Below are 72089 nucleotides of genomic sequence, written 5' to 3'. Positions count from 1 at the left end.
TTAAACCTTTTGCGTAAAACTTTATCAGCCTTGCGTAAATTTTTTAACTGCATAGCTGGAAAGATAAGAGTCCAAGGATTCAGGAAATAATTACATTAGCCACATTCAAAATGAGGAATTGACACAGGAGGGCTTTGTAATATTTTATGATAACTGAAACAAGTTATGAAAATATAAGCAATAACTTAAATGGGTTATAAACAGTGATAACTTGAAACAGTTACACCCCTGACTGATGAAGTCCGACCGTAAGAATATTTTTCATCTAAATTCATTCTTTATAATAAAGAAGATTTGACAGTTCCATGTTTTGGTGCGAAAGTGAATGGGTGCAAATTTCAATTTCAAAGCGTGGACAGCTCTTCGGTGCTTTCAGTAAGACAATATGTTCAATGGATGTGTAAAATAGGTTTCTTTGTTCGTTGTTGGTATTTAGCTATCGCCTTTTAGTCACTTCCATCGTGAACTTGTAAATCCATCTGCAAGATATTTTGCAGAAAGCTCTATCGGGAAATTTTGAACTTTGATAAAACGTCAAACTATTTGAAATGTCAAAATCGTAAAATATTGAAGTCTGACGTTTATTTATAGAACTATAGGGGAGTATGTCATGGTATAGGACTTGAATATTAAATTGGGGAGAAAATTTGTAAGCGGCCGGGTAGCTCAGTTGGTGGAGCATCGGAACGGTACTCTGAGGCCCTGGGTTAGAGTCATTGTCTTGGCTGCACATTTTTCTCACCCTTTGACATAAGTATTTTAACTGACTAGCTGTCACTCAGGGTTGGAGATATATTGAAGATGAAAGTTTAACAGCAATTTCTGTTATTTACTCCTACTCAAGCAATAAAACAAATGAAACAATTTATGAGCACGATCCAAGTCCAGGGTTTTTTCTAGCGAATTTGGGAACATAGCCTTTACCCCCAAAATTGGGAATTTTGATGCGTAAATGTTCCAAATTGGGAAATATTTAGTTCCATTATGATATAGTAAGGATGTGTTTAAGCACTTTCTCATACACTTGTTTCACATTGTTCAACCTCTTTAACATACTTCCATTACAAAATTGTCCATAATTTGGTTAATGTTTCTGCAATTTTGATGAAATTTTTTTCAGAATGTAAATTGGGAATTTTTGCACTCATTTTGGGAAAGCGTTTATTGAATGCAGCTCCTTGTTTAATCCTTTAATCCTGAGAAGAAAACAAAATTGATAAAACCTGATCTACTGATGCAGGAGGCATATAGTGATTGTCCTGTCCGTCCGTTCGTTCGTCCGTCCGTCCATCTGTTCATCCGTACGAGGTTAACCAAATGGGACACGTTTCGTCTAGCATCAATACCCCTAGCTAGAAGGACTTGATACTTATGCAGATGTAACCTGTGACCATTCCTCATCTTCAGACATCACCTGACCTCAGTTTGACCTTGACCTTGAACTTTACCTCGTTTTGGACTTAGGTTGCTTTTTATCGACACGGATGCCACCGGGGGCATCAAGCGTTTATTGAATGCAGGTCCTTGTTAAATCTTTTAATCCTGAGAAGAAAACAAAATTGATGAAACCTTCTATTAGGGCAAACAAAGTGCTTTTTTACTATTGAAAATCTATAGAAATTGCGAGCATGTTTCTCTGGATTAAACGTTTTTCCTGTCACTTGTAGTATTTATTTCTAACCAGCAATTTTTTAAAGTCAACTCAGGACTGTCTCTGACAGATAAATTATAGTCTCCTCTCTTCAGAAACCATCGTCAGTTTTCACACTGATTACAGGACCTCTAGACAGCCCTATACGGGTTGGGCCACATTTAAAAAAGTTTTTTTTTGCTGTCTCCCCCGACCCTACCTTTTAAAGTTGTGTAGGTAGATAGGCAATTCTTTTTTTTTTTTTTGGTTGGGGGATTATACTTAAATGTTACCAGTAGATATATGATCGTTTCTTACAAAATGTTTCTTCTGTAAAAATAAGACAAATCTGTATATGTTGTATAAAAGGATGAAATTAAATAATACAATTTAAACTTTCGTACTTATTATTTTGCTTACTTGAAATATAATTATGTAGCACTTGTCATATATCGCAACTTAAAAAAAAAAGACCAGCATTGTCCAATAAAAACTTTTTGGGTGCAGCATTTTAAGCGGGTAGGTAGGGAGACAGCAAACAAACATGTTTTTAATTTTGGCCTTGTCTAGAGATCCAATAACCAGACCTCTAGACTCCAATATATTTAAATTAATGGCAGGCAGTTAACCTTACTGGATTTCCTTGATTCTGTACATGTACTTTGCATGTAACTTCCAGCATTCCCATTAACGCTAAAATCTGCGTAATTCTCACCTGGATGGTCCTTGGGTGGTCCTTGACCAAAGTTGTTCAACAATTCTGCTTGGTTGTACATAGGGGCCGCCAAAGCTTAAAATAGACAGATTGAATTTCATCAAATAAAGACCTAGGCCATCACCTTAAAAAGATACCCCTATTGCATTAAAAGTGTTTACGGAAATTCTTCTGTTTCCACAGAGAGCGCAACTTCGCACTTCGATTAAATGAGGAAGCGGTGATGAGATGGGGGACAGAAATTAATCCTACGTAACATTTGGTCATGGTATCTTGGAATGTCCTCAGTGACGACTATTTAGCAGTTGTTTTTATTCTATTTTTCCACTTATATAGTTTAACTGGACTGCTGGTGGTCATACCCTTTGTTTTGATGACATATTCCAAATAAAAGTTGTATACTATGGACAATTGTTGTATATGTTTCAGAGGCTGGAGAGATGCTATGGTGTTGTAAACTCATTGGTGAATGGATTGTCGGAAAGGGAGGCAAATGATGCCCTCAATACTTACGTAAGATTTGTTTGATCTGAACTTAAGCCATTTATTATAAACTAAATCAGATTTAATTAATTTCCATTTTAATAGTAGACTTTAAAGAAACATGCTCTGGAAACAGGCACTGGCAGTGTATTTCTATAGCCGATAGTTTTGAATGTTTAATAAATTGGTATTAATAAAATATTTAGATAATTCTTGTAAGCAGACAGTGTGTTTCTATTTTAAATTTTAGGAATGGTGGCTGTATTTTTGTTGTTGTTGTTTATGGCTATATTTTTGGTCTGTTTATAATGAGCTAAAATATTTGTATTATATGTTCGTATTAAAGAAAAAAAACTTGTTGGAATGTGTTGCAGGTATGTAAGGGGTCACAGAATCATGAGGAGGTACAGCTGGGATTGTTTTATGCTATATTGACGGCTCCCTCGGCTACACTTGCACAGAAGGTATGTCATTTAGATAAAGTGCTAATTTTTTTTTCCTAAAGCTGTGTAGGGATTCATCTTTAGCAAGGAGATTTTGCAATTAATTTTCTTGTCAGTTTTGCTGCAGTATTGATAGGCATTTAATTGCTTCTCATAAATATGTATCCATACATATATTCTTCATTGAGAAAATGCATAAGTTAAATTAAAAACACTTTTTCCCAGTGTTGCAGCAAAACTGATAAGAAATCAAATGGTAAAATGTCTATGCAAGATAGGCATGTCACTTGCTTATTTACAGTTAAAAAGGAAGAGGTTTACTATGATTTATTTAACATTTTTCTGTTGTTGAAGTTGGACTACTAACACACAAAAAAAAGCGATTTTTGTTGTTATCAGTTGTGGAATATCTGGTTGGTTTCTTTTAAATTACTTTTATACTTAGAAGCACTTGCTGGGTCCCATTTTGTCATTTCAGAATTACAGAGATATACATTTAGTGAACAGGGATGGCTTTAATCTAGTGCTAAATAGACTGAATCAGTTGATATATGAAAAATGGTTAAAGCTGAAGGACATAGGAAGGTCACAGATTTTGTGGCTTGTTCGGGAAATGGTGAAGAACTCTGTGATAGGAGCTGACCTAGTTGTTAATGGCTTAATGAGACAGATAGCAGGTAACTAGAATAGTGTATTGGTTAAACTGATATACAAACAGTTTCGTCCAGCTTGAATAGTTGAATAGAGAGTGTTAAACCACTAATCCGGTGGATATGAGGTTGATTAGTGTAAAGGGTGTGCATATGATTTGTTTAGAGGTTGTATGACTGTTAGCATTCAGGGAATGTTTTCAGAAAACCAGGGTTCTCCCTTGTAGGCAACTTGAACAATAGTCGCTTTCTAGGATCAGACTTTGCCCAAATTTAACATCAAACAGAGGCGTCCTCAGATTTTTAAGAATCCACAATGCTTAACTGGGGTCCTCATGGCTAAGTGGTTAAGGTTGCTGACTTCCATTCACTTGCCATAGGAAGCCATTTGGCTGGATTGTGGAAGTTTGATGGTTCTACCAAGATGCCTGCCCTTGATGAAATAATGCCCTGTGAGTCACCTGGGGTCTTCCTCCACCATTGAATGCTGAAGTGCAAAAATGGTGCTTTGTAAATAAATTGTTGATAAACCAAGCGATAAATTGACATTGCTACACAGATATTTGGTCTCCAGAGTTAAAGAAAGACCTGTAATATGCTTCTTTAGTAGTATTAAATTGTGAAAGTTACTAATAACTGTTGCATCCACTTCTCCCAATCTCTAAATCACCTCCTTCTCACAGAAAACTGGACCTAAAGACCTAGCTTGAGCCCTAGAAACAAAAGAAAGGGGTATTTTTTACTGACAACTACTATATTCAACAATTTGTTACAATTATTGCAGAAAGATATTGTGACAGGCCAAATGCACAGGTGGTTTTATTGATTTTGTGGGGACTTTCCATTGATAAGTTAAATACTTTTTACACATGCTATAATTTGTATATTGCACTTGTATCGGAACTTGATATCCATGTTATATATTTTTTTATTTTAATCATCTGTTTATTTGCAGTCACACACAAGCGTGAGTGAACAGTCATAAAAATGCGGACTATGACTTCTTTATTACATGCAACTTTGATATAAATTTCAAAAGTCATTGCCAAGAACCTGGACTTGGACATTAAGTTTTATCTTTTAACTAATTTAATGATTGCCCCAGTTTTATGCATAAAATGTATTTGATGGTGTTATAGGTAAAGACAGTTTAAATGTTATCATGATATTTCTTTATGTTATCTAGGTGGGGACATTACACCAAAAAATGTTTGGCTTGCAGAAAGTTTAGTTGATATTCTTACTGAGTACAGGTATGTTCAATGCTTATGTAACAAATGTATGTAATATTAAAACATACATTGTCTGAGTAGTGTCATTTGTTTCATAGAAATTGTTCGTAAAATATATGTTGACTGTATGGTCATTTGATTCTTTCGTTGGAAAAATTTCTCATTGAAGTGTCATAAAGTTTCGACCTGCGAGAAACAGATTTTTTTGTCACAAAAAATGTGACTTTTCAATTTACCCACTTAATAAAGAAGACAAGGCATTAGGTTATATGAGCTTCAGATATTTTTATTAAATGCTAACAGTTAGTAGCATTATCTAACATCAAATTTTGCTCCCCTCCAAACTGGTAGTATTACAAATTGAAGAGAAATCGGGGGCCTCCATGGCCGAGTGGTTAAGGTCACTGACTTCAAATCTCTTGCCCCTCACCGATTCAAACCTCACTCTGGCATTGAATTTTTAAGTGAGGAAGCCATCCAGCTGGCTTACGGAAGGTAGGTGGTTCTGCCAAGTTGCCTGCTGGTGATGAAATAATGCACGGAGGGGTTTTCCTCTGCCATCAAAGCATGATGTATAATTGTGTCGGTGTGACATTAAACCCAACAAAAGAAAAGAAATGAAGAGAAATCATATGAAACATTATACATTTAATTTCTTGTGCGAATTTGATTGTTTAACTAGTTGTTTTCTATTAGGAGTTGGCTTGACAAGTTTCCTGCTCTTATACCGATGACTGTATACACATACTTGCGTGTGATCGTCGACCATACAGGTCAGATCTTCCACAATCTGCGACACAGAGAGGCGGAATTCATTGCTTCACTAGTCAGGGATAAGGTACACATTTTAATTTTTTAGCCAAACTGTGAAAGGGAAGAGTTTAAAATGAGAATTATATGTAAGCAAAATCTGAAAGAGAAAATATTTGAGAACTGTGAAGTCATTAGTCATTAGAACTGGTATAGACACATGTTCACATGCCCTCTAGGTAAGGATGTAGACTACAAGACATTCAAGAGTTAATTTCCTATCAGTTCTGCTGCATCACTGGGAAAAGTGTTTTTAATTTAACTTATGCATGGCATATGCACTCTGTGATTGATGTCAGGAAGTTGCTATTTAATTGTGAAACACAAGGTAGTTATAAAAATCAAAGAACACTGCGTGTGTTAGAACACTGCATGTGTTAGCTGATTTCTGCTGTTATTGAACTGAGATAGAATGAATGAAACAGACCCATATTTATAGTCAATTTCCATTGTCTTGATTATAGTACCTGACCTATTACCATTCACTCTTAAATTTGGAATAGCACTTGAACAGTATCTATCCTTATGTTGTTTGTATATTTTAGTGGAGCGATTGTTTAGTGATTGGTAGAGACCTTGTGCGGTTGTTACAGAACGTAGCAAGGCTTCCAGAGTTTGAATCCTTGTGGAGAGACATGATGCTAAATCCAGCCACACTGTGTCCACAGTTCACAGGTAAAGTTTGTAATCAAACCACACTGTACCCACAGGTTACAGGATAAGCCTGTAATCCAACCACACTGTATCCATTTATTATTATTTATACCATATAATGAATCTGATATGACAAACATTTTACCAAATTGTTTCAATCTTGCTGGTGATCATAGATCTTCAGTTTTTACATAATTTGTAAGGAATTCACCTTACAATGAGTTCAATTTCATACCATTACAGATTATTTGTGCTATATAAGTTATCTCTAGCGTCATCTTGGATCTGTTTTGTAAAACAGGTATACAGCAGTTACTTGTAACAAGGACGTCGCGGAAATTTCTCATCTCTCGATTAACCCCTGATATGGAGAACAAACTTGTATTTCTGACAACCAAGGTGAAGTTTGGACAACACAAAAGATACCAGGATTGGTTCCAAAGACAGGTGCATATAGTTAAATATATCTATAACATTTATTGTCAATAGAGAAAAATCTGTGACATGAGTGTCTGTATAGAAAAAAAAAAAGGAAAAATTAGTTACTAAATGTCGAAGAAATATTCTTTGACATTAGTGACTAGATACGGGGGGAAATTTGTCAGTGATATGGTTTTATGAACACAGAAGAAAATTTTTGAACATGCTTTATATGTTGAAGGTTTTGTGTAAAAATGCTGTCAAAATTCACACAAAAATGAGTACCAGGTATTATAGAGAGAAATTGAGAAATAGGAGTATTTCATGATGAGTAACTGGGGTAAGATAGCAGACAGAAAAAAAATCTGAAAATAAAATGAATAGAGAATAAGAGACAGTAACAAATTTCTAGAAACGATATAGCTATGATCATATCCAAAAAAAGATCTTGTCTGATTTAAAGTTATTCCATCAGAGCTTTTTTTCAGAATATATGTGTTTTGTAACAGGAAATTAGAAAAATGTATTACTAGTAGGTATTATATCAAGAAGTTCTTCTAAGGGGAGCAGTTGTCTAGTGGTTTAGGTGTTGGCCACTCAACCTTTGGGGTCATGGGTTCAAGTCCCACTGGGGTCAGGACCACAACTTCTCATATGACACCAGTACAGGTTTTTCCAGGAAGAGGACTCAGAGAGTGGTTCAGTTAATCTTGAAGCTTTCTTCATAATCGAGCTGAAATAAATTAGTATTGACTAAGAAGCTCTTCTATAGATAGAAAACCCATAGTTTTATAAGAAGAGATTGCTTAACCTGAACATTATTCAAGGGATGTTTTATCTTATTTCAGTACTTGGCCACGCCTGAAAGTCAGTCGTTACGTTGTGATTTGATACGTTACATCTGTTGTGTTTTCCATCCATCCAATGAACTACTGTGTTCTGATATTATACCTCGCTGGGCTGTTATTGGCTGGCTCTTACAGACGTGTACAGTAAGTTCCATGCTAATTTACTGTAATGAATCAGTTTCTTTTTTAGCTTATCTGATTTTTTGAAAAAAAAAAGAGATGAGTTATTGTCATCTCTTGATCGGCGTTGGCGTTGCCAGGTTAAGTTTTATGTTTAGGTCAGCTTTTCCCCTAAACTATCAAAGCTATTGCTTTGAAACTTGCAACATTTGTTCACCATCAATAGCTGACTCTGTACAGCAGGAAGCATAACTCCATCCTGCTTCGTGCAAGAATTATGGCCCCTTTTGGACTTAGAAAATATCAGATTTCTTGATTAACTTTTGCATTTAGGTCAGCTTTTCTCCTTAGCCATCAAAGCTATTGTTTTAAAACTTTATGTAAGAATCATTCACAGAAAAATTTGTGTAAAAGAAGTGAATAGAAATCAGATTGATATACCAGTATTACATTTAAATTTCAGTCAAATGTTGCTGCCTCCAATGCCAAGCTCTCACTGTTTTATGACTGGATATTCTTTGATCCTGAAAAAGACAGTATAATGAATATTGGTAAGTATTTTCTTCATGTTATAGTTTATGGCTAGAAAATATGTGCATGTTTTATTTCATATTTGAAATAACGCTACCCAGTTTTCAGACCTACTGAAATGTCCAAGTTAGATAACAGTTGAAACTTCACACCAGACATCCTTCACATGGAATGTACTTACATACCCAAGTTAGAGAACTCGGGTTTAAATTTATTCAAATTTTTGCCCTTATTTGACTTAGAAAAATAGTTGAAGGATTTGTGTGCAAGTTGTTATCATTTTCATAATCAGATTTAAATTCATATTCTAATATGCTTGCTTCTGTTAAAACAAAAGCTAGAATGCGCCCTCGTGAAATTAGTATGCCCAACGTATAACTGCCCATCATGCATAAGTAGTGTTAAAGCACTCTTTTGCTATAAATTATTTCTTAAATTGTCCTGGCAGTTATGGACATCATTCAGCTTAGAAGTTGTTGAATAGTACAGTGAGCTGTCTTCTGAATAGCTTTTGTTTTATGTTGAAATTTGTTTTGTCAGTTACTATTACATTATGCTGTAATTGTATGTTTACAGAACCTGCTATATTAGTGATGTTTTACTCAATGAGATCCCATCCTGCCATTACAGCCACTTTGCTGGACTTTTTATGTCGAGTAAGTACTTTAGTAACATTATTGGACTGTCTCATTTTAGTAACATAGCTATGGTATTTATGTTCATATAGGACCTTTCGCATTATTGCTGGAAGTGTAATTAACCATTACCCTGCTAAATTTCTATAATGAACTTGTCCATCTCTCAATCTGGACAGTACCATTAACTGTTAAAAGGGGCGCTTACCAAAAAGATACTGACTGAATGGCGACCAGTGCAGACCATGATCAGACTGCAGACTAATCTTGGTCTGCACTGGTCGCAAAGGTAGAATCACTTGCCAGCAGGTGAAAGGTTAAAGAATAATAATATAGCAGAACCATGTTTTATGATCATTTTGAGTAACCTTTATCCCTGTTTAAAGACAAGAGTTTAGACAAAAATCTTGCAAATTTTGCATTTGAACTGTATGATGGTTGATTCAAGTGACTGCCACTAATGATGTATGGAGTGGCGCCTTGGCTCTCACCACCATCTGAAGTTCAAAAGTCTTCATCTTACCTGGATTTTATGGATGTGATATAACTATGCTTCTTTTTCAGATCATGAACAATTTCTGTCCTATGTATGCAGAACAAATCAAGTCAGGGATTTACAAATCTTTACGAACTATACTGGATAAACGTGTGTTGCAGTAAGTAGTCTTTTAGATAAAAATAGTTTAACTTTTTACAGATTTAACACCATTTTTCATCACAAGTTTGTTTATGTGACGGCAGCTAGTTAATCTAACCTGTGTTCCTACAGTTCGTAGCATTCTAATAGTAACTGGCAATTTACCTGATTTTGTTTAGAGTAATAATTATGTCTCCCACCACACAGTGGTGTGGGGGACATATTGATTTACTCCAGTCTGTCTGTCTGTGTGTGTGTCTGTCACAAAGCTTGTCCGCACTCTTAAGTCGAACATTTCTCATCCGATTTTCACCAAACTTGAACAATATGTGTTTGACCATAAGACCTCGGCCAAGTTCAATAACTAGCCAAATCGGTCCAGGCGTCTTGGAGTTATGGCCCTTGAATTACCAAAAATCGGTCTTTTTACTCTTGTCCGCACTCTAATTCGAATATTTCTCATCCAATCTTCACCAAACTTAAACAAAATGTGTTTGACCATGAGACCTCCGCCAAGTTCGATAACTAGCCAAATCGGTCCAGGCATTTTAGAGTTACGGCCCTTGAATTACCGAAAAAATCAGTCTGTTTACTCTTGTCCGCTCTCTAAGTCGAACATTTCTCATCCGATCTTCACCAAACTTGAACAAAATGTGTTTGGCCATAACACCTTACCCAAGTTCGATAACTAGCCAAATCCGCCCAGGCACTTTTGATTTATGGCCCTTGAATTACTGATTGGATCCACTCATCCAGACCATCTAATTGGATCACTTGTCTAAAACATCTAGAGAAACTAACATTTTTCATAGGGGCAGTTGTGGGATACATGCGCTTTTCTCAAAAGCATCTCTAGTTTTTGCATGAGTTATCTAAGTTGTGTTACAGTAAATTGCCATGTGTCTATCAATTTCAGGAACCAAATGAAAACAAGACTTCCAGTTTGCTTTTATAACAAATAGTTAAATTAATCAATGTGTGATACTGAAAAATATCTGGGGGAAAAATCAGGCAAATGTCTGGTTTAGTCTGTGTTTACTTTGGTCCTGGACATTAAATGTGTTTTGATGCTATTCTTGCAGGTCTTTACAACCATTGTTCGAGAACCAAAAGTTAGACAAGGAGTTGAGAGCTTTAGTGCGGAATAACTTTGCAGAATTTATGTCAGCAGATGGTATGCAATATATTTATTGTTGAATGTACTGTAAAAATTAGAAGAAATTTAGACAAATTTTAGACCTAAAGTGAACCTGGTTATTACTTTAAGGCAGAAGTAGGTGAGAGCATTTATGATTTTGCACGTCTAAAATGAATGATGGTGTTGCTATGACTGAATGGTTAAAGACACTTAAATAGAAGCACTTGCCAATCACCTCCTTGGGTTCAAAACCTTGTAAAGGATGTAGAATTCTTCCGTGTGAGGCATCTATCAAGCTGACTTGGGGATTGTTAGTTGTTCTACCAGGGGGTCCTCCAGTGCCTGAAATGATGCCTAGAGAGGCACAGACTATCTTCCTACTTGTCCAAAACCTGGCAAGTTCCCATATGATTTAAATTGTGTCCTTGTAACTTAAAACTAAAAAAACTGATAATAAGACTGGTCTCATGTTCTTGATTCAAACCTATCATTCTTGTCAAACCTCCAAATACATTTTTGTTTGGAATGTACATTTATTTGTCAGTATTTGTAATAAATAGAGTAAAAAAGTCACTGACTTGAAGGCAATATTCCTTTATCTAAACACTGTAAGATTTTAACTTAATACTTTTTTGAATCTCTGTGACGATTTGATAAAAGATACTATGTCTGAAATCATTCATCCTCCATCTGAACCGTCGTTTATATGACTGAATAATTGTTGGAAAAAAAATGTTAAATCCAAACACACATACACATTTAACCTCTGATTCATGTGGAGAAGTTGGCAGTTACTTGAAGAGAACAGGTTTGTACTGGTAAAGAATACAGTTTAACTGCCCACTGTTACTTACCTGAAATACTTTTGAAAAATGGCATTAAACCTGAAACAAGCAAACTTACTTGAAAACTTGAATGCTATGAAGTTCATGTAGACAACAGTTTCCTGTCAAAAATGCCATGCATGTACAGTGATGTTAATATACCTTTGTATGTTTTAGTTGTAAAGGTGGAAGAAGAAGAAGTGAATAACAAAGAGCCGGTGATAGATATGGAAAGCAATCATATGTCAGTAGAAAACAACCTGTCAGATGCTGCCTTCTCAGATGATGATGAGGAAACGCCAATTAGTGAGTGGCCATGTTTAATTACATTGTACGATGGAATCATTTGATTGTTTTGCCCAGACTGCTTTTCCATGGGGATATGAATTTTGTATTTCAAATTTTGAACACATGATTAGGAATATTAGTTGTTCATTGGCATTCAGTGTCGTGGATCGTCATAACCACAAAAAGATGAAAATTGATCCGCCATGGAAATTAGTGACTTCACAGTAAAAGACTAATATCAAAAATGTAGTACTCACTTATCAAATGCCTTGCTGGGCATAGAACAACCTTGTAAACATTTACCAAATGCTGAAGACAGAGGGCATTAGTCCTTTCCATCCTTCTGTGTCTGAAGGTAAATTTAGTGAGATAAAATGGCCAAAGAAAATCAGTGGCTAGAAATGGAGGAGGTGATTACATGATAACAAATATTTTGATAAACCATACCCTCATTGAAAGTTCAATTTCATGTTGAAATCAGTATCATAGGGATATTTAAAAAAAAAACAACATTTGAATCAGAAGTTTAGACACATGATCTTGCTAAAATTTTCATTTGCATAAGGATCATATGTTCCATGGACGCTGCTGTAGTTGCTTCATGTTGTTGCCATTTCTGGTCTAGCAATTCAGAGGTATCTTTATGTGTCATTTATTATTTGTGCATATTTATAAACGGTTGCTTTTTTCTTCAGAAAATAATAAGTTTGAAACTGGTTTCCGTCCTATACGTGATCCACAGAGGTACCTGCCAGTGGATATAACAGAACACTTGCAACAACTGGATGGTGATATCAGAGATTATACAATGCAGTTACAGAGTGAAAAGTAGGTACTTTACATTCGCAGCCTGCCTCACTAGCTCTGGCTCTGTAAAGAGATTGTTGCTCTGCTTGATTTCTATTTCTGATGCATTCACAACTCCCTGCTTGGTTAGCTCAACAGGCAGAGGAAAGGGCTACCAGTTAAAAGAGTTTGTGGCAGTGGTCCACAGGTTAGGCAGTGTTCTTCATAGTGATTTAATAGAAGAAAATAGATGTTAAGTCACTTGTCCTCCAGCTGTCATTCATGTTGGAATGTTTTCAGATACTTGAAGAGAATAAGTATATCCTGAAATAGAACCCTAGAACGTTGAAAACTTTTTGATTTTCCAACATTTGTGTAGAGCTTCCTTCCAGACATTGACACTGAGTACTCAGAGTTATTTACATTTGTTTGCTGATGGACCAGTCATTTAAGGAAACGACCATCTATTTGCTGAACGATAATGTTTTTCGGAGGTGTCCAATTATTCCTGAAATAATGTTTTAGAAACACCTGGGGTCTTCCACCATTTATAAAGCTGAAATATCATCAGAATGATGTCTTAACCTTTAGCCTGCTAGCGTCAAGTGATTCTGCCTTTGTGACCAGTGCAGACTAAGATCAGCCTGCACATCTGTGGATCATGGTCTGCATTGTTCGCTATTCAGTCAGTAAATTGGCAGTGAACACCCCTTTGAATAATAAATGGTATTGCCCAAATTGAATGATAGACCAGCTCATTTTAGAAATTTAGCAGGGTTAAGGTTAAACAAGGTACGACTGAAAATGCAATAAAACAAATAAACACATCAGTAGTTTGCCTTTCTTATCCTTTTATCTTGTTTAAGTTTGAAGTGTTTCTTGTTTCAGTGATCAGGAGATACAGTGTGAGATCATGGATCGATTGATGCAGACAGTGGTACGGGAGGATGAATTTGACTCTGACATGACCGCCACGCTGGCCGTGTGTCTCTGTCAGATACTTATAGCTCAGTTTAATAACAATATTTTCCCCCAGGAAGTTGATGACGAGTAAGTGTAGTATTTTATTGTTGCTCCTTTTATTCAAACTTTTTCAACATGATTACTTTTCACACAGGGAAGTTAAAAATGTAAAATTGTACATTATAGCCATTTTGATCTTGTTTGTCACCATGGTATGAAAGAATTACAAACAAACGACAGGTTTAGATTTTTTGTATACCAAGTTGTTTCCGAGAGATAAAGACAGACACTTAGGGTATCTTGGTTTCTGTTCATTTTGGAGATGGTTTTTTCACAAGATTTGACTGACAAATTGCATTGTATGGTCAGTATTCATCAGAAAGTAGAGCATAAACCCTTAATCATTTTGAACTGAATTATGTCTAAATCAATTTGAATTGAATTATTTCATGCTTAAATCATTTTCATTTGAGAAATGGTTTAGCTAAAAATTAAGAAAACTTGCTGACTAACCACTTAAACAAAACTTCTGTAAGATCTATATAAATCCCTGAGCATTAACTGTGTTAGTGGTAGAAATCAGGATAAGGGGCCTTCATGGCAGAGTGTTCAAGGTGGCTGACTTTGAATCACTTGCCCAATACTGCTATGGGTTTGAAACCTCCCATGAGGTGTAGAATTTTTCCATGTGAGTAAGCCTACAGAATGTGGATGGTTCTATCCAGATGCTGTTTAGGCCTGAAATAAAGCCAAGACGGCCACCTGGGGTCTTCATATGAAAAGTTGGATAGTTGCCTATGAACTATAATTTGTATTGAGGAATGAGGACATATATATGAAGAACACTTCTTAACAAAAGTTATCTTTATTTATCTGCAGGTCATTAGAAGAATCCATTGGTACCCCATTGTTTGTTATGTTAAGGTGAGTTGTAATACAGCTTTGTTTTATACTTGTTAGTTAAATACTGGCAGAACTGTTCCAAAGCAGGGAAAATACCAATTAACAGAATATTCATAAAGAACATTCTTTTACATTTCAAATATGAAAAATTGAACTAATACAGGTTTTCTCAGGGAAGGGCTGATATATAGATATAAAGATAAACACTCCGCCAGATTTAAATTTAAAAGAAATCTAAAAATCTCTTAACATTTTTTAACCTAAAGATTAAGGCATTGTGGTATTGCATATGTAAAATGAGTATAATTTGGTGAAAGCCCATGTAAATACCTGAAATAAGAAGAAAAATAACATAGAATGGCAATATTTTTGAAAGTTATGGTTTTTACAGGTCTGTTTATTAGTAGTGCTAGCCTTTTAATGTTTTCAACTGCCAAGGAATAATCATCTTGTACAGTGACATTATATTTTGATAGGAGTTAACTCCCTTTTAGAGGGAGTATCGAATGTGCTACATTTTATAACCCTTCTATTTAAAGATTTTTAAGTTCTACACCAGAAGAAGATCCTTCCCGGATACCATTGTTACAGTTGCTAGGGGAGATGTACATGAAGCAGCCTAGGATAGGATATCATCTTCTCTACTTCCTTAAAGTTGGGTAAGTCTGTACATTGCAACATACAAATGATTTGTCCATAGGAAAACATTTGTATATAAATTCAACATAAAGAATGTTATTTGAATCCTTACAGTCAAATGCAAAGGAATATTTTAAAAGAAAGTGATGATTCTTACCTTAATAGCTTCTGTTTGACGATCCCTGTGTGGACAGTTTACAATTTATTGATTGGCATCCATATCAGTTGGGTACTTTGATTCAAATATAGAAAATATAAGGAAAACATCTAAGATTACATGAGGTCATGTGCAAGAGTCATTGATGTCCACTGTTCATGAATAAAGAAGCTGATTTGATACAGTTTTGAATATAAATGACAAATTTTGTTTCCAGTAAACTGAGTGATGAGAAGATGTCTACGTATAAAGATTTTGTGAAAAGTTTGGATGGATATTCTCTAGAGTCGTGTTTAATGGCAGACATGAAGATCTGTCAAGAAGATGATGTCAGACTGTTTACATTTCTCATGCCAGACATATACACACATGTAAGTAACTTTTCTCATTCCAGACAAATACACACATCTAAGTTACTTTCCTCATGCCAGACATATACACACATGAAGCTACTTCTCTCATGCCAGACATATACTCACATGAAGCTACTTCTGTCATGCCAGACATATACTCACATGTAAGCTACTTCTCTCATGCCAGACATATACTCACATGAAGCTACTTCTCTCATGCCAGACATATACTCACATGAAGCTACTTCTCTCATGCCAGACATATACACACATGAAGCTACTTCTCTCATGCCAGACATATACTCACATGAAGCTACTTCTCTCATGCCAGACATATACACACATGAAGGTCAGGGAATTGTCAGGGAATTTTAAAATTTGGTCAGTGAAAAATGAAAATCCTGGAAAGTCAGGGAAAAGTCAGGGAAAAATGATTTCAAAGCTCGAAGAAGTTAATCATTTTAAACTTTTGTGGCTATGGCAGTCTTCAAGCATTAAATTTAAGTAATTAAAAACAAGGTTTAATGATGTAATACTGTAACATGCATTTAATTTGTTTAAATCCCCCATTTTTCTTGCTATTAGTCATGGTGTTTTATTGTTTTTGCCTCTAGGAAACTGTATAATAACAGATCTTGGATTTTTGAGAATGATATTTTGCTAATACTAGCAGGTTTCCAATGGTCTTGTTATTAACCATACTTTATTGTTTTTACCATGAGGAAAGTGTACCTTAAAAGATGTTAGATTTTTGATAGTTACATGTCTTGCAAAGATGCTTTTGATATGTATCTCTTAATAATTAGGTTTCACTGACCAATAGTCACGATTATGTTTCATTGACTTGCCCACCAAACAGTCATACAAGAAAGAAAACCATGTTTAGTATCATTGTGTTTGATGTTTATGTTTAATATATTGGAAAATAAATACAAAACATTTGGAAAAAAAATAATGGGAGGATTGGACGGCTGTAGGAGATGTTAGGAGGCCGTTTAAATGTTTGGCGGTTTTGGTCAGTGAAAAACATGAATTGGTCAGGGAAAAGTCAGGGAATTTTATTCACCTAGAGTGCTGGCAACCCTGCAGACATATACTCACATGAAGCTACTTCTCTCATGCCAGACATATACACACATGAAGCTACTTTTCTCATGCCAGACATATACACACATGAAGCTACTTTCCTCCTGCCAGAAATACACTCACCACATGAAGCTACTTTCCTCCTGCCAGAAATATACTCACCACATGAAGCTACTTTTCTCGTGCCAGACATACACTCACATGTAAGCTACTTTACTCATGCCAGAGACATGCATTCATCTTAGTTACATTAATCATACCTGATATATACACACATTTAAGTTACTTTTCTCATGCCAGACATACATACACATGAAGTTACTTTCATCATACCATACACATACACACATGTTACTTATGTTTCCTGTGCTAGAAATATATACAAAGGTAAATTACATTTCTGATGCCAAACATATACTCATGTCAGTTACATTTCTCAACAAAAAATAGCTAAAAGCAGGGACTACCTTCATACATGTGATAAGTTCAGAATCCCAAAACTGGAGGTTTGCCATTTTTCAGCTGGAGTTGGGGTCTCAAAACTGGAGGTTTTTTATCGACATAAATTAAGCGCGCGGACACATAACTTAGTGACAAAATCCAGTAATTTTGGCCACACAATAATGTATACACCAGAAGAAACAATCCTCATAACTCTTGATTTGAATTTTGACAATGTTATGCCACTTTTTAAATTACATTTTTTGTTAAAGTTTTATAATGTCTAATATCTCTGTTACAGTCAAAGCTATTGACTATTATGCCCCTTTTACTGGCAAAGCTTTAATTGCCCCTTTTACTGGCAAAGCTTTAATTCAGAGTCAGTCACTGAGAAAAATCGAGCATGCTGTCTTACAGAAGGTCCCTCTTGTTCTAACTTTAAACTTTCTTAACAGATTAAATTTGTAGAAACAAAGTCTCAATTTAGGTCTGAAATGGTGGTGAACATGCATTAACATTATTCTACTGGAGGACTGAAAAAAACTGAAGCTTTAAATTGGTCTGAACACAACTCATAAATTATGTAAATTCGATCTTACCCCACCCACTTTCGTATAAAAATATGATGATTTTGGCATGAAAAATAGAGAACAGAAATGCATCAACGTGTATTTACCTTTACCAAAATAATGTAGATTGATGTTATCAAATAAATGAGTGTGTATTTTCATCCAATTTTCAATGAAATAAGTCCGACTTTAGTAACTGCATAAGGGGAAATAACACTCCTGTTCTAAAAATAGTAATGGGTTAGGTTTATGAGATTTTATTACCGGACAAAACTTTTCTTTGAATAATTAAAATTCATTTCAGTTGGGAATTATTTCTTATGACTGAGAGTTTTTTGCTTCAAATTGGTAAAAAATGGAGCCTAATTGGCATTGAGAATAGGTCGATATTCGGCCCCGTGAGGCAGGTGGAAAAGGCCCTGCTTGCCTAATCCCTTATCAAAACAAACAATTAATAGGCCTAATTCACCTTTGACAAACAACTCTTTCCTCCAGCTACATGCGTGTCAAACATGTATAATACACAACAGTCGGTGATACTTTGATTTACTGTGTAAACATGTTTGGCACTCCTCGGTAATTATCAACCCATTCAAAATACTGACTTTTTTTTTTTTTTTGAAAAGCGGGAGAAATATGGTTTTGGTCGGGAGACGGGAGGCAAAGTGAAAAAATCGGGATTTTAACCCTCCCGCGCGGGAGATCACATGTATGTACCTTAGCCCGGAAAATTAGGGAGAAGTGACTTCTCCCTACTGGGGAAATAGGGAGAAGTTTTGAAATTTTGGGAGAAGTTTGGCAAACGTGAGACAGGACATTGTTTACTTGTATTAAATAACAATAATAATGTTTATTCAGTTCCATTTGTAGTATCATCTTTTTAAGACATAAATAAAAATGGTGCAATGTTTCAACAATACAGTACATATTTGCACTGTTTTACTGAAAAATGTTTGACAACTTGACACAACAAATCTTTCCACATATAACCAGTACTTAATATTTCTTGGATTTCTTCTTTCCTAGAGCAGCTTTTTCACTTATGTGAGCATTTTGAGTTTAAAAATTTTATATGTAGTTCTTTCAATTTGACAAAGTACAGAGTTTAAAAAACTCTCAAACTTACAATGAAATGTTATTTGTATTGATCAGTAGATAAAAGACTTAAAAATCTGCAATATTTTTAAACTACGTATTTTGACAATAAAAAATCTAAAAATTTGTTAAATGTATTACCTCCCTTTAACACATTTCAAAATGTACTAAAAGAGTTGTCTGCTATTTTTATCAAACAACAAATTAAATAGTTTGTCAAGGGCCTTATATTTAACTTTAATCTATGTTTTTAATGAAAGAGAAATGAAGATTAAAATGATTAGTAAGCAGATCTCGATTGAAAAATAAACGTCAGGAGTAACGGGTAGCCTACATTGTGATGGCAATAAAAATTTCGAAACAATTTTTATCCGAAACCATGAATTACTGGATAAGACATCTCCTTATAAAGTACCGAGGGCATTCGGTTGACCCGAGGTTCCGTGTTTTGACCCGCGAAAATAAAAAAAAACTCGAATTTGACCCACACAAAAAAAGTATCCCGTGCGTCGGCTCGATCCGTGATATGCGTCTCGAGTTCTGCTTTGTCAGTCAAAATCTCGGTGAATTTCAATGTTTGTTCGCCGCCACAAATGGAAGTATGACAGTAGGCGGAGCGTCGTATGTAAATTAGCTACTGACATGCCAATCACGCCACGCGCGGACTGACACGTAATTAGGTTTGTAATTCGGAAGTTAATTATCGCTGTTTTACGAAGTTTTCGGGGTCTCTGATCTCCGATTCGGTCACATTTAATTATTACTCTTTCATTCTTTAATTATCGTTTACTGCAATATCACATAAAATGCAAACAATTAGCAGCTTATCATGCGGCGTCAATCTGAAATTGAGTGATCATCTTTTGTTGTCATGGACACGTTGCGCGTGCCTCCCGGTGACATTCTGTGTATTGCGTATTGTGTTTACACATAACCGAGATGTATTATCTCGGTGCACTTTATTGCCGATAATGTTTTCCTTTTGTCCAATTTTAGGGCGACTTGAACTTCGCTTTTCTGGGCGGGAAGGGCGAAGTGAAATATTTTAAGGCGAAGTTATCGCTCAACTTCGCCTAAAACGCAGTCCCTGGCTAAAAGCCAGTATTATAAGGAAAAATTGTATTCTAAGAAAGATTTTTCCATATAATAGAACTAGGTACTTTTTTTGTGAGCGACTATGTTGTTATCACTGGAGCTTGTATATTGCCATATATATCCACTGCATTTTAGCAAAAATGATTTCAGTTATTGCGCATATTCTCTGGGGTATAATCCCTAATGTCTGGATTTGCGGGAAGAAAGAGTATAATAATATCCTTTTGTTGAGTTTTGCTCATCTGAGTATTTAGTGCTCAATGTGAGCTATTGTGATACCCCATGTCTGTCGTCCTTGGTTGTTTGTCGTCAAGTACCACAATTTTACTGTTAACACTCCAGAGGTCATAATTTTTGCAGTCTTAATGAAATTTAATCAGAATGTTTTCCTCAGTGAACTCTTGGACGGGTTTAAAAAGTAGATCTATAGGCCAACTCGTAGAGAAAAAAAACTCTTGACATTTTAGGGGTCACATTTTCTAACTGTCCATCACAAAATATTATAAGAGTAGTTTTCTCTGTGAATTCTAGGTGAAGATCAAAACTGGGTTATCTGAATTTAAAAAATAGATCATTAGATGAAGTCATAGAAAAGTTTGTTAACACTTTGAAGGCCATATTTTGTATATGATTTTATGAGAGTATTTCTCTTAAAAAAATCTAACAACAAATTTTTAACTTGTCTCTTGGATAAAAAACAGATTTCTGGATTAAATCATTGAAAAAAACTTGGGCTAATGGTGTACCAGATTTACACTGTCAGAATGTTTGTTTTTATGAAAATTAGTTGGTTAAGAACTAGTGACTGGGCCCTCTTTTGTATTTGAAATTATTACTTTTGCACTTTTAGATAGCATTGTCGTCATCTGTATGGCAACATTGCTTTGTGACATTACTGAATGAAATTGCCTAGTACCATTGCCTTGTAATATAGCCTGATAACATTGGCTGACAACATTGCCTGGTCACATTGCCTGACAACATTACCTGGTAATATCCTTAACAATGAAAATCAAACCAAGACTTCTAGAAGAATACATTTGTGCTAAATAACAGTATGCGTTTTGCATTATTTTATTTCAGTTTCCAAACATATGTATGGGTAGTGCGGAGTTATTACATTTGATAGTATCATCTATAGATGGATCACAACTGCAGGAACTTATCTGTCAGATACTTCAGGGAAATCTTGTCATGTTCAGAAAGGAATCATTCCTCTCTGTACTCAGTAAGTGCACATTTTGCCCTTTAAAGGTACATGTGACTAAATGGCGAACAGTGCAGATCATGATCAGACTGCATGGATATGGTCACAAAGGCAGAATCAATTGTGTGCAGCATGGTAATGGTTAAAGTGACCAGGCTTGTGATTAATCACGCATTGAAAGTCCTCTTAATATATAAATGTTGTGGAAAACAATGTTAATCATTGCTAAAAGGTTTCAAAAAAGTTCTTCAATTAACAGTTTTTACCGTAAGATGGAAATAATATTCTTACTCTGACATCAGGCCTTTGATGTAGTTTAGAGGTAATGTTTTGTTAAAGAATGCCACAAGTGTTGTTACTATGCATTACATTGTCTTAGAATAAGAACATGAGGAGATAGGCCAAATTTACGTCATCATGACAGTTTGGCATTTGGTCGTCTTAGCTGTTAATTTCTTTTTATCACTGTCTTTGTACTGAATGTCAAATCATTTCATTGACATTTGAAAAGGTTACGAGTAGTTTCATCAACACGTACATATTGATATTTTTATATGCTTCTCCTTAAACTATACAGTATTTGAACATAAATTGAAATTAGGGATTGGTCTTATTTCTCAGTTATTCTCTATGTTAAGTTTACCCTATATTGATTACACTACAGATGCCAGCCTAGAATGGGAGACATTGGAACAGTACTTTCTGTGGCAGCTCATCACAGCTCATAACATACCTGTAGAACACATCATGCCAATTCTACCCAAACTGGACTTTCAGAGTAATATTTAATTAATGCTTGAAATCTACTACAAGGCTTGGTAGTTCATACTATGTGTTTTCACTTGAGTAAAATTAGAAAATCAGATATTGCCATTGTTATGGGAAAACATAATATCTACCCTAAAATCAATATTTTTTATTAGCTCACCTGTCACAAAGTGACAAGGTGAGCTTTTGTGATCGCGCGGTGTCCGTCATCCGTCGTGCGTCCGTAAACTTTTGCTTGTGACCACTCTAGAGGTCACATTTTTCATGGGATCTTTATGAAAGTTGGTCAGAATGTTCATCTTGATGATATCTAGGTCAAGTTCGGAACTGGGTCACGTGCCATCAAAAACTAGGTCAGTAGGTCTAAAAATAGAAAAACCTTGTGACCTCTCTAGAGGCCATATATTTCATAAGATCTTCATGAAAATTGGTCAGAATGTTCACCTTGATGATATCTAGGTCAAGTTCGAAACTGGGTCACGTGGGTTCAAAAACTAGGTCAGTAGGTCTAAAAATAGAAAAACCTTGTGACCTCTCTAGAGGCCATATTTTTCATGAGATCTTCATGAATATTGGTCAGAATGTTTACCTTGATGATTTCTAGGTCAAGTTCGAAACTGGGTCACGTAGGGTCAAAAACTAGGTCAGTAGGTCTAAAAATAGAAAAACCTTGTGACCTTCTCTAGAGGCCATATTTTTCATGAGATCTTCATGAATATTGGTCAGAATGTTTATCTTGATGATATCTAGGTCAAGTTCGAAACTGGGTCACGTAGGGTCAAAAACTAGGTCAGTAGGTCTAAAAATAGAAAAACCTTGTGACCTCCCTAGAGGCCATATTTCTCAATGGATCTTCATGATTATTGGTCAGAATGTTCACCTTGATGATATCTAGGTCAAGTTCGAAACTGGGTCACGTGGGATTAAAAACTAGGTCAGTAGATCTAAAAATAGAAAAACCTTGTGACCTCTCTAGAGGCCATATTTCTCAATGGATCTTCATGAAAATTGGTCAGAATGTTCACCTTAATGATATCTAGGTCAAGTTCGAAACTGGGTCATGTGGGATCAAAAACTAGGTCAGTAGATCTAAAAATAGAAAAACCTTGTGACCTCTCTAGAGGCCATATTTCTCAATGGATCTTCATGAAAATTGGTCAGAATGTTCACCTTGATGATATCTAGGTCAAGTTCGAAACTGGGTCACGGATTAAAAACTAGGTCAGTAGGTCTAAAAATAGGAAAACCTTGTGACCTCTCTAGAGGCGATATTTTTCAATGGATCTTCATGAAAATTGGTCAGAGTGTTTACCTTGAAGATATCTAGGTCAAGTTCGAAACTGGGTCACGTGGGGTTAAAAACTAGGTCAGTAGATCTAAAAATAGAAAAACCTTGTGACCTCTCTAGAGGCCATATTTTTCATGAGATCTTCATGAATATTGGTCAGAATGTTCATCTTGATGATATCTAAGTCAAGTTCGAAACTGGGTCACGTGGGGTTAAAAACTAGGTCAGTAGGTCTAAAAATAGAAAAAACCTTGTGACCTCTCTAGAGGCCATATTTCTCAACGGATCTTCATGAAAATTGGTCAGAATGTTCAGCTTGATGATATCTAGGTCAGGTTTGTAACTGGGTCATGTGCGGTCAAAAACTAGGTCAGTAGGTCGAAAAATAGAAAAACCTTGTGACCTCTCTAGAGGCTATATTTTTCACGAGATCTTCATGAAAATTGGTGAGAATGTTCACCTTGATGATATCTAGGTCAAGTTTAAAAGTGGGTCACGTGCCTTCAAAAACTAGGCCATTAGGTCAAATAATAGAAAAACCTTGTGACCTCTCTAGAGGCCATATTTTTCAATGGATCTTCATGAAAATTGGTCAGAACTTTTTATCTTGATGATATCTAGGTCACATGTGCTCAAAAACTAGGTCACTATGTCAAATAATAGAAATAATGACATCATACTCAGTTCAACACTGGGTCATGTGGGGATAGGTGAGCGATTCAGGACCATCATGGTCCTCTTGTTGAACAATACATGGTTCACTTCTCCATTTTGAAGAAACAGTAAATATTGGAAAGGTACTCTTAAAAATCCTTAATGCAATAATTGCATTACCTATAATTGGAAAAAAACATTCTCGACAGAGCCGCATAGCACTTCTGTGCTGTCTGCACAGTCTTTCAGTAATTCTCGAAATGAGACCTTGAATCTTCCTCAACAGAAATGCTTTTTTGTGGCCATGTGACCATTAACCTTTACCCTGCTAAATTTCTGAAATAGACTGGTCCATCATGCCATTTGGGCAGCATCACTTATTATTCAAAGTAGTGTTCACTGAAAATTTACTGACTTAAGAGCGAATAGTGCAGACCATGATCTTGGACTGCACTGGTCACAAAGGCAAAATTACTTGCCGCCAGGAAGCTAAAAGTTAAGATTCAAAACATCAAGTTAAACATTATATTTTATATTAGCTGTGATGTTTTAGATAGATTCTGACAAATGGTTTAGCATTTCATTTTTTACTTGGAGCTGTTTGAACATTGATTATCTGCTACTGACATTGTATTATTTTCCATTACAGCACATGCAGAGGCTTTAACAAGTATAATGGTGTTACTAAAGCAAGATTGGTAAGACTTATTTTACAATATTTAAATAATATCGACATGTATAAAATTAACACCAGTTTGTTTAGAAGAAAATGAAGTGATGATGTTTAACTTTGTATTGAAGAAAGTTTTATGACAAGTGATTTAAGGTAGTGAAATGCTAGTTTTTTTTTTAAATCATATGTTATTAAGTTAACTAAACAAGCTTAAAAAATATGATTTTACAATTGTGAGATGATTTTAAACTACAAAATTTCTGTGGACAGCTCAACATAAAAGGTTACCTATAGACTGAGGTGAGCACCTCGGTCTCATGGTTGAGGTCACAATAAATCATTTAGATGGAAGTTTAAACTCACCTAGGACTGATGTTGAAAGTTTGCAGTTTAACAGAGCTGTGGGATTTTCAGAGAAGAGTTCTTGAGAAAACAGATTTAGATTTTCTTGTCTAATGTAGACGAGATCATTATTTGAAGTCCTAACTGCAAGTTTAGTGTTTTTTTCTTGTATTTCAGTCCTTCATCAGACTTATTAAGACCAATACTGTGCAGGGAGTGTAAAAGGAATGACTTTTTTACTGTGTCAATTTTGAACTATTGGGCTCAGGAATTTGAGGATAAATTAGCAGAGTTGATATACTCTCAGTTTTCTAAGGTGAATGGAGGAACTCCCAACAAAAAACGGCATAGGTAAGTATTAGCATCTATTTTGCTGATTTTAAAGACTGTTCTGGTACTTTCCAATAGATTTTCTTATAAATATGACAAATATTAAGATACAATGTATACATGTTAGTGTCAGATATAAATAATTAAACTGATAGGTTGTGGTGTACCAGTGTTCAAGGGAGACAACTCTTGAAAAATTGAGAAAAAATACAACAACAGTTTTTCGATACAATAAATACAGTAGGAAACTATGTTTATTAGTATTGAGTAGCAATTCGGTACAAATGTACTTGAACAAATTTTGACGCAAAAATACATCATGAGGAAGAATGATATTTTGACAGATAAAAAATGAACAAAAAATAAATTGGACTTTAGTTTTGAAATAAATTCTACTAGATATTTTTCCTGTTTTGTGTGTAACTAACAGAAAATAAGATCTATCAAACTAGTCAAATATTCACAGCATATGATGCTAATTTTTTGCATTGTGTGTGAAAACTTTATCTCCCTTTAACAAAATTGCTTGTGAAGTTTCCAGATGTATATATATTTGAAGGTTTTGCCTAAGAAACATCTTATTGCATGTTGCAGATGTTACTGCAATACACTGTATCAATTAAAGAAATATTAAGTTTGTCGTTTTAATTTGTTATTTACCACAACTCTTAAAAAGAAGAAGCAAATAGCAACACATGGAGAAATAGACATTGTGAGTTACTGCTAGCTGACGTACACAATGCACACCAAATTGCAATGTGGAAACTATCGGATGTGCTTTTAAGTTTGATCATGGAGTGAATCACTGTCATTAACAGCTGTGGAATTTGACGGTTTTAGTTAATTATGACACAGCTGTATTGTCAGTGTATTGTCAGTATGAAAAAGTTGATAATATATCAGGACAAAAATTTCAGTTTATTATGTCTCCTATACTTTGGGATACATATTGATTTACTCCTGTTGTGTGTGTGTGTCAGTCTGTGTGTGCGTCAGTCTGTCACAAATCTTGTCTGCACTCTTTAAGTCAAACATTCCTCATCCGATCTTCACCAAACTTGAACAAAATGTGTTTGCCAATAAGTCCTCGACCAACTAGGCAAATCGACCCAGGCATTTTCGGAATTATGGCCCTTGAATTACCGAAAATCGCTATGGTCTTGGGGTATAAATGAATCATATACTACTAATCATGTGAATAGTAGTATATGAGTCATTTATGCCCCAAGAAGTCTTTTCGTGCATGGTTGCCTCATATACTACTATTCAGATGATTAGGCACTTGTGGGAGACATGTGCTTTTCTCAAAAGCAGCTCAAGTTTGTTTATGTTTATTTTTTCTATGTTATATAATGCTTGCTCCCACCACAACAGATATTTTTACCTATAAATAATGCATATGCAGAAACAGTTTTCTTAACCTGATATTTAACTCCAGTAACTAAGGTAATTTTGCCAATGAGTCAAACTGTCATAGAAATAGGTAGTTTCAATCATCAGTTGTTGAAAGATAGACAAACTGTTGTTAACTTATCTCAGAGGATTGTGACTTCCCTGGAAGCTGTGTAGATATTGATTCTTTCATTATTAGAGTTTATATGACAGTGTCTTCTTTTAAGTTCAGTACAGTTATACCTATTTGGCATACAAACCACAGGATGATGCTATTCAGATCGCTTTAATATTGCAAATCTCTCCAGATCGTTTCATTTGTAACATTTCAAAAGCTAAGCCTGTTTAAATCAATAAGAAAGTCAAAAAATATTGTTTGATACCACGTTTTTTTCAACATGTCTAAAATTATGAAAGGGCAGTTAACCTAATCAGTGTTTCAGGATTCCATAAAGTCCTACTAATCAGGTTTATTCGCATCCCAATTTGGTTAAGTTAAGGTTTCTCAGTAACCACTCGTGGGAATGGATTGAAACTTCACACACTTATCCACAGTGACATGCATTATACAGGTTCCATAACTCTGTTTTGCATTTTTACAAAATTATGCCCCTTTTTTGACTTTTATATTCATCCAATTGAAAAGTCTAGCATTGCTGTCATTACACAGCTCTTGTTACTTTTTTGAATGCAGAAAGTTAGGGACTATAGAGAAAATAAAGTCATAGCAAAGTGTACTGATTTTACAGCTACTTATTTCTATTTGTAACTTACAACTTCTCCACATCAGTCCAATGTGGAAGACAAACAACTTTAAACATACATGTATTGTCTTTTTCGGAATAGAAAAATAAATTAATCCCACAGACTGCATTGCTGTCGAAGCTAGTTGGTCAGTCAAAAAAAAAAAAATGAAATTTTACATATGTGATTCAAAATGACTCATTGAAATTCAGAAATGCAGTGAAGGCTGCTTGAAGTATTTCTGTTTATATTGTGATTGTTTGTATGCTATATCTTTACTACAGGCCTGGATCAAACACAAAGAAGGATATTCCAAACGCAGATCAGATCTTGTCACATCTTGATCATATGCGACAGATATGTCGAAACATCTCATGTAAGTTGTAGCATTACCTTTATTTGAAACTACACACTGTCATTTCTTCCCATGTTGTGAGACCATTGAGGGGTCACTCAGTGGTACATTCGTGCATTAGTCATCATTTCATACAAGTAACATTTTGCTGACTTGCGTTTCAAAATGTCCATTAATTTCCATTTTAACTATAAAAATATATTGCTTTCGTTGCTTGATATTCTGTTGCCATGGAAATAAAATGACTTTGCAGAAAATAGTGAAAGTACGGAAATGCTCTCTGTAATACGAAATAATATTTTTATTGATCTATATGACTTGCTCATTTAAATTTTTGACTTTCTTGATAAATAATCTCCATGGCAATTGTACAAAAGGTGCAATGCTGTAAGCCATTTGTTCAACTTCTCAAACTCTGATAATGTGGAGAAGTTGTCTGATACTTGTGCAGAAAAAGTAGTTCTGGTCCAGATTCCAGGATCACTGGATATGTTAACAGTACAACTTAAAAGAAATATTGTTGAAAAAAGTTGTTTAATAAAGGAAAAAAAACAGTAATTATTTGCCATGTGTTTACAGTATTAAATCATGAAAGCATACAGACAGCATTACAGCAGGTGCAGCAGACGGCCAGCGACTCACAGAAAACAAAGTAAGTGCACAGAAGACTGCATGGCTTACTTGTATTCTTTGGGGCCAATTTTACTGAGATGGATTGTCTCAAAGCATGCAGTACTCATTCTTGTATCGTGTATGGCCTGTGTGAGAGAGTGGTCTTTGCTATGCCCACTTAGCTCAATAGGGAGGGTGCAGATGTATGCATCATGGGGTCACGAGTTTGATCCCAAGTCGAGGCATATGTTCTCCATGGCGATTTGATAAAAGACATTTTGTCTGAAATTATTCATCCTCCACCTCTCAATTCATGTGGGGAAGTTGGCAGTTACTTGTGGAGAAAAGGTTTATACTTGCACTTGAAAAACAGTGTTAAACCAAAAACATACAAATCACCACTATGGAGTTGAGCCTCACCAGAGATTCTGTTCCTTTTATACATGCCTTGTGTTAGTTTCCTTGCAGATTGTCTAAAATGGCTGTCAATGGCTAAAATTATGTTGAAGGTACCCCTGGTGTCTTTCTTTTCCATTGGGAAAAAAAATAGTTGCAAATATTTGCTCTACCTTCAGACAGATATTATGGGAAGTTAAATAATTTGAAATAACAGCATCAACTTTGTCATGTTCGGAAGTTGACTTACACTTGCGAAAGCAACGTTGTTTTGATTTAAATTCAAGGAACATTAAATCAGATAATCAAATAATTGCTGTCAGATAACTTAAAATCGGAGCAGTAGTAGTTAAGGTATGAGGTAAGAAAGATGAATATCCAAAAGGTCTTACTGAATTTACAGCAATGCTATTTTCAGGTTTAGTGATCTCCTAGCTTTAGCTGAGGATATTGTGGACTTTAAATCAACCCGTGTTTTACGAGGTCTTCCTGGACGACGTGCAGCAGCTGCAGCTGCTTCAACATCCAATCAGAGCTCTTCATCTAGTAAATCATCCAAGAATCGTAAACTTGTGATAGATGATTCCGAGAGTGACTCTTCAAGTAGTGAGGTAAGTTTGGTGGTTTTTCATGTGAGATAAGATTGTCCGCAGGAAACAAGTTTAAGGAATTATGGCCCACCCGCTTAGCTCAGTAGGGAGAGCATTGGTCTACGGATTGCTGGGTCGCAAGTTCGATTCCCGGGCGGGGTGTTTGTTCTCAGTGACGATTTGATAAAAGACATTGTGTCTGAAATCATTTGTCCTCCACCTCTGATAATTCACATGTGGGGAAGTTGGCAGTTACTTGCGGAGAACAGGTTTGTACTGGTACAGAAGCCAGGAACACTGGTAAGGTTAACTGCCAGCCATTACATGACTGAAATACTGTTGAAAAAAGGCTATAAACACAAAACAAACCACAGACCTGGTCCTTGTGAAACACAGGTTTATTGACAATATTTTGTCTGAAACCAAATTACATGTTTACAAAATAAGGTTTATCGTAGAATAACCCTCGTTTGTCGTTCTAATGCTTAGGAATATATCACTCAGGCCTTTCGTGATATATTCATAAGCCTAAGAATTCCAAACTCTGGTTTTCCTATGATAAATATTGGGAATTGAACTGTAGCCTTCAAAATTTAGTAATCTTGGCCTCATTTGGACTTGTCCCATATTGGTCATTCCTTTTACCAAAAAATCTTTCTTGAATTATACTGCAAGTCTTCAAAATTAGAAAAAAATGTGATTTTTATCATCTTGGCACAGTGGAATTTTAATACATAGCTTCAAAATTAAAAAAAAAAAAATAAGGATATATACTTGATGGTGTATTCTTTAACAGAAGAATTTGTATAATTTCAGGAGGAAAATATAAAACCACGAGCAAAAAAGAGAAAGAAAGTCACGCCTGTAGATGATGATAGTGATTGAAATACAAACTCTGCAAAAATAGTTAAATCTTAATTCTGCATATATTGAATGGGGAAACAATACCTGAGTCGGAGTATACCAGTCAAGTTGGGTAAAAATGATCAAAAGTGCTTGATGCTGATCTTTTAAAAAGTCACGATACCTCATAAAACTGGTACAGATGTGAATGTGAACTTTAACCCAATTTTTTACACTAAGTGTTTGGGGACAAAACTGATTCGTATTTGAAAGCTTAGAAGTGTTTGATTAAAAGCAGATATTTGATAAATGGTCAGAAACTCTACACCTGGTTTGTGGACGGTTAAAGTTACCTACTGTATAAGTTTTGACTACATTTAATGCGATCAAGTGTTGGATTAATCATGTGCCAGACATGGACATTATAAATGTCAGGTACAAGGCACATTGAGCAGGTTTTAGTTAACTCTGAAAGTGCTAGGAGAAAATATATTAATCTTAATCTTAAAACGGACTTGGTGCATATATGGATTATAGTGTATATCGAAGATGTTCACTTTGCAAGCTTGGGATATTTTTGTTATACTTGATAATTGTTGATGCATGCAGAATCTGGGGCAGCTTTATACATCCATTAATATAGTGTTGACACCGAGGTTTTTTTTCCTGTGCGGGTGTACTGCATACATGTGTAGATGATACCGCATACATGTGTAGATGGGAAAAGTTTGTCTTAAGTGTACTACATGATCATGCTTCGAGGTTAGATAAGAAGCTGTGAATGATCTATACTGGTATTTTTTTTCTGGGAATTAAAATGTGGGTTTGTTTGTATAGTATACTTGTGTTAAGAGTTCAGATAAAGGGAAAATGATGTTTTGTGTTTGAATACTAGACTGTAAAATGGATAAAAGCCAAAATGGCTGAAGTGTATTAGTTAAACAATGAATTTTGTACAAGATGTTTTTATCTGAGATTTTAAGGTAGTGGACCCATTGTGACATTCAGCAATTTCTCTTCAGTTATGCCCGCTTAGCTCTATAGGGAGAGCACATATCTACAGATTGCAGGGTCGTGAATTTGAGCCCTGGACAAGGTGTATGTTCTTCATGACGATTTGATAAAAGACATTGTGTCTGAAATCAGTCGTCCTCCATCTCTGATTCATGTGGGGAAGTTGGCAATTACTTGCAGAGAACAGGTTTGTACATGTACTGGTACAGAATCCAGGAACACGGGTTAGATTAAGTGCCCGGCATTACATAACTGAAATAGTTGGAAAAAAGGCATTAAACAAAAAAAAAAAATAACGAACAAATAAAAATGTATTTTCCTTATGTGATTTTGGTATTCTCTGGTTGTTGCGGAGAAGCCAAGTGAAAACAGCCAGATTGCCAAAATTATATATTAAAGAGATTAAGTACAGAAATGGCCAATTGTCACTACAGTCTACTGACTTAAGGTAAATTATGTTGTTTTCTTTGTATGATAACACAAGTTTTTATGCCAACCCTTGGGAAGGCATAAAGCATGGTATGTAACTCTCATGCATGGATGGATTTTATAAGAAACATGGCACAAATGATAAGCATGACTCGACGATTTTGACGTGCAATAATCAAAATGTATCGCTCTTTTTGAGATTTGAACTTGCAGATTTCAGAGTTTGAAGATGAAATGAATAGGTATTTTCTTCCTTTGCTGAATTTTTTTTTCTTGAATTGCTGCAACCACTAAATTAGTGGAAATTATTTCCCCACTTGTATTAATAATGTCACTGTAAATGTTTAATTTTATCTTCAAAACATTACAAATGAATATTTGAAAAAAGGTTGCCTTTCCTTGGACACAAACTGCCATGTGACAGAACAGTACAATCATTAATACAATGCCTGACCTGCTGGACCTCTCCACTAGAGCAGACAGTTTTATTACTAGAAACAAAAACTACTACTTCTGTTCATCATATGAGCCGTGCCATGTGAAAACCAACATAGTGGCTTTGCGACATGCATGAATCCAGACCAGCCTGCGCATCCACGCAGTCTGGTCAGGCTCCATACTGTTCGCTTTCAAAGCCTATTGGAATTGGAGAAACTGTTAGCGAACAGCATGGATCCTGACCAGACTGCGCGGATGTGCAGGCTGGTCTGGATCCATGCTGGTCGCAAAGCCACTATGTTGATTTTCTCATGGCGCGGCTCAATTATTATTTTTGTAAATCTTCCTCAAAATATTTTCTCCAGGAATTTTTGACTGAAATCAGATGTTATTAATATACATCGGTGTTTATAAACACAATAATATTCTTTTCTGTAGTCGCAATTTCCATTGACACCCATTTGCAGCTGAAGTGGTAAACATGAAAAGCTTTCATTTGTCATGGCAATTCAAAGGATTTTGCAAATACAACACTTTTCACTTGATTCAACTTTCAGAGGGCAGAGCAAAGACAGAAGCTACATGTTACTTGCAGTATTATATTGTTAATTCTATCATTGTGCGCGAATGAAAATTATTATTCAAACAAAATTCTGCTGGATAATAGTGTAACAGTCTCCAGAACATGAAATTCACAATTAATTGTGTAGGTTGGTTCACATGAAAAAAGTTTCCACTCCTGCAAAAAGTTCAAATATTTTTCTACAAAAAAAAATGCAAAACCAAAACCTTTATCACATTAAAGTAATAAAACCATGATATCAGTTTGGTATTACACGTCTAGTGTAGTAATATTTTGACACTGATGTTTAACTAGCATTTTTTTACACATGAAAATGTCTGGCCATAATATATTCCAGAGTCTTATAAAAATTGTGTGTTGGTTTGCAAAAATGCTGAAAGAGGTAAACTGAATTTTGGACACATATTTTTCCCAGTTATTTTTTATCACATGAATGCCATGCTTTCAAACAATTAAAGAGGCAATACTTTAGTGTAGTTTTTGAATAAAATGTTTGCTAGGAATATTATGAGGCTTGGACATACAAATATTTGGAGTTGGATCCCTAAAGCCATTTTGGTCGATATGTTTGTCATGTACACACTGTCTTGTGCTTGGTGACGAAAACCATTCAATTTTCATGAAGACAAGGGGAATTATTGCTTTTGTTTCATTTAAAGGTTTTGTACGGGAATACTTTACATGAATGAGGAAAATTAACAATTCACAGCTAATTTCTAGTAACTATACACTGCTCTATGTTTACAACTATTTCATGTAGTTTTGAATATATTAAGAACAAAAAAGGTACATTATCATCCCTGCTGTTGTTAAATATGTTGGTGAACTTGTGAAAACGGATTGCCTGCAACAAACTGGGAGCACTGACGTAGTAGATATATGAAAATTTGTTTTTCACAAAAAGCTCTTCAGATGCTGACATTTTACACTTAGAATCTTGTGTTTCAGCAAATCAATATATCTTCTTATAATAAGCATGAATTCTTACCTACAATAATTTTGTCATGGCAACACAGACTCAGTGAAAACATAACACAAATTAGTTAAGTAACATGAATGTCTCTTTGATTTTTAATGACCTATTAAGTAAAATAATTGTGATTTCTTATTCCGATCTTTAAGAAATTTCAGAGAAAATTTTCTTTAAAAGTAATAGCAGGAATAGGTTGAAGATGTGTTACAATTTTTTTAATGATCAAATTATGACATTTTCATTTACAGCTTAAACTTTTAGTTATACTGATACCTGTGGACTGGATGAGGAGACAAATGTCCATTTTTATGCCCCCGAAGGGAGGCATATAGTTTTTGAACCGTCTGTCTGTCCGTCGGTCTGTCAGTCTGTCGGTCCGTCCGCAATTTTCGTGTCCGGTCCATATCTTTGTCATCGATGGATGGATTTTCAAATAACTTGGCATGAATGTGTACCACAGTAAGACGACGTGCAGTGCGCAAGACCCAGGTCCGTAGCTCAAAGGTCAAGGTCACACTTAGACGTTAAAGGATAGTGCATTGATGGGCGTGTCCGGTCCATATCTTTGTCATCGATGGATGGATTTTCAAATAACTTGGCATGAATGTGTGCCACAGTAAGACGACGTGCAGTGTGCAAGACCCAGGTCCGTAGCTCAAAGGTCAAGGTCACACTTGGACGTTAAAGGATAGTGCATTGATGGGCGTGTCCGGTCCATATCTTTGTCATCGATGGATGGATTTTCAAATAACTTGGCATGAATGTGTACCACAGTAAGACGACGTGCAGTGCGCAAGACCCAGGTCCGTAGCTCAAAGGTCAAGGTCACACTTGGACGTTAAAGGATAGTGCATTGATGGGCGTGTCCGGTCCATATCTTTGTCATCGATGGATGGATTTTCAAATAACTTGGCATGAATGTGTACCACAGTAAGACGACGTGCAGTGCGCAAGACCCAGGTCCGTAGCTCAAAGGTCAAGGTCACACTTAGACGTTAAAGATCATTTTTCATGATAGTGCATTGATGGGCATGTCCGGTCCATATCTTTGTCATTCATGCATGGATTTTAAAATAACTATGCATGAATGTGTGACACAGTAAGACGATGTGTCGCGCGCAAGACCCAGCTCCGTAGGTCAAAGGTCCAAAACTCTTAACATCGGCCATAACTATTCATTCAAAGTGCCATCGGGGGCATGTGTCATCCTACGGAGACAGCTCTTGTTAATTTTATAACATATTTGCCCTTAGTGTTTGTCAGGAAGCAGAGTGTTTTTAATAGAAAATAAATGATTTATTTTGATGTTTTCTTGTAACTATTGTTAACATTTGATACATTTGGTTAAAACAGTATAAGCTTAGTAGATAGAACACAAGATAACAAGAGGCCATAAGTTAAATCCGTGGGCGACATGAATTTAAGTGAAGGTGATTTGACAGAAGACTATTTCGGAAGTCATTCATCCACGATCTAGAATACAGGTGAAAAGGTTTTGGATACAAAAATTTGTCGAACAAATTTTGAGAGAGAAAAAAATGTCATTAATATGAATGAGTTCCATTTTAAAGCTTCACACCTTGAGTTATATTTCAAATGTTAAGATAATTTAAAGTGATTCCATACCTGCTGGAAAATTTTTGTCTGTAAAAATACTCTTGATCAATAAAATACAAAAATAATTATCAAAAGTACTGGGCTATTTCACATTTCAAATAAGAGTAAAAAGGAATTTAGTTGTACTTCTAATCATACACAAATACTGGTTTATCATTTTGGATGTCTTAATATATCATTTGTCTGTGTCAGAAGTATTGAAATTTTGATGTTGATCCAGAGTAATGTCCCTTTAAGTCTTGAATGGATTAGATGTACTGTTGGCAGATTATGACTGTAGCAAACACATATCATCTATATATAGGTATAAAAACACAGAAAAAAATGGTTCAGCACAAAGGCCAGAGATTTTGAAAAATTTAGAATGAATGGATTTTGTATATGTTACATTGGAAATCTCAGTTGTTTATTATGTACTTATGAAATAATAAAAATTCTGAATGCATCTTTTGTGATTTTGTATATTATGATATTCTCACTTTTTAGCTCACCTGAGCACAAAGTGCTCATGGTGAGGTATTGTGATCACACTGTCCGTCAAGTGGTCCGTCATCAACAATTATGTTTAAACGACATCTCCACCAAACCCACTGAATGGATTTTGATGAAACTTGGCCTGGATGTCCCTTGAGTGGTCCTCTTCCAAAGTTGTTCAAACGGTTCTGCTTGGTTGCACATAGGGGCCGCCAGAGCTAAAAATAGAAAAATCTAAAGACGCCATCTCCTAAACCAATGGTCCGATTTTGAAATAATTTTACACAAATGGTCCTCCTGTCACCCTCTACCAAGATTGTTCAAATTATACTGATTCGTCAAAAACATGGCTGCCAGGGGCGTGGTCACTTTTACCTATATGCATATAGTGGAAATTAAAAAAACTTGTGTGAAACTGCTGGCCCAATTTTAAAATAATTTCACACAAATGATCCTTATGTGACCCTCTGCCAAGATTGTTCAAATTATTACGATTTGTTAAAAAACATTGCCGCCAAAGGGCGTGGTCGCTTTTCATTAACAATTCCTTTAAACAACATCTCCAAAACCACTGAATGGATTTTGATGAAATTTTACACAAACGATCTCTGGGTACCCCTCTTTCAAATCTGTTGAAATGGTTCTGGTTCATTGAACGTATGGGTCTTTTTGGTTTAAAATGGGTTTTCAGCAATCACATTTTTAAAAATCTTTTTCTCTTGAGCTTTGATATTTGGCATGTGATATAAGGGGTTTAACTCTACCATAATTGACGAAATTATTGCTCTAAGGTCAAAAATGGCCACGCCCCTTATGTGATATGTACTTACTATAGTCTTATTATGCCCCCCTTCGAAGAAGGAGGGGTATATTGTTTTGCAGATGTCGGTCGGTCGGAATGTAGACCATTCCGTTTCCGGATGATAACTCAAGAACGCTTGGGCCTAGGATCATGAAAGTTGATAGGGAGGTTGGTCATCACCAGCAGATGACCCCTATTGATTTTGAGGTCTGTATGTCAAAGGTCAAGGTCACAGTGACCCTGAATAGTAGAACGGTTTCCGGATGATAACTCTAGAACACTTTGGCCTAGGATCATGAAAGTTGATAGGGAGCTGGTAATGACCAGCAGATGACCCCTATTGATTTTGAGGTCAGTATGTTAAAGGTCAAGGTCACAGTGACCCTGAAGAGTAAAACAGTTTCCGGATGATAACTCAAGAACGCTTAGGCCTAGGGTCACGAAAGTTGATAGGGAGGTTGGTCATGACCAGCAGATGACCCCTATTGATTTTAAGGTCAGTATGTCAAAGGTCACAGTGACCAGGAACAGTAAAATGGTTTCCAGGCAATAACTCGAGAACGCTTGGGCCTAGTGTCAGGAAAATTGATAGTTAGGTTGGCCATGACCAGCAGATGACCCCTATTGATTTTGATGTCATTAGGTCAAAGGTCAAGGTCACATTGGCCAGGAGCAGTAAATAACAAGAGGGCCATGAAGGCACTGTATCGCTCACCTGACCTACTGACCTAAAGATCATCAAGATTAACATTCTGACCAAGTTTTATTCAAATACGGTCATAAATGTGGCCTCTAAAGTGTTAACTAGCTATTCCTTTGATCTGACCCCGTGACCTAGTTTTTGACCCGACCTGACCCAGCTTCGAACTTGACCTAAAGATCATCAAGTTTAACATTCTGACTAAGTTTCATGAAGATACAGCCATAAATGTGGCCTCTAGAGTGATAACAAGCTTTTTCTTTGATATGACCTAGTGACCTAGTTTTTGATCCCACCTGACCCAGATTTAAACTTTACCTAAAGATCATCAAGATTAACATTCTGACCAAGTTTCATTAAGATATGGTCATAAATGTGGCCTCTAAAGTGTTAACTAGCTTTTTCCTTCGATTTGACCTGGTGACCTAGTTTTTGACCCGACATGACCCAGATTCGAACTTGTCCTAAAGATCATCAAGTTTAACATTCTGACTATGTTTCATGAAGATACATTCTTAAATATGGCCTCTAGAGAGTTAACAAGCTTTTCCTTTGATTTGACCTGGTGACCTAGTTTTAAACCCTAACTGACCAAGATTCAAACTGGACCTTAAGATCATCAATATTAACATTCTGACCAAGTTTCATTAAGATATGGTCATAAATGTGGCCTCTACAGTGTAAACTAGCTTTTCCTTTGATTTGACCTGGTGACCTAGTTTTTGACCCCAGATGACCCAATATCGAACTTGTCCAAGATTTTATTAAAGTGGAATTATATGCATTTCTCAAGTAAAAATCAAGCTTAAATAGATGTACATGTAAAAAGGATGGAGAACATTATTGCTTTTAACCCAACATACCAAACTCTTCCTGTTACCAGTACAAAATAATAAGTTTCCAAATATGACTTTTCTTATTTTGACTGGGGCAGTCTTTTTAAAAAACGTCAAACTGCAACCAGGAGTTGCTTCCCTTCTACTTCAGAAATTTCCGTTTTCAGGTAAGGGAGATCATTGCGCAGAAGATTGAAAAAATATCTATTATTTTATCCGTCCGATTTCTTTATTTTTAAAGCATCAACTTCAAATACTAATGCGGCATTATCGGTAATTTAACACATATAAATGCACAGCAACCGAAAATTGCTTTTATAGAACACTCACCCAACCACACTATATGCAGTATTAGATGCGCATAATGCCACTTTAAGGGTAACATTCTGATCAAGTTTCATTAAGATTGGGCCAAAAATGTGACCTCTAGAGTGTTAACAAGCTTTTCCTTTGATTTGACCTGGTGACCTAGTTTTTGACCCCAGATGACCCAATATCGAACTCGTCCAAGATTTTATTGAGGGTAACATTCTAACTAAGTTTTATTAAGATTGGGCCAAATATGTGACCTCTAGAGTGTTAACAGTCAAATTGTTGATGACGGACAGACGACGATGGACACAGGGCGATCACTAAAGCTCACCTTTGAGCACTTTGTGCTCAGGTGAGCTAAAAAACGGTTTCTGATCTTCTTGTCCAAAACCATAGGGCCTAGGGCTTGGATATTTTGTATATGACGTCATCTAGTGGTCCTCTACTAAGATTGTTCAATTTATTCCCCTAGGGTCAAATATGGCTCCGCCCTGGGGGTCACATGGTTTACATAGACTTATATAGGGAAAAACTTTGAAAATCTTCTTGTCCAAACCACAAAGACTATGGCTTTGATATTTTGTAATGTAGCATCATTTAGTGGTTCTCTACCAAGTTTGTTCAAATTATCCCTCTAGGGTCAAATATGGCCCCGCCCCAGGGGCCATATGGTTCATATAGACTTATATAGGGAAAAACTTAGAACCTTCATGTCCATAACTTACATCATTCAAATTTGGACCACGTGTATAGTTTTGAGTGGCAAGATGAACTTTGACATGAGCTGACCTTGATCTTGACCTAGTGACCTACTTTCACATTTCTGTAGCTACAGCCTTCAAATTTGGACCACATGCATAGGTTTGTGTACCGAAAAAAACATTGACCTTTTTATTGACCTAGTGACCTACTTTCACATTTTTGAAGGTACAGGCTTCAAATTTGGACCACATGCATAGTTTTTTGTTCCAAAATAAAATTTGACCTTGATTTTGACCTAGTGACCTACTTTCACATTTCTCAAGCTACAGCCTTCAAATTTGAACCACAAGCAAAGTTTTGTGTACTGAAATGAACTTTGATCTTGAGATTGACCTAGTGACCTACTTTCACATTTCTGAAGCTACAGGCTTCAAATTTGGACCGCATGCATATTTTTGTGTTCTGAATTGAAGTTTGACATTGATTTTTACCTATTACCTACTTCCACATTTCTCAAGCTACAGCCTTCAAATTTGAAGCACATGCATAGTTCTGTCTACAGTAATGAATTTTGACCTTGAAATTGATCTAGTGACCTGCTTTCACATTTCACAAGCTACAGCTTTCAAATCTGGACCACATACACATTGTTTTGTACCGAAATGAAATTTGACATTGATTTTGACCTTGAGCTAGTCTTGAAATTTGGAACATTCAAAAATGGCTCAGTGGATGCCGCCAAGATCACTCTGTAATCTCTTGTTAGGTTAATAGGTTAAAGGTCAAGGTCAGATTAAACCAGAATGGTAGAACTTTTGTTTACAGTGAGCATATAATTTCTGTTCCTTGTGCAATTACTGAATGCATCAAGGGGGGCATTTCGTGTTCGATGAGCTCTTGTATATAAGAAAATCTCTGAATCAATAATAGCAAGAGCCTTGATTTTTGGCGTATGATATCAAGAGTTGTACTGTCTAACTATTGCCCTAGGTTAAAGAATGTGTGTGATGGCTAACAGAACCTATCAATACTTGTACCATTATGTTATACAAACACACTTAAATCCTTATACACAGGTGAGCGCTGTAGGGTCTATGACCCTCTTGTTTCATATTAGGTCACTGCTTTGTAACTTGCCAATTCTGAAAGGTTTGAAAAAAGTTTACCCATGTGATCCCCTTAACCATTCTCAATATCAAAGGCGCTATGGCCTTAATTAACTTAACAACTACAAGGGTTATCTACTAACAACAGTCACTTCGAAGGTCATAGTCCCAAGCATTCTTCAGTTGTTGATCAGAACCACTTTTTCATAAGCCCAATTTTCAAAGAATTCAATAAAAAGGTGCTATATTTCAGTCTTTTCTAAATGTGCTTTATTTCATTTCATTTCAAACATGCTTTATTTCATCCTATAAAGAATGTGTATTATTTCATTGTCATTTAAATAAACTCAACACAAGAAGCATTTTCGGTACACATATGTATCATATGTTTTCATATGTCATTGTGTAGTTTCACACATTTCAAGAGTAATTACCTTCTACATATTTTATGCATTGCTGTGTAGTTAAAAGTTTTGCACATTTCCGAGTACACATCTATAACATTTTCTCAGCCTGTAATTTAGTTCCAAGCTTTACATGTTTTCTATCACATATTTCATTGTGTAGTTAAAAATTTTGCATGTTTTAGAATATATACATATACCACTATACTTTTACAGAACATACATGTACCTATACCTGTATCTCATTTTCTCTTATTCTCAAAACTCGTAGTTTAGCTACAAGTTCTATAAGAATTCTATCACATTTGTCATGTAGTTACTAATCTGTCACATTTTCTCATATGTCATTGTGTAGTTACAAGTCTTACACGTTTTTGAGTACATATCTTCATCCTCATCATAAGATTCAGATCCAAATTCATGTTGATGTAAACCTTTCTCCTTTTTTAGCAGACTGCTTCTAACTGCCAACCTCAAATCTGTTAAAATACAATAATCAATATACAATTCAATAATATTAAACACTAATGTTGATATGTTACTGCCTAAATATGACATATCTAAGGTGCTAAACTCTCAACAAAGTTGTTAAATTCGGAACATTTTCTGGCCCAGAAATGACTAAGTATGGCTCTTTTCAGTTTGGGGCCAAAATACTGACTTTTCCTATAATCAAAATATAATCTTTATTCAAAACTTCATTGAAATCTTTTCTGTACTTTTGGAGTTATGCTCTAGAAAGGAAAAACTAAGTACTACAGGGAGATAATTTGAAAAATATCGGACAAAGCAGTTATATTTCATAAGCACTTCACTTTTTGGGGTATAGGCTATGTTTCCAAAACAGCAAAAAGAAGCAAATTCGATGAATTGGTATCCCCTGCCAAAAGGGTTTGTGGTGAGGAATGGCAAAAACATATATCCGGCAAATAGATGTTACTAAGAAGCAAATAATTTCATTAGTCAAAATCAGTTTAACAGAAAATGAATGCTATCTTATGGTGGGGGTGGGGGGCAGCGAGGGTGACTGGGTGGAGAAGTGAGGTGGGGGAACGGTACAACTTAAAAAAATAATAAAAAGGAATGATTTTTTGGGGGGGGGGGGGAGGGGGAGAAGGAGTGACCAAGGCAACGTGGTGACCAGGTGTGGGTACACAACTTCACATGTTTATAATAAATGTTCATGGAAAAGAATGAAAGAAGTTTAATGAAATTCTACCAATTGGTTGGTTTGTTATGTACAAATCTGTAGATTTTTAAACAATTAAAGGGCAATAACTCTAAGGTAAACTGACCAATTAAAACCAAGAGCTGTCTCCATAGGATGACACATGCCTCCGATGGCACTTCGAATGAATAGTTATGGCCGATGTTAAGAGTTTAGGACCTTTGACCTACGGACCTGGGTCTTGCGCGCGACACGTCGTCTTACTGTGCCACACATTCATGCATAGTTATTTTAAAATCCATGCATGAATGACAAAGATATGGACCGGACATGCCCATCATTGCACTATCATGAAATATGACCTTTTACGTCGAAGGGTGACCTTGACTTTTGACCTGGGTCTTGCGCGCGAAACGTCGTCTTACTGTGGTACACATTCATGCCAAGTTATTTGAAAATCCATCCATGGATGACAAAGATATGGACCGGACACGAATGCACTATCATGAAAAATGACCTTTAACATCTAAGTGTGACCTTGACCTTTGAGCTACAGACCTGGATCTTGCGCGCGACATGTCATCTTACTGTGGTACACATTCATGCCAAGTTATTTGAAAATCCATCCATGGATGACAAAGATATGGACCGGACACGAATGCACTACCATGAAAAATGACCTTTAACGTCTAAGTGTGACCTTGACCTTTGAGCTAGGGACCTGGGTCCTGCAAGCGACACGTCGTCTTACTGTGGTACACTTTCATGCCAAGTTATTTGAAAATCCATCCATGGATGACAAAGATATGGACCGGACATGAAAATTGCGGACAGACTGACTGACTGAATTGCGGACAGACTGACAGACGGTTCAAAAACTATATGCCTCCCTTCAGGGGCATAAAAAAAAGACAGGCATCATTGAAGTATGTTGGTTCATATTTATTTCAAGTTTCATGAAATTCTACCAGCTTGTTACTGAGAAATAGCTGCAGACGTACATGTTTCATTAAATCAAGGGCAATAACTCTATGGGAAACTGACCAATCAAAAAAAAAAAACTTAACGGGCATCATCGCAGTATGTTGGTTTATGTTTATTTTAAGTTTCATGAAATTCTACCTGCTTGTTACATTGTACTGAGAAATGGCTGCGGACGGACATTTTTGGGCGTTTTTCATTAAATCAAGGACATTAACTATAAGGGAAATTGACTAATCAAAAAAACAAACTTGACGGGCATCATCGCAGTATGTTGGTTCATGTTTATATCAAGTTTCATGAAATTCTACCTGCTAGTTACTGAGAAATGGCTGCGGACAGACACACGGACGGAGGCCCATACGATTCATGTATTAGGTGGTCATTCCATTGTTTGAAAACAATAGAATGACCACTTAAGGAAAAAAAGAATTAAGTGGTTATGGAATGAATACAAAGGATTTTTATTGTCCTAGGCCACACCTCCCACCACCTAAGGTACCAATTGTGTGCACGCACAGACGGATGGACAACGCCATTTCAATACCCCTCCCGATTTCCTCGGCGGGGTATAAAAACCCTGCTGGCACTAAAAGGGGTCAAGCGAAATTAATTTAACACACTTGAGAAAGGACCTTTCCAGGATGCTGTACATTTTGTTTGGTGTTAGTCTGACCTACAGTATCAGAGGAGAAGATAAATGTAAATTGTGGACAATTGATGGCTCATCCATCTATTCTAATAGCTCACCCTGAACCTTTAATTCAGGCGAGTTAAAAAGTGAGATATTTTGAAATGTATTTGAGATAGAGTTATGGTTCTTATACTGTTTTCCTTTTGATTTCAAAAGAATTTCCAGCTTTACATATTTCCATCTTACTGTTATTTTACTATTTAAACACTAAACCAATGCATATATCATTACTAACATTAATTTTCAATTTCTCTTAGTTTTGCAAGAACGATAGTTGACCATCCTTACGCAAGATCTTTGTTGTGCAACAGTGATAAAAACTGATTGCAAAAAGGGGGATAACTGGATCTGTTACATTGACCACCTTTAAGCCGAAGCATTATAAGCTTTTTACCTTTGATAAATATAGATATTCATAATGTTGGAATCTGATTCTAATACCTTTGACCTTCTTGTCAAATTTTTTCTGCTTGGCTTTTTCTTTGTTTTCCTGTCTTTGTTGCCGAGCCTCCTCCATCTTATCTTCACTATCCCAAACCTCTAAACTTCTTTTCTTTACCTGTAAATAGATTATAAGTAAATTTAACTTTCTTTGTCCAGCTATGCCATATAACTATCCAATCAAATGTACTGTTAATCCTACCTGGTCACAAGTAATGTAAATATTAATAGTCCTACCGGTAATCTTTCTTCCTTTCCTTATGCCCTTTCTCAGTATCGTCATGTTTTGGTAGAATTCAATCAAAATCTGCAAAATCATGCTCTTATCACATGCTAGATTAAGTTGGCGGCATAAGAACTTAACTAGAAGTGTCGCAGGAGTGACGAATACCCCCACAATACAGTCTTGTCTTTGGCAACCATAAGAAAGACATGGCCACAAGAAGGTGCAATTTAAATCAAACTTGACCTGTATTTTATGATGTTACACCTGTGTACCAAAATTTATCTAAATCTGTCAAGCCTTTCATGAGTTATTGTCCAGCAACCATGAGTTTGACAAATCTTAAGTTGAAAAGGGGCCATAGCTACATATAAAATTGATGGTTTGTAGACAAAGTCGAACTTTACCAGTATTTTGTGATGTCACACCTGTGTAACAAAAACATTTAAATTAGTCAAGAACTGTCACTGGAGTGTTTAATGACTCCAGTGGTGGATGAATATGGGACAATAGCTTGAGTCTGTGTTAAAAATATCAAATAATAAGAGAGGTGCAGATAAAGTGTATCAAAACACTATACAAGTATAATTCTAAGCAAAAAGGGGGCATAATTCAGGAAATATTGGTGCAAGAGTTATGCACCTTGTGTTATATGTAGGTGATGATGTTGAAAAACTACTTCAAATTTGAAACAAATGCATTTCTTAATAACTGAGATATAGTTAAAATGCATCAAAATTAACCTTAAATTCTAAGTAAAAGGGGGCATAATTCATGAAAAACTGGAAACAGAGTTATGCATCTTATGCCACATGATGCAGGTGATAAGGTGAAACATCCATTTTAAGTTTGAATCAAATCCATTTAGTAATAACTGAGGTATAGTGAAAATGCATCAAAGTTACCTTAAATTCTAAGTAAAAAGGGGCATAACTCATGAAAAATTGGTTTCAGAGTTATGCACCTTGTGTCACATGATGTGGGTGATAAGGTGGATAATCTATTTTAACTCTGAATCAAATCCATTAAGTAATAACTGAGATATAGTGAAAATATATCAAAATTAACCTTAAATTCTAAGTAAAAGGGGGCATAACTCATGAAAAATTGGTGTCAGAGTTATGCACCTTGTGTCATATGATGTGGGGGTAAGGTGAAACATCTATTTTAACTTTGAATCAAATCCATTTAGTAATAACTGAGATATAGATTTCGGGACGCGACGCAACGCGATTGGAAGTGACACAAAAAAACCGACTCCTATATAGCCCCCCCCCCACCAAACATGTTTGGTGAGGGTATAATGAGACATTTAAAGAAGACAAAAGAGATAAATTCAGAGAGTTGTATTTCATGAAGTATAACTCTCTTTAAGAAAAATTAATACCTCTTTTTCCCTTTCTTTTTCTATAGCAGCAATATATTTCTTTATGGGAATTAATCTGATAATCTGATATTCTAGAAAATGTCGAAATACACTTTTTAAGTAAGTGGATTTTATATGAAATAACGAAAAGCTGGATTTAGATGTATTCAACCATCACAAGGCATGTTATCATTATTTTGCAGTAGAGCATTAGACGTGATTTTCAGACAATTCACAGGTCCCTCCTGTCTCTGAAAGTTAAAACTCTTGACCTACCGAAATTTTGAAACAGTTAATACTATGCCAAAAAATGAAGACCATTAAAGGCCACAAATGTCAACAACAACTTGATCTGTGTGTTAGGCAAGCCAATTAAGATTAGACAAGACAACAAATTAATGATAATCTTAAGTATTGCCAGAAATTATAATGAACAGTTGATCACAAAACTTGGTATCTGTATGATACTATGACTTTTTCACACATATTTGACATGGATGGCCAACGTGAAAAATGTATACAAATGTTTCTCTTTTCAATATCACTTGATTTTTATATTAGACACGTCAATGACGGCCTCATAGAATCTGAAATGGCGACAGTTCTTGTCTGCTGTTGCCACAATTTTTATATACAGCTGTTCAGTGTTGTCAGAATACTAACACACCACAACGCCTTGGACAGCCATGTGAACAAAATATATCTATTTGTTTAATATCAACACATTTATATTTTATACAGGTCAAGGATATCCACAGTAAATTCTACCACCTGTTAACTAAAATACTGAGGGTATCGAATAAAGACAAATATCAATCTCATGTGGTTATCTGTTACCTAACCTGGGATTCAATAAGGCCCAGTTCTTGGCCCCTCAAAATTTGATTCTCCTATCCTGGGTTCACAACACTAATAAATATTTAAGCATGTTTCCCAACTATCCTCTTAATGCTGAGCGCCATGCGAGGAAGCTGCTAGTACCGTTTTTTTAACGTCTTTGGTAACATGGGGCTGTCACCTGCACTTGAAGAGGGGTATCTACCGTTTGGCTACCATGGTGGTAAAACTATACATTCAGCTGAAATTCATTGCAAATGCAAGTTCCAACCAAAATGTCACAATATACGCCCGTCGCAGCAAATTTCTTTACACTAGCACCAGTCCTGTATTTGCAAATGGAAAATTAATATTGTGGTTGTTTAGTAATTATTGTAATTCTTTTGTTTTTCAAAAACTCTTTACCAGGTAGAGATAACTTAAAATACACCAAAAATTTGATAGTAATATCTATGTTGTACCACAGAAAAGTGGTCTTGGTTTTTCCCTAAGGTAAATTATAAAAGTTACAATATAAGTTATTTAAAGTAACAACTAAGGGAAGTAGATCTTCCAAAAATTTTTTTTTTAAAAATCCCCCCCCCCACTCCCAAAAAATTTAAGTCCACACAAAAATCCTTACCAGGTAGAGGTAGGTCAAAATACACCTCAAAATTGGATGTAACATGCATATTGTACTACAGAAAAGTGGTCTTGATTTTTCAACTACGACTAGTAATGAAAACTACAATATAAGTTATTTATAGTAACAACAAAAGGAAGTAATTCTAAAGAAGGGACCTGCGCATGACACTTCGTCTCATGATGGTGTACAATTGTGCCTAGTTACATCAAAATCCCTCCAAGCATGAAGAAGAAATGCTCCAGACAAAGTCATTCTTGTATCTGATCTTTGGCCTCTAAGTGTGACCTTGACCTTAGACTTGGGGACCTGGTTCTTGCGCATGACACACTGTCTCATGGTGGTGAACATTTGTGCCAAGTTATATCAAAATCCCTCCATGCATGAAGAAGAAATGCTCCGGATAAAGTATTTATTCTTGTATCCATTGACCTCTAAGTGTGACCTTGACCTTAGACCTAGGGATCTGATTCTTGCACATGACACTCCATCTCATGATGGTGAACAATTGTGCCAAGTTACATCAAAATCCCTCCATGCATGAAGAAGATTTACTCCGGACAAAGTCATTCTTGAATTTGACATTTGACCTCTAAGTGTGACCTTGACCTTAGACCTAGGGATCTGGTTCTTGCGCATGACACTCCGTTTCATGGTGAACAATTGTGCCAAGTTTCATCAAAATTCCTCTATGCATGAAGAAGATATGCCCCGGACAAAGTCTGTGGGCGCTGCCCGCCCACTCACCCACCGGCCCACAAGGGGTGTTCCCATAATACACTCCGTTTTATAAAAGGGCGTATAAAAAATATCATTACCTCCCTTTGCCTCTCTTAATTCAGCAACCAAGACAGATTAGAGAAAAACAAGGCAGTCTGAAAGACAGCTAAATCCCCCGCCACTGCTATGGATAGTGAAAGGGTAAAACCTTTGATTTTAGCTGTGACCTTGACCTTGAACTGACACGGCTGACTCATGAATTCTGCACAACGTCTTGATGAGGTGATCATTTGACCAAAGTTTCATGAAAATCCTTCAAGGGGTTTAGGAGATACAGAGCTGAAACCTTTGACCTTCAGTTGTGACCTTGACCTTGAGTTGACATGGCTGACTCATGAGTTCTTGATGTGGTAATCATTTGACCAAAGTTTGATGAAAATCCTTCAAGGGGTTAAGGAGATACAGAGTGGACACCAAATGGAAGGCTCAAATCTTCGACCCTTAGTTGTGACCTTGACCTTGAGCTGGCATGGTTGACTCATAATTTCTGCACATCGTCTTGATGAGGTTATCATTTGACCCAGGTTTTATAAAATTCCTTCAAGGGGTTTAGGAGATATAGAGTGGACACGAAATGGAAGGCTCAAACCTTTGACCTTCAGTTGTGACCTTGACCTTGAGCTGACATGGCTTACTCATAAGTTCTGCACATCGCCTTGATGAGGTGATCCTTTGACCCAAGTTTGATGAAAATCCTTCAAAGGGTTTAGGAGATATAGAGCAGACACGAATTGGTTCAAACCTTTGACCCTAAGTTGTGACCTTGACCTTGAGCCGGCATGACTGACTCATGGGTTCTGCACATCATCTTGATGAGGTGATCATTTGACCCAAGTTTTATAAAATTCCTTCAAGGGGTTTAAGAGATATAGAGCGGACACAAAATGGAAGGCTCAAACCTTTGACCTTGAGTTGTGACCTTGACCTTGAGCTGGCATGGCTGACTCATGGGTTCTGCACATCGTCTTGATGAGGTGATCATTTGACCTAAGTTTTATAAAATTCCTTCAAGGGGTTTAGGAGATATAGAGCGGACACAAAATGGCAGGCTCAAACATTTGACCTTGAGTTGTGACCTTGACCTTGAACTGACAAGGCTGACTCATGGGTTCTGCACATCGTCTTGATGAGGTGATCATTTGACCCAAGTTTCATGAAAATCCTTCAAGGGGTTTAGGAGATATGGACCGGACACGAATTTGTTACGGACGGAAGGACGGACGGATGGAAGGACGGACGCAGACCATTCCTATAATCCCTCCGCCACGGCGGGGGATTAAAAATGAATCAGTAGGTCGAAACAGTTTTACAACAAGAGCTCCGCCAAGCGGGGCAATATACGCCCGAAGGATTACATCATAGGATGGGAGCAAAATTTCAAGAACTTGACTGTTGTAGCCCAAAGGAGTGGAACAACAAAAGGAAAACTTCAAAAAACAAATCTAAGTCCACAAAAAAATATTTAAAGTCCACGAAAAAAAAATCCTGATCAGGTACAGGTATGTAAAAATACACCTAAAAATTAGAGGTACCATCCACATTGTACCACAGAAAAGTGGTCTCGGTTTTTCCCTACAGCCAATAATAAAAAAGTTTCAAAATAAGCTATTTATAGTAACATAAAAGGGAAGTAATTCAAAAAAAAATTATTGTAAGTGAACAAAAAAGAGATCTGCCAAATAAAAACAAGAGCACTGCAATTCATAGCATTATACACAAAGCAAAGTCATGTATGACCTTTGACCCTTAAGTGTGACCTTGAACTTGAAGCAAGTCATCCGGAACATGCGCTCTGCATGTTGTCTTGGTGTGGTGAACATTTCTGCCAAGTTTCTTTGAAATCCTTCCTGCAGTTCAAGAGTTACAGAGTGGACATGAAACAAACTGATATGACTTTTGACCCCTAAGTGTGACCTTGACCTTGAAGCAAGTCGTCCGGAACATGCGCTCTGCACGTTGTCTTGGTGTGGTGAACATTTGATCGTCAAGTTTCTTTGAAATCCTTCAAGGGGGTCAAGAGTTACAGAGCAGACACGAAACAAACTGATATGACCTTTGACTCCTAAGTGTGACCTTGACCTTGAAGCAAGACATCCAAAACATGTGCTCTGCATGTGGTCTCGGTGTGGTGAACATTTGTGTCAAATTTCCTTGAAATCCTTCAAGGGGTTCAAGAGTTATACAGCAGACACGAAATTGCTAACGGACAGACTGACGGACACCAGCGTCATAACATAATACGTCCATTCGGGCGTATAAAAATGCCTTTTGGTTCAAACTGTTTAAACACCACAATATAATAAAGTAGAATTTATCTTGAAATAAAAAATTAGCTTTTGAAACAATTAATATTAAAGCGGGTAAGTTAGCTAGTTTATGAAAATCAATAAAATATACATTTGTAAAAGAGATCTTACGTTAGGTAATGTGTCTTTTTCTTCCTTAAGTAAATCTCGGACAGAATATATGAAAAACAAAAAATATCATACAATTTTGCTACAATGTTAGTTTGTTTGTTTGTTTTGGGTTTAACGCCGTTTTTCAACAGTATTTCAGTCATGTAACGGCGGGCAGTTAACCTAACCAGTGTTCCTGGATTCTGTACCAGTACAAACCTGTTCTCCGCAAGTAACTGCCAACTTCCCCACATGAATCAGAGGTGAAGGACTAATGATTTCAGACACAATGTCGTTTATCAAATAGTCACGGAGAACATGCGCCCGCCCGAGGATCAAACTCGCGACCCCGCGATCCGTAGACCGATGCTCTTACCTACTGAGCTAAGCGGGCGGGCTTTGCTACAATGTTAGAGACCACCTTCAAGTTAGGCCCCTGTGATCTTTACACCTGAGTCACTGGCACCAAAATCAATAGGGATCATTGTTTAGTAATACTTAGTCACAGTATAAAGTCTGAAAGCGGTAGCCTTTATACATTATGAATAACAGACTAGAAACAGATACCAGTCTCCCAGGTCATCAAAATAGCACTGTATGACCTATGGCCTTATCCACACAGCTACTTGTGAATGCTATGTACTTATACTAAAGATGCCATTAAATGTCTCTATTGACGTTGGAACATAGAAAATTAACAAAATGTAAAACAAATGTGACTAGAGCTTCTTCACTGTCATACCACAACGTCATAAAACTGGACCAATGAAATGGTCATTGGTATTGAAGTTTGAAGGGCTATCATCATATATAAACTATGCAGAAACATTAAAAATATCAAACAACGCTATAAAGATACTGCTGGTGAAATTTCTGAAAAAAGTTAAACTCAAGATATTAATTGGAAATAAAATCTCTGGTAAAAACTTTTACTTTTTATTATGATTGAATATATCGAAATGCTTCCGTCTTAAATATATTTTTGGGCAGGCTTATTTTGTTATTTGGTGAACTGTCTATTACTTTATATAAACTTAGGCAGACATGATTTTGAAAGGAACAAATGAACCTCTTTGTACATAAGATTTAATTATATATATTAAATGGTTTGTTCTTGGAACAAACTGCATTATTGCCAATGTTGTCCAATACATGAAAAGGAGCAACTTGTGGGATTTTTAAAATTGTTTAATTTATCATTTAATGTTTCTGTTTCATAAAGTTACTTAGCACGTTTCTTTTTTTAAATAGGTTAAAATTTAATAAAGAATGCATTTTTTCAAAATGGGATATGGAAAAAGACAATAAGTTATTGTACTGCCTAAAGCTGTAAATCTTTAGGAAATAAGTAAATGTAAGTTTCTGACTAGTCTTTCATCAAAAGAGCACCTTTTATAAATATCACACTTTTTTTAGTAAATTTCACTTTTATCACACTTTTTTTAGTAAATTTCACACTTTAATAAATATCAAATAAAAATGTGTTTACTGTTTCCTTTTTTTTTCAGGAAATATGCTGACAGCTATCAAGATGTGCATGCTGGTGATGGTGAGCACTTTGTTTGTGCCAGCACAAACACACCGACACAAAATATACTGTTCAATATGCATATTTGAATTCCTGCAGCAAAAACACTGCAATTGCAGCCAAGTTAAACTTCAGTGGGCTAAACCGAGGGACCAGGGAGATCTTGGGAATCATTTTGGGAGTGGAAGCAGCCACAAACCCAGACACAGAGTGTCTCGGGTTATCCGGTTTGTTGGAAAGTAATCACTTGCAGAATATGAAACAAGCTGAAACTATCAGTAAAACTAACAAACTCAATAAACATTTGACACTGGTGCTGGTATATGGTGATGTCAATTCTCGGATTACTTAACAGAAAGAAAATTAATTTTGAAGTTCTAATGAATCTACAAACTACACTTCACTGGCGACAAACAATAGGGAAAATTGTGAGAGAAAGATGACTCCTTGGACCCTTAGAAAATGTCAACAAGCATGGTTTTACAACTTTGGCTTGACAGTTTTAACCTACAAGTCTTGGTCACTTTATATGATGACTGCATATAATATTATTCAAACTCAACTGAAATATTAAAAAAATATTGAGTTAATACCAACATATATTTGAAACTGAATTCCATGTATATTTTCACTGTAAGCACTTTCAAGCTTTAAAGAAAACAAACTAAAGGTAACATATTTAAACCTGACTTACAATTTAACATGTATGGTGCATAAATGTTAGTGAGCTCTACCTAGATTTTATTATATTATGCATATTTTGTCATCACCCTTTTAAATTAGACCATCGTCATGCTTTGTTATTATACAATGTTTTGCACAGTCACAACTACAGGTCACATGATCACTTTCCAGCTTTAATGGTAGAGGAGGACCCCCAGGTGCCCCTCCGTGCATTATTTCAACATGGGAGGGCACCTGGGTAGAACCACCGACCTTCCGTAAGCAAGCTGGATAGCTTCCTCACATGAAGAATTTGACGCTGCGAGTGAGGCTCGAACCCACATTGGTGAGCGGCAAGTGATTCGAAGATAGCAACCATAACCACTCAGCCTCGGAAGCCTCTATACAATGTTTTAAAATAGTGTTATTTTGCTTTAAGGTAACATCTAGTAACTTCTGTTCTCTTCTGTTCTATTAAAATTATTCAATAAAATTTTGCTATTACTGTATTTAGCATTTGTTTTTTTATTAAATGTTATTTATTTTATATTCTTATCATTTTCATGAGATCTGATTGCTTTGCTAAACATGACAATTGGCATTACTGTGAAATCATTAATATTCAAGGGGGACTAAATTTCGTGGATTTCGTGGTTGAGCAAATCCTCGTAATTTAATCCCAACGAAGAATAAAAATTCCTATTCATTTTATGTTCAAAAGTTGAAATCCATGAATTCATACCCCAATGAAATTGCCGTTTTGATCAAAACCACGAAATTTCATGCTCACGAAATTAAATGATTTTACAGTATGTAATTTTGCTATATTCTGGATTTATGAGTTGCTAATAAAAGTGAAAACAAAGAAGTACCTAGGTGACACAGAGGGCAAACTATATTAGCACTTTCCATCCTGAAATAGCCAGTTGTCAATGACACAAGCTTTAACGCACTTTTACCTTTGTCTGAACAAGCAATATCATGTATAGGAATGTCAAATGTTAACAAGAGCTGTCAAGGAGACAGCGCACTTGACTATTTCGATGCTGGACAGTGAAACTGGGCACATCTGAGGAAGCTGGAGCTGTCATTAGAGTGTTTACATACTCAAATGTTGATGAAGATATTGGACAATAGCTTGAGTCTGTGTCAAAAGTATTAAGTAATAAGAGAGATAAAGTGTATCAAAATATTAAGCAAGTATAATTCTAAGCAAAAAGTGGGCATAATTTATGAAATATTGGTGCAAGAGTGATGCACCTTGTGTCATATGATGTGGGTGATGATGTGGAAAAACTGCTTTAAGTTTAAATCAAATCCATTTAGCAATAGCTGAGATAGAGTGAAAGTGCACCAAAACTTTAACCTGAAATTCTAAGTAAAATGGGGATATTATTCATGAAATACTATTGCTAGAGTTATAGTCCTTGTGTCATATGATGTGGAACAACTGTTTTAAGTTTGAATCAAATCCTCTCTGTAATAACAGAGATACATTGTATAGTGAAAATGAATCAAAATTAACCTCAAACTCGAAGTGAAAGGGGGCATAATTCATGAAAAATTGCTGCTAAAGTTATGGACCTTGTGTCATATAATGTGGGTGATGAGGTGGAAAAACATTTTTAAGTTTGAATCAAATCCATTTAGTAATAACTGAAATGGAGTGAAAGTGCATCAAAACTTTAACCTGAAATTCTAAGTAAAAGGTGGAGATAATTCATGAAATATTGGTGTAAGAGTTATGGCCCTTGTGTCATATGAGGTGGATGATGATGAGGAATAACTATTTTAAGTTTGAAACATTTAATCCATCAAGTAATTACAGAGAAAGTGCATCAAAACTTCAACCAAGGTGCAGACGCGAAAGCCAACGCCAGGTTGAGTAGGACAGCTCTCCATTCTTCATATAGTCGAGCTAAAAATGAATTAAACAAGCTTCTGTAATATATTTCTGACCTTTGATCTCAACATATGACCTTGACTTTGGAACCAACATGTGTCCCAGTTTGACAAACATTGTGCAAAGTAAATCAGCAATAGCTGTCTTTAGAAAGACAATGTACCTGATTAACTGAAATTCTTCCACATTTTTACTAGCTTACGTACAAACGATTTAGCAAAAATGACTATGTTGAAAAAAGGGCATAAACTGATAATTTGTAAACTAGATGTATATGGGAGGTATGGAACCTGGCTCAGAATAGTCATTTCATGATTCCACAAACTAATGAAGAGTTTAAAAGCTTTCAGTACAGTTACTAAGTTCCTGACAAACTTGCTTACATGCAAAACTTCCACTTAAATTGAATAAGGGTGATATAGTCACAAAATACGCCCGCTGGGAACTTGTTGGAAGAAAAGTTTTTGTTACAGAACTGCAAATATGATTCGTATATCTGACTTCAAAAATACAAAAACAATTTTGTTTGTGGTGGTGGGTGGGGGGGGGGGGGGAGTTTAACGTTGCACTGACACAATTATAGGTCATATGGCAACTTTCCAGCTTTGATGGTGGAGGAAGACCCAATGTGCACCTGTGCATTATTTCATAATGAGCGGGCACCTGGGTAGAAACAACAACCGTCTGTAAGCCAGCTGCATGGCTTCCTCACATGAACAATTCAACACCCCGAGTGAGGTTCGAATCCACATCAATGAGGGGCAAGTGATTTGAAGTCAGTGACCTTAACTATTCCGCCACAGAGGCCCCTAAGAAAACAAGGGCTATTATTAAAAACAATGGATGCTGCCCAAATTGTATATTTGTCAGTGGATGTAGAGCTAAAAACTTAAGTCATAGTAGATCTCTAGTCCAGGTACCCACACAACAAGTTTTCAGATCGTAGGTCAAAGCATTGGCAAGTTTTGAGGAAAAGTTGAAAAATCTTTTTTTAGAAACTATGACACTGACCTTCACCAAAGTGACCCCAAGCCCAAGCAGCTGATAGGTCCCAATGCGTTCCCATAATACCTTGACCTTAGACCTAGGGACCTGGTTCTTGCACATGACACTCTGTCTCATGATGGGGTACAACTGTGCCAAATTACATCCAATCCCTCCATGCATGAAGAAGAAATGCTCCAGACAAAGTCATTCTTGAATTTGACCTTTGACCTCTAAGTGTGATCTTGACTTTAGACCTAGGGACCTAGTTCTTGTGCATGACACTAGGTCTCATGAGGTGAACATTTATGCCAAGTTATATCAAAATATGCTCCATGCATGAAGAAAATATATTCCAAACAAAGTTTATGGATGCTGCCTGCCTGCCCACTGAGGGCGTTCCCATAATACGTCCTGTCTTTCAGACAGGCTGATAAAAAGTGACACAATTTTGCCAAAATGTAAGCCAGAATTATGAAACTTTCTACGTAAGGTTATGATGCCAACAAGAGCTAGTCGAACACGAAATGCCCCCCTTGATGCATTCAGTAATTGCACAAGGAACAGAAATTATATGCTCACTGTAAACAAAAGTTCTACTTTCTGGTTCAATGTGACCTTGACCTTATACCTATTGACCTCAAAATCAACAGGGGTCATCTGCTGGTCATGATCAACCTCCCTATTAAGTTTCGTGATCCTAGGCCCAAGCATTCTCAAGGTATCGTCTGGAAAGAGTTTAACTGTTCTGGGTCAATGTGACCTTGACCTTTGGTCTACTGACTTCAAAATCTATAGGGGTCATCTACTGGTCATGACCAACCTTCCTATCAAGTTTCATGATCTTAGGCCCTATCTTTCTCAAGTAATTGTCTGGAAACAAAATCAACAGGGGTCATCTGCTGGTCATGATCAACCTCCCTGTTTAGTTTTGTGATCCTAGGCCCAAGCGTTCTCAAGGTATCGTCCAGAAAGAGTTTAACTGTTCTGGGTCAATGTGACCTTGACCTTTGGTCTACTGACCTCAAAATCTATAGGGTCATCTACTGGTCATGACCAACCTTCCTATCAAGTTTCATGATCTTAGGCCCTATCTTTCACAAGTAACTGTCCGGAAACAAAATCAACAGGGGTCATCTGCTGGTCATGATCAGCCTCCCTGTTAAGTTTCATGATCCTAGGCCCAAAGCATTCTCAAGGTATCGTCCAGAAAGAGTTTAACTGTTCTGGGTCAATGTGACCTTGACCTTTGGCCTACTGACTTCAAAATCTATAGGGGTCATCTACTCGTCATGACCAACCTTCCTATCAAGTTTCATGATCTTAGGCCCTATCTTTCTCAAGTTATTGTCTGGAAACAAAATCAACAGGGGTCATCTGCTGGTCATGATCAACCTCCCTGTTTAGTTTTGTGATCCTAGGCCCAAGCGTTCTCAAGGTATCGTCCGGAAAGAGTTTAACTGTTCTGGGTCAATGTGACCTTGACCTTTGGCCTACTGATCTCAAAATCTATAGGGGTCATCTACTGGTCATGACCAACCTTCCTATCAAGTTTCATGATCTAAAGCCCTAGCTTTCTCAAGTAATTGTCAGGCAACCTTTTAAATGTTCTGGGTCACTGTAATCTCTCTATCATCTTTTATGACCCTTGGCCAAAGCGTTCTGAAATTATCGTCCAGAAACTGTTTAACTGCTTCTGGCCAATGTGACCTTGAACTTTGACCTAATGACCTCAAAATCAATAGGGGTCATTTGCTGGTCATGATCAATCTCCTATCAATTTTCCTGATCCTATGCCTAAGCCTTCTTATCGCCCAGTAACCATTTTACTGTTCCTGGTCACTGTGACCTTGACCTTTGACCTACTGATCTCAAAATTGATAGGGGTCATCTGCTGGTGATGACCAACACATTCTTCATTGATTGTTTTCATCACAATTAAAACAAGAGGGTCATGATGGCCATATATCACTCTTCAGAGTTGATCTGGTCTACTGACCTAATTTTTGACTCCGCATGACCAAGTTTCAAACTTGACCTAGAGATCATCAATACAAACAATCTGACCAAGTTTCATAAAGATAGGGGTCATCTGCTGTCTAAAGTTATTGTCCAGAAACGGTTTAACTGTTCCGGGTCACTGTGACCTTGACCTTTGACCAACAGATCTCAAAATCATAGGGGTTATCTGCTGGTCTACCTCCCTATTAAGTTTTGTGATCCTAGGCCCAAGCGTTCTTGAGTTATCATCCAGAAACCGATTGGTCTACGGACTGACTGACTGACTGACTGGCTGACATCAACAAAACAATATACTGTATAGCAGGTTAATTCTGCGGGTTTGTATTTCTGCTTATTCTGCGGGACGAGGCCGTCACGAAGAAATAAATTCCGCACATTTAAACTATCAGCAGAATTTTTTGGACACAGAAATCAACTTTGATATTTCGCTTAATATAATGATCTCATGAGTTTTTCGTCTGCTGTACAAGTGATTCACACCATACTGATTGTGGTTGATTGCTTTTGTAACTGCATCGATCTATTGTCCACGAATGAATGGTTACTGTTTCGGGCGTGTAATATTTACAAGTGTATATCACAAAACATCTTTATTAAAATAACATATAGTTACCAATATTCGTCCATTTTGGAGGCACAGAACATGTTCCTCTTTCTTGTATTTTTGACATTAAATCATTTCAACAAAACCACAGTGGACTGTTCGAACAGGTTTAAGTGTAGAACCTGAGTTTGCTACAGTCACTGACAAGTGCTCTTTTACATAACTATACAATAACACAGGATACAGTGAAAGTGGAGACAGGGGCAACATGTGCATTATGTTTCAACGAGACCACAAGCATTCACTATATTATGCTATCATCAAATTTTAAAACACTGTGTCTATAGAGGTTAAAATATATAAAACACTTCTTCTTGAGTGCATGCATGAAAGCTAATTTACAGTTGCCATCGTATTTCCCAGGGGTGGGAATTCTCACTGGTATTTACCGGGAATTCCCGTCCTGGAAAATACTCTTAAAATTGCAAAAAAGTGGGAAATACAGGGAAATATTGCAAAAATGACTCAAAATTCAAAAGAAAATGCTGTTTATTGTGACAAGAACATCAAATACTTGTGTGATGATTAATATTTAAATGAACACCTGCATGAGAAAGTTACTGTACAAGTTCTCAACCAACATAAGACAATGTGATATCTAAAAACATTCATACAGAACCTATAGGTTGCTTTTTTACTGTCAAATGATAAAATTATGTCCGAACTAAAATTGTGTATTTGAATTTCACTACAAGTATTAACTGTTCTGGGTTACCGTGACCTTGACCTTTGGCTTACTGACCTCAAAATCAATAGGGGTCATCTGCTGGTCATGACCGACCTCTCTATCAACATTCATGATCCTAGGCCAAAGTGTTCTTGAGATATCATCTGTAAATAGTTTAACTGTTCCTGGCCACTGTGACCTTTGACCTACTGACCTCAAAATCTATAGGGGTCCTCTGCTGGTCATGACCAACCTCCCTATCAACTTTCATGATTCTAGGTCCAAGCGTTCTGGAGTTATCATCCAGAAACGGATTGGTCTACATACCGACAGAACGACCAACCGACCTATCAACATCTGCAAAACAATATACCTTTCCTTCTTTGAAGGGGGGCATAATAATCTAAGGTGTATAGCTTATCTAAAGAATAAAATGTATTTTGGTCTGAATCATATTTCTCAGTATTTCCCAAGAAGTACCAGTATTTCCCGCTGTCCTGGGAAATATGAGTATTTCCCGCTTTAATGCCAACCCTGCCACAAGGCAAGTCTCACCATTAATTGCGATGAAAAATTTAATTCAATACCTGTGATTCTAAGTATAGTTTCATATCTCCCCATCGCTGGTTGTGTGGATTTTTCTTCAGGATGAATTTTAATGATGGTTCTCTTAAATCGAAATCTGCGTCTTTTAACATATACTTTTTCTTGGCCTCTGTTTTTGTAATAAGTGGAAACTTATCTTCCTCCAATCTGAAATTTGAAGATAAGAAATAAAGAATTCACTAGGATCTGAAGCGTACTGTGTGAGATTCAATGGAATTTGTTATGATACATACATGCATAAGTCAAAAGTAAACAACAACCATCAAAACAGTGCTCCAATTAAATTTGCTGCTTCAAAATTAAACTGCCTATCTATACAGGACACATTCTGTGACTTTTTAACTTAATATGCACAGTATTCAATACAGTCATAAGTAATTTAACCTTACTTTTTCGACCCAATCACATGTAGCATTTCTAAAATTTTCTGTATCTAATTTAGCCTTTTTATCAGGTATAGTGTAAGAGACAGAGACCATCATTAATGAACCTATGCTCAATTATCATTCTTATCCTCCCCCAATTTTTCATGCAACCCTAACCATTTTTAGTTTCTAACAAAAAAAAAGACATTTTTTAGATCGATTTATGGACAATATTTGTATTTCAGTATGTTTTTACCATCTTATTCTTATTATACATTTATTTGACAAAACTCCACCTTTTATTTTTGGTTTTTCATTTAAGCTTGTTTAGTGTTTTCATACAGGATATTATCAATTGTCAGAAATAAAAAATAAAATCCTACCCCTCCCACATTTTAAACAGTTGGCTGATTGATCTAGCAATTACTCAATAATGGCCTGATTTATTCAAAGCTTTTTTGAAAAAGTAATAAGAGTGATAAACACTGAGCGATGAAGAGAAATCTTCCGAATTCAGAAACTGCCAGGCTATGCTATGCTCCCTCCCTTTCAGCTCCGTAGTGCTGAAGATTTGTTTGTTTGTTTGTTTTGGGTTTAACGCCGTTTTTCAACAGTATTTCAGTCATATAACGGCGGGCAGTTAACCTAACCAGTGTTCCTGGATTCTGTACCAGTACAAACCTGTTCTCTGCAAGTAACTGCCAACTTCCCCACATGAATCAGAGGTGGAGGACTAATGATTTCAAACACAATGTCGTTTATCAAATAGTCACAGAGAACATACGCCCCGCCCGAGGATCGAACTCGCGACCCCGCGATCCGTAGACCAATGCTCTTACCTACTGAGCTAAGCGGGTGGGCTTGCTGAAGATTTCAAACCATGGCCTTTATTCTATACAAAGATCCTGCACTTTTGACTCTATAATCTAGCAAGTATTTGACTTTCTTGAAAGTGTAATGCTTACCGGCAGGTATCACAAATTGGCTCCTCAAACTTTGTAAAGAAGTATGAGTCCATAAATTCCTTTTGGCAAGCCTCACAAAACAAACTGTCAATTTCTACAACAGGACCTGCATAAAAAACAAAAACATATATAGCTACAAATAAATTTAATCCTTACCCTGCTAAATTTCTATAATGAACTTGTCCATCTTCCAATTTGGTTAGTACCATTAACTGTTAAAAGGGGTGCTTACCAAAAAGATACTGGCTGAATAGTGAACAGTGCAGATCATGATCAGCCTGCATGGATTATGATCTATACTGGTCGCAAAGGCAGAATCAATTGTGTCCAGCATGGTAAGGGTTAAGAAACCTTAAGTGGCCTAAGTCAACTACTGTTTAAACCAATGATGGCCCACAGTGGTAAATGGGTATGTAATTTTTAGTCTCAAATATACAGCTCAGTGTTCCAGACAAAATGTGTACCTGTGTATTTTATGTTTGAAGAGTACTGCAATATGCATATAATTAACTATAGCAGTGAACAATTTATGCCAGTGTCTCAGGTTTTACACAAAACACCAAAAATGCAAGCATTGTTTGAATATCTGAACAACTGATTTTCATTTCCGGGAATTATTCAACCGATACGCAGATTATCGATATGTAAAAATAGTAACAAGAGCTGTCTAAGGACAGCAAGCTAAACTGTTTGAAGCCTTTCCACCTAATACTAGCTTACATACTAAAGCCTTAGCAAAATTATCTTAGCTGAAAAAAGAGGCATAATTTTGCCAAAATGTGAACTGCAGTTATGAAACTTACCTTGTGAGGTCATCTCATGATGCTTAAGATGTGTGGTGAATCAGAGAACATTTAATCAAGTAATTTCTGAGGAACATGCTAACAGGCAAAACTGTCACAAAATTTCCATGTTTAAAGGGAGTATAATTTCAACAAACTAAATACGAGAGGTCCCTACAAGGATGCTACAGACCAAATTTAATGAAGATCTGCTGAAGTCATTTAAAGATATATCTATTTTCAGTCAAAGTTTTTCCCTTTAAAGAGCAAAGTGCCCCCACTTACATACATTTAAAAGAAGACTTTTTAATGATGCCACAGACTAAGTTTGACAAGGATTCATCAAGGAGCTCATGGGCAGAGGTTGTTTGAAGGTATTTTTTTTCTTTCTTTCTTTGGCTCTAGCCACCCTTACAAGGAGCCCCAAGTGCACCCATTAAATAAAGTTTGGAGATGACCTTATAATGATGCTACAGCCCAAGTCTGATGAGCATCCATCAAGCAGTTCATGAGAAAATGTTAAAAAGGTTTTTCTTCTATTTTTAGCACCAGCAACCACTAAAAGGGGCCAAACACCCCACACCCACTCCCCCTCTGAACAAACTTGGGAGAGGACCATTTAATGATGCTACAGACCAAGTCTGATAAAGATCCACCAAGTAGTTCATGAAAAGAAATCATTTAACGTTTTTTCTTTCTTTTAAGCTACAGACCAAGTTTGATGAAGATCCATCAAGAGGTTCATGAGAAAAAGTTGTTTAAATGTGATTCTATTCTCAGCAAAAAAATGTCCCTAAGAGACCAAGCACTCCCATTTTAAAATCTAAAAAAAAAATGGGAGAGGAACTTACAAGTTTAATGAAGATCCACCAAGTGGTTCATAAGAAAAGGTTCTTTCAAGGTATTTCTTTATTTAGCTCTAGCAGACCCTAAAAGGGGCCAAGTGCCTTCATTTAAATGTATTTGAAAGAGGACTCTGCCAGGATGCTACAGACCAAGTCTGGTGTATTTCTGAGCAATAGTTTCTGAGAAGAAAATCTTTATGTTAATTCAGGTAAACAGACGCTGGATGGTGGACCATCCATCTATACTACCAACTCATCCTGAACATTTGGTGTAGGTGACTTACTAAAAGTTAGAGTTTGTCCCATGAGGCCATCTCATAATGCCAAAGACATCTGTGAAGTTTGAAAGCAAAACTTTAACTTGAAATTCTACATTAAAAAGGGGCTTAACTTTGACAAAATAAATGCTAGAGTTATGAGAAAGGTAGTAATGTACCGAAGATAAATATTGCTGGAGAACAGAATGTGTTTCTGCAGGATGGTTCTATTTAGTATGACAGGACAGAAACAACATACCTTCTGGATGAACAACTTCTATAGCTGTTTTGTCATTTTCTCCATCCTCTTCTATAAAGAATCCAGCTCCAGTATCTATCTCACGTGCTGGACCTTTCACACGATTCCTAAAATATGCAATACCTTGCTCGAGTTTTCTGCTAGCTGATTTAAAAAAAACAATATAGTCAACAGCGACTTAAGCCTACTTCCACTGAAGAATCATTGTTTTCAGAAACATTCAAAATCCCTAGTTTATAAGGGAACATTTAAAACTTAAAAATTGTTGGACTGAATATATCTATATAGAGATCAAACTGTATTTAAAAACATACTGCAAATGTATCAGTGAAATAAAGTCATTACATATTTTTGGTATTACACTAAGGTAATTAAGCTATAATAGGTAAAAAGAATTTTCGATGTTTCAGCAGGAAAAGCTAACATGTGGTGAAAAGAATATTACATTTGTGTCCTTCCACACTGACAGCCTCCAATTCTATAATTTCATTCAACTTTAATAAATCTGATATGAAAAGACACTCGTTTAATATAAACTTCAAAGTACAACTGTACTTGTTATTATTTCCTGTCTGCTACACTAGCACCATGGCATCATATTGATTATATTCATTTCATGAATGTCAACTTAAAAAGATGATAAAAATACACTTTATTTACAAATAATGGAATTCCTTGGTACAAAAAGAAAATTATAACCAAAGCTAGGCATGCTAAATAAGATAAGAGTTCTATTACTTCTAAATGATCAAATGAGCCGTGCCATGAGAAAACCAACATAGTGGGTATGCGACCAGCATGGATCCAGACCAGCCTGCGCATCCGCGCAGTCTGGTCAGGCTCCATGCTGTTCGCTTTTAAAGCCTATTGGAATTGGAGAAACTGTTAGCGAACAGCATGGATCCTGACCAGACTGCGCGGATGCGCAGGCTGGTCTGGATCCATGCTGGTCGCAAACCCACTATGTTGGTTTTCCCATGGCACGGCTCAAATATACATAAAGAAATTTACAACAAATCCATCAGTTAAACAAGCTTAGTAGCCATCAGAAATACAATATTATATTTTGTATGAGTAATTCAGCAACTGATGACATGCCCAAATTTGCCCCAACAATTACATAGATGCAGATAAAAATAGCATGCAATATTACTGCTTCTTTGCCTATTAAAAAGATTTACACTTTTTGACGATCTTTCTTACTAATTTTGCTGTCCTTTTTGGCCAGGAAATATCTTTTACCAAAGTTCTTTTATAGGGTACAATTGGGAATCTTTGTCTCAATTTTGGGAAAGAAAGATTCTTTTTTTAATTAGGTCAAAAAAGGTTGTAAGTAACATTCTGACCTTCTATTTCTAGAATGTCATTAATATACTTATTAAGATGTATGCCATACAAGCTTTTAGGCCCTTTATGCACATTTTTGACTTTCAAGGGCTATAACACGTATCTTACCGAGTGAAATCCAAAACAATACATAGGGACTGAATAACAATCACATGATGTTTGATGAGTCTAGGCAAAATTCTTTTTGAGATATGCATGACACAAATTTGGACAGACAAACTGACATCCAGGTTAACAGATGGACAGCAAGACATGCAGACAAGGGTAAATCTATGAGCTCCCCCCAAAAAATTCATGGGCACAAAAACATTTCAACTATAACATTTTACTTGAACAATTAAAATATGTGTTTAAGTTTGATTTTATTAATAAAAAATACTCATTTTCATTTTCAGGTAAGATGTTATCATCTTGAATTTATAAAAAAATTACCCAAGTGCATCTGTGGCATATGGATGGGCCTGTAATCTACTCTGTCTCAAAAGTAGCGCCCTTTGTCTGTTTCTTTCTATACGAGCCCTCTGAGCTGCTGACAGATCTATCCCAGCATCCTCTGTTGATGCTTGTCCCTCTGACGATTGATCTGCTGTAGACGTGTGAGCTTCCGAGATTTCATTTGACTTCGCCTCTGCCATCTTCATCAAGACATTTCAAGCTCAGCTGCTATCTATTTTCTCATTTCCTAAATTTATGAAAACAGTATGTTTTTACAGAATGCTCCAATATAATCTTGTACTTCAACTCCTTTAACCCTTACCCAGCTAAATTTCTATAATGAACTTGTCCATCTTTCAATTTGGACAGTACCATTGACTGTTAAAAGGGGTGCTTACCAAAAAGATACTGACTGAATGGCGAACAGTGCAGATCATTATCAGACTGCACAGATGTGCAGGCTGATCATGATCTACACTGGTCACAGAGGCAGAAACAATCGTGTCAAGCATAGTACATGTATGGGTTTTGAAAAAAGCACAAATCGAAAGTTGGCTATTTTGCTTCACATACTAAAGGTACAGTATTTATGTTACTTTAGAACATGTCAGCACTGCAACAGAATGCAGGAACACTTGTTAGATTAACTGCTCACCATTACAAAACTGAAATAATTTTGACAAAATAGCACTAAACTCAAAACAAGAAACCTCTATCTGGTTTGATACAACATAATCAATTTTGAATTATTTAAATATCAGTTTACACTTACAGTTATGATACTGTTCAAAATAAGAACAAGAGCTCTGCAAAGTGGGGCAATATACAATGTATGCTTAAAATTATAGATCAGAAGCGGAGGAAGTTACTTCAACGAAAAATTTTGATGGATGTGTGTCAGAGAGGGGTGGGGTGGGGATGATGTCAGTTTTGTACTGCTCAAATCATCTCATCACCACCCACCTATATTCTCAGTTTAAAGTCAATACCTTGTGCTTCGGACACAAAATAAAAAACAACAGATTTTAGTGTTTGTGTGTGTGTGTAGGAAAGGGGTAAGGCAATGTCACGTAAGATGGGGTTTGTTGGGGTGTTGAGTGTGGCGGTATATATAGTAACACTGAATACTAATGCACAAATAATCATCAACCACCTGTATACCTAATTTAAAGTCGGCACCTTAACAATTATAAACTTGTGCTCCAAACACAAAATGCAAAGGACAGAACTGACATTTGACCTCTATCTGTGACGTTGACCTTTAACCTATCAACCAAATTAATGTGCTCTCCGCATCATCTCAGTATCGCCTACCTATATGGCAAATCTGAAGTCAGAACCTTAAATTATTATGCTCTGGACACAAAATATGATACAGATTTGACCTTGCTATGACCTGACCTTTCACCCCCTTGCGTTATTCATACACTGTACACATTATCTTTTCACTATCCACCAATATCATATCTGAATGGTTATTAAGTTATGCTCTAGACACAAAATATGACAAAAGAATTTGACCACTGACTGGGCCTTTGACCTACCAACCATATTCATTTGCTCTGCACATTATCTCAGACTCAGAGCCATTTTTATATATGTCACTTTTAAAGTCAATACCTTGAACAGTAATTAAGGTTTACTCCCTATATAAATTATGACTACAGAGGCACACGCCAACACATATACTCAACATCACTAATCTCGCGTCATCACTAATTTCGCGGTATTTGAGTTGCGCCACCTACGTGGTGTTTACCGGTGAAGTTTGTGACCTATTTTACTCATGCTGGCGAAAAATGTTCCTACCTGCAGTTAAATTGCTAAATATCTGTCAATATTTATTAAAATCGTATTTTTCACGTATCTATTGCAAAAATCCATAAATTAAGCAAATATTTGCAATGTTTATAAGTTCGTCTACCAGCTGATCGGCATTTGTCCTCATTAATTGTGCAAACTAAGTCCCACCTATAGGCTAGAGGACACCAAATTTTACGTAACATCCCCAAGCTAAAAAAAAATAAATGAAATATCAGTATCAGGCGAAACATCAAAACGTCTTAATTCAACGGATTTTAAGGGGGAGGAAGGGATGGGGGCCCCTGACCATCTCCTTTAAATACACCCATGATACTGAGCAGTGAATTGGAACATGTTAGATAACTATCAAATAGAAAATATTAGGTAATAGTACGATTCTTAGGCTCCGCTACATTATGACCATGCCCGCGACCTTATGATTTACTTGCAAAATATCTGGTGTATCCGCTGCCCAGAGGAGAATATTTTCGATAGTGTCAATGTAAACAGATAATATAAAATGTTTAACTTGACGTTTTAATGACTTTTGAGTGTTCCTGTTAGTTTGACTTAGATAGCTTTTCAATGTTTGAATTATATTAAGTGTTTTTTAACCTATGATAGTTTGATTGACACAATTGTTGACCTATACTGCGACATTAGTGATGTGACGTCACATGATAACAATGGCTGACTATTGTTGATCGAAGTACACATGAATGTTTCTTGAATGATATCTTATTCATTTTCACACAGTTATTGATGCATATGACATGAAATATTGTGGTAAAGACAAGAAATACACTGTTGTGTTGTTTCTTGTTTAATGTCGTTACGTCGAATGTCAAGTACCGCGACATTACAGATGAACGGTATAATACATGTGACACAAACTAATTGCTCTTTACACATATTTGTGAAATAAACAAGTGCCATAACTCTGATCTGACCAACAGAATTAAATCCCGAATAATAGCAGAGCTACCGGCGCCGCAAAGCGTCGCATTACGGTTAGACGTGTGAAAAAGAAAATGAATAAAGAGATCTAACTGTGTATACTATCGAGTTGAAAATTTGTGGTACTTTTTGGCATCGGTGTTGTTCGGATTTTTTCATGTGTACTGTGTACATAGTAATTAATCAGTAAAGACGTCAGTAGACGCTTACTGTTTACGGTTGACAAAAGCGTCTCGCTTACTGCTTTGAATATAGAATAAAAATGTAAATGAGCGTTTGATAATAAGAAATTAGTGCTAAATACATTTTCTAGGAAGAAAAAAGAAATAAAATACAATAATTTCATTTTGAAACGACTTTCGTCACGCTGCCATTACTGAACTTAATTATATATATTTATGTTTGTCCCGATGACGTCATAACTCCACAGTGGTGTAGTGGTTAGCGAGTTCGCGTTGAAATCCAGAGGTCGTGACTTCGAACCTCACCTGGACCAGATTTTTTTTTTTAATTCCTTTTTTTTCAGTTCTTTTTTGTATTATTATAAGTTTTGAAAATATTGTATAGCTAAAGTCATTCATGTGAAATTTAACAAGTGTTTAGTTTTGATGTCAGGTTCCAATGCAGTGCTTGTGCAGTAGTCAGTAGACATAACTTTAAAAAGAAATAGCTTTAGGATCATAATATACAGGCATTGAACTGTGAAAAGCAAATAATGTTCTTCTCCCCGTTCACATATATTTCGTCCGTTAGCTTTAAAATCACTAACCAGAGTTTATAAAAATAAAAATAAAACTATTGGCGATGAATTATCAATAAACATCAAAAAGGTTCTTACTGCCATCCCTATTCTCTAGTGCTAAAAGATTAACCATAAAAACGCCATAGATTGTGAACTTAAAAGTTCTGTAAATAAACTGTAGGTGTTTTCGAGAATTTCGGCAAACACTGTTTTTCTCTAGGTAAAATTCTGATCATTAACTTTTAAAAATTGCTAGTCTTTTGGGTTTAAAACAAGCTTTGTACAGTCATGTAAATGATTGTAATTTTCCCATACCAGGCGTCTTTTATAGCAGTTTTCTTTTTACTAAAAGTTGGACACATTCTTCCATCCAAAAAGAATCAAAATTTGACAATAATGACATTTGAAAGAATTACAATAGTCATTTCCAGGATAACGTAAATTCTAATTTCTATTAACTTTGGAACTGGAACATTAACTTTTTACATTTTTCCTCATTGCCAAACATTTACACGCAAAGAGACAGAATTCCTTTGGCTGTTGGTGTAATGAGATTCTGTTAGGTTTGAAATTTTCAAGATTCAAGCTTTTCAATTTGAAGGAGTTATCATTTGTGACTGGTTTCCAGTATGATAATAATTTATGTAAATTTTTTGATGCAGTACGTTTTAAGAAGAATAACAGAAATTATTCAATTACGTTTTTTTTTCTTTATCTTGGTGCCGATTTTAATCTATATCGGACTTTCTTTTGATTATATATAGAATATCTTTCGAGTTTTCTTATGTCAAGAATTAATCTTGATGCAGTCTAAAACATGCATTCAGAAATCATGAATTATCATTAATACTTATAATTTTAATAGATCTAATAGAACATAAACTTCCAAAACGAATCCATAATTCCAGATAATTCCAACAAAATTCCTTTAATTTTTAAGGGCACTGGTGATTTTTCAAGGGAGCTCTGCCTTTTAGGTAGCACCTAATTTCATATTAGTCCTAATATGTTCTATAACCTAGGTCAAATACGTTTCACAATACGAATGAAACAAACTGTAAAAATTATAAGTAGACTACGGTGGCATAAAAGCTGTATGACAGACATGTCATCTAATTTCATTCATGTTACTTATACGCAGAAATTATGTAGTCGATATAGAAATCAGAATTTTCCTAGCCATGGGACCAGGCCTACTGCTAAGGCCTAAGGGACACATTTTTTACATTTGTATGATATGGGAGCAGCCATCTTCGCAGCTCAGCCTAACATGTTTCGTTAACTACATTTTCATTGGGTAATAATTTTGTCCTTCTTCGGCTTTGATTGGTTTATTTTTACAACCCTCTGGCGTATTTCATTTGCAGTTTAACTATGTAGAATAGTGTTCTTTAGTGTTTCAACTACCGGTGGTAAGCAAACACGCCTGGAATTTCACATTTTGATATTACATTGATTCTCCAATAAATATGCAAATTTGGGAAAATCTATTTGATTTGCTAAAACAACTGTAACAAAGTAGGTCTATGTTGTAAACCTTTTATATATGTCAAAAGATAAAAGGTAAGGGTAGGTTTCCCGGAAGCTCAGAGCACCCCAAACAGACATAGAGCCATTCATCGCAAAGTAGGCCCGCAACGAAAGTACAGTTAGTAGAATCTGATTAAAATATTATGTGCATGTTTGACACATTTTAGCAAGTCGCATCCTCCTAATATACATCATATAGACGATGTTGCCTTGTCCCCCACCCGGACACATACATTTGTGTTGGTATGATATCATTTACTTTATTTTCTTACATATTACTTAGTTTCAAAACTTGAGTTAAACGCCATATCACCTGGATAGAAAATGTTTTGCATAAAGTGTACCCGTTAACTTTTTGTCCCTGGAATACCAGAGGGGAAGCCAGGGAACCACATATAGGAAATTAATTTAATAAGGTTTAATATTATGTTTTAAAATCCGTAAGTTGTGATATTTCACCATGCAACAATTAATATTCGCAAAATCTTGCAAGAACAACAATATTGTCTCAGAGGCGACATAATATGAATTATTTATCAATAGTTCTTTAAATCTAAATAGATATGTTAAAATTATTTTCATCCGAGTATCATTATAAAAGTGACAAAGTATTGTATCTTCAGATATTTTTTTCACAAATAGATACGTTACCGATTTTTATTGATCGAGTCTTTGATTGACCTTTTCACGTGACTTAATGACGATGTATGATTTTTGTTCCGTCACAATACGGGAGGGATGCTACATGTTTTGAAATCCATTTTAATGATTAGTTTACTTAAAACTGGGAGATTTAAACTTATAAGAATCCGGATAATATGCTACGTGTATTTTTAGCTCTGTCTGTCTGTCTGTCTGTCTTTAAACGTTTAGCTTGTGTATGCGACAGAGGCTGTACTTTCCGATTGATCTTCATGAAATTTGGTCAGAATGATAATCTTGATGAAATCTAGACCGAGTTCGAATATGGGTTATCTGGGGTCAAAAACTAGGTCACCCGGTCAAATTAAAGAAAAACCTTGTGTACGCAATAAGAGCTGCATTTTAACCTGAATATCCATAAAAAAATAAGTCCGAATGATTGCATTGATGAAAGCTAGGTCAAGTTAGAATATGGGTCACCTTGGGTCAAAAATTAGGTCACTAGGTCAACTCAAAGAAAAACCTTGTGTATGCGATATAGGCTGTATTTTTCAATTGATCTTCATGAAATTTGGTCAGAATGATAACCTTGATGAAATTAAGGTCAAGTTTGAATACGGGTCATCAGGGGTCAAAAGCTAGGTCACTAGGACAAATCAAAGAAAAACGTTGTTTATGCAATGGGGACTGCATTTAAGACCAGATCTTCATGAAATTTGATCAGAATGATAGCCTTGATAAAATCTAGGTCAGGTTTGAATCTGGGTCATGTTGGGTCAAAAACTAGGTCATCCAGTCAAATCAGAGGAAAAGCTTGATAACACTTTAGAGGCCACATTTATTACCATATCTTCATGACAATTTGGTCAGAATGTTTATATTGATGTTTAAAGTCTTGGATAATTTTGAATGTGGGTAGCGTGGGGCCAAAAACTAGGTCAAATCAAAGGAAAAGCGTGTATACACTCTATATATAGAGGTCATTTTTTTCATTCTTCCTAAAACTTTGTCAGAACGTTTGTTTTTATGGAATCTTGGACAAGCATGAATCTGTGTCATATGGGGTCAAAAACTAGGTCACTAGGTCAAATCAAAGAAAATACTGTTTACCCTCAAGATGTTTGGTCCAATCTTAATGAAAATTGGTCAGGATATTTGTTTCTATGAAATCACTTGGTCAAACATGTTTTCACTGTTATGGTGTGTTTCTCAGGTAAGCGACCTAGGGCCATCTTGGCCCTCTTGTTTACATGTTTGTTTAAAATAGATATTTCATTTACCCTTTAATATACGTTATGCATATATTTCAATATTCGGAGTTGATTACCATGATTTGCAGTTAAATCAAAGAATTGTGCCAATGCCACTATGAGCAATGTGTCTGTTATTTATTGTAACGTATCTATTCTATATTAGTTAATGTATTGTATAACAGAATACGACAAAATATTCTTTTATACCTTTGTTTAGAGTATAAAACTGTAACAGTAGATGAATATATATCAATTACATCTTTTTATCAGAAGCAGGACCGTGTTTGAGACTATAACTCAAATACACATAACCAATCTTTGCGTCATATTGTTATTTACATATAAAAAATAGAATAAACCTAATCCAATTACTAAAATTTTCATAACACATGGCGGAATCAAAAGTCCAAATACGGTAGCCATGCCGTGAGAGAAAGAAACAATTAAACGTCAGAAATCCACAAAAACAAATGGTTTATTGGAGGTCAAGAATAGTTATTAAAATTTGTGAAATTTTCGTTATCTGCTTGCTTGAAGTGGTCACCAAAATAGTGTGACATGTATGTACCCAAACCCTTCTAATGTCTTGTGGGTCGCATTCAATAATGTCATTTGCAATATAACACCTCAGCCACCTATTGGCAGATCACAAAGGATCATACACTTTAATTGATGAAAGCTAAATTTACATTT

The 72089-nt window shown here is 36.0% G+C and overlaps 2 protein-coding genes across 3 annotated transcripts in view; one reads left to right on the top strand and one right to left on the bottom strand.

The window, feature by feature from the left end:
* LOC123566468 (integrator complex subunit 3-like) overlaps positions 1-35838 on the top strand; it is a 38502-nt gene extending 2664 nt beyond the window's left edge. The window contains exons 2-27 of the mRNA XM_045360603.2: positions 2775-2858; positions 3203-3292; positions 3750-3948; positions 5108-5174; positions 5850-5991; positions 6509-6638; positions 6919-7064; positions 7886-8029; positions 8469-8556; positions 9113-9192; positions 9736-9827; positions 10891-10982; positions 11948-12076; positions 12754-12886; positions 13733-13894; positions 14687-14731; positions 15250-15369; positions 15724-15877; positions 21229-21373; positions 22017-22130; positions 24712-24760; positions 25255-25428; positions 27828-27919; positions 28478-28550; positions 29325-29517; positions 30313-35838. Of these exons, the coding sequence (XP_045216538.1) occupies positions 2775-2858; positions 3203-3292; positions 3750-3948; positions 5108-5174; positions 5850-5991; positions 6509-6638; positions 6919-7064; positions 7886-8029; positions 8469-8556; positions 9113-9192; positions 9736-9827; positions 10891-10982; positions 11948-12076; positions 12754-12886; positions 13733-13894; positions 14687-14731; positions 15250-15369; positions 15724-15877; positions 21229-21373; positions 22017-22130; positions 24712-24760; positions 25255-25428; positions 27828-27919; positions 28478-28550; positions 29325-29517; positions 30313-30381 (3006 nt within the window). The 3' untranslated portion in view covers positions 30382-35838. The remainder of the gene's footprint in view (positions 1-2774; positions 2859-3202; positions 3293-3749; positions 3949-5107; positions 5175-5849; positions 5992-6508; positions 6639-6918; positions 7065-7885; positions 8030-8468; positions 8557-9112; positions 9193-9735; positions 9828-10890; positions 10983-11947; positions 12077-12753; positions 12887-13732; positions 13895-14686; positions 14732-15249; positions 15370-15723; positions 15878-21228; positions 21374-22016; positions 22131-24711; positions 24761-25254; positions 25429-27827; positions 27920-28477; positions 28551-29324; positions 29518-30312) is intronic.
* Positions 35839-40572: 4734 nt separating this feature from the next.
* LOC123566470 (DNA repair protein complementing XP-A cells homolog) lies at positions 40573-69280 on the bottom strand. Of its 2 annotated transcripts, none has more exons than XM_045360606.2 (7): positions 69198-69280; positions 64467-64716; positions 62688-62794; positions 60545-60650; positions 59196-59361; positions 44014-44131; positions 40573-41208 (listed from the first exon to the last, which is right to left on the bottom strand). In XM_045360606.2, exons 2-7 carry the CDS (start codon positions 64673-64675, stop codon positions 41057-41059), a joined length of 858 nt encoding a protein of 285 aa, XP_045216541.2. In that variant the 5' UTR covers positions 64676-64716; positions 69198-69280; the 3' UTR covers positions 40573-41056. The 2 variants fall into 2 exon arrangements, with proteins under 2 accessions (XP_045216541.2, XP_053405789.1); XM_053549814.1 differs by lacking the exon at positions 69198-69280 and adding an exon at positions 68068-68411.
* Between the last annotated feature and the right edge of the window lie 2809 nt (positions 69281-72089).

The sequence above is a fragment of the Mercenaria mercenaria genome, chromosome 8 (genome assembly GCF_021730395.1).
Source record: "Mercenaria mercenaria strain notata chromosome 8, MADL_Memer_1, whole genome shotgun sequence".
Lineage (NCBI taxonomy): Eukaryota > Metazoa > Mollusca > Bivalvia > Venerida > Veneridae > Mercenaria > Mercenaria mercenaria.
Note: the sequence above shows the minus strand (reverse complement) of the source record. Positions and strands in the feature narration are given on the sequence as shown.

Excerpts from the sequence above, each read along its gene's own strand:
- LOC123566470 (XM_045360606.2), bottom strand. The coding sequence starts at position 64,675 with ATGAAGATGGCAGAGGCGAAGTCAAATGAAATCTCGGAAGCTCACACG. Across the intron at positions 60,651-62,687 it reads AGAAGTTGTTCATCCAGAAG|GTCCTGTTGTAGAAATTGAC; the intron begins GTATGTTGTTTC and ends TTTTTTATGCAG. Across the intron at positions 59,362-60,544 it reads CCAATTTGTGATACCTGCCG|ATTGGAGGAAGATAAGTTTC; the intron begins GTAAGCATTACA and ends TTCAAATTTCAG.